Here is a 72,089-nt window from a genome sequence, read left to right on the forward strand (position 1 = left end):
AGCAGCATCAAATTCTTCCTTCGTGAACTTGGCCTCCGGAGATGGAGAATTGGATGAAGGGAGCTCTAGAACACGATCTTGTTTGGCTGGCTTCAGCACAGATTTACGCCTCCTCGCCATGGAAGGAGAGAAACCTAAGACTCACGCCCTTTTTCTTTTGGCTTCTATATTCACACAATTTTGTTTTTGGTTTTGCTTAATTGGATTAGTAATTATTAGAATATCATTTGGTAAAAATAATTAAATTTATTTTTACAACTAAATTAAAAAATATTGATTTTGTGAAAAACACACTTTTCCAAAATAGTGAGTGGGAGAGGGAGTTATGACAATAAGTCTCATGGTCTCTATTATTGGTTGAACACCAAAAGGCATAGGAAGGGCCTCGTGTCGCCTCCGTTTGCGGCCTCCCTAAGGAAAGGCTTCCAAATATGTTTATTTTATCTCAAGGTTGATTTCTTTTATGAGAATATAATTAGTGATGTATTTCAAGTTTGACTGACTCTAAGGCACACTCTTGAGTTAAGTCATTGATTGAAAATAATGGGTTACACTCCAAAGGTGTATCTAGGCTTTCGAGCACGACTAGTGCATCTTGACCAAACTAGCGGTAATTCATAAGTCAAAAAAGAAAAATGCGTTTTTAAGTTTTCACTTATGAAATTGAGATTTGTCTCAAAATTAATTTGAGGTTAGTTTGACCTACCCTAAGGCGGTCCATTAAATTTTCAAATTAGTTTATCATGAATTAGTATATTTTTTATGTGTTTTTTATATGTTGCATTCATGCATCATATTTACTTTTCCAAATAAAATATGATATTTATTATATGTTTTAATTCATTATATTTTATTTATTTATTTCCAGCAACAATGGTTAATCCTCTTAATCCTGATATTGTACTTGAAAACTTGGGAAATCAAACCTACCTCATTGAAAAACACTTGTACGATGGGATTCACATTGTCTTCAGAACACAAAAATTGTATGGAGCGATCTATGATCTACCACCAGAGGAACCAAGTTTTTCGTCTAGCTTTAATGAACATGAAAAATATGGTGAATGGATGAGACCGAATCACCTAGCACGCCAATGCATGTTATCGACCATGCATGACGACATTAAAAAATATATATGGTTATTGAAACTTCATACGAGATGTGGGCCATGATAAAGGATGATGCTATAGCACATGTTCAATTTTTGAAAAATGGGGTAAATTTGATTTACTCAAAAACTCTTCTTTAATATTTTTGAATGCTTGATTCAAAATTATGCCACTAATAATATTTTTCATATGTTCTTGTTTTGAGGGATGCAAAAATCTTTTGAGAAAAATAGTAGTTGCATTGAAACCAAAGCAAAGAAGAACTGATGAAGACAATTGAATAAAGAAAAAATTAGTTTAGAAATTTATTTTGTTTAGTTTAAAACAATTTAAATTTTTTCATTTTGAAATAGTTGATTTTCATTATGAAAGAAATTAATAAATTCTTTTTCTAGAAACTATGTTTTACATTTCTTATTTGATGAATGAACAAGTTTAGTATTTCTTTTGAATAATAAATTCAGTTGTTATTTTTTTTTTTTTAAATATATTTGGTCCACCTATTTCATCAATGAGTATAAATGATAATTATGAATTATTCATTATTGTAGAAATCATAGATTTAATAAGACAATTTTTATTCCAATCCCAATTATGTGAAAAATATATTTGAATTATTTTTTAGATTGACTTGAAATTAATTAGACACATAAAACAAATAAAAGGTAGTCTTTTATTGCAACCATTTAATGTTTCTCTCCCTGTTTATACAGTCTATTAATTAAAGTTAACCAAAAAGACCTTTATCTAATAAATGCTCAAAAATCACGTAATCGTTTAGCTAATACATAGAGATGTATGTTGAACCTTTTAATGTTCAAAGCTAAAAGAGATAATAAATAGTAAGTCAATATTGATTGACATCTATTTAAGATATGTTTAACTTTGATCAAATGCAAAAAAAAAATTCTAGAAATTTTTTATGCAACATTCAAAGTAAAGTCACTTAGAGACTTGTTTGATCTGATCAAAAGGAAGTCTAAACTCGAATTTGGAATTCAAGTAATTTGCATGTGAACTTGGAATTCAAATCCAATTCAGATACAACTAGAATGCTAAGCACACTTAGTATTTTGGAAATGGAATATAATCATATTATATTAGATTGAATAGATAATGAGCAATCATTATCGTCTTTATTATTTCTATAATTTTAACACTTGTTATACTCTGTACATGGTTGATTGTACAACATCAAAGACTTAGAAGTTGGGATTCACAAGTGGTTATGTGAATAAATTGAAATTTTTCCATGAAGTAATTTAGTGAAGTAGTTTAATAATCATAAAAGATTACAAAAGAGTTTATATCTCTTTAAATGCTACTTTAATGAAGGATGATTATTATAATCACTATATTTTCTAGTTAAGTTGTATTAGAAATAATTAACAACGATAAAACCAAAGAATATCACAAATTCTGTAAAGCATTGTTGTAGTGGGAGAATTAGTTAGTAACTACTCCATAATGTAAAGATAGTTAAATTGTGTGTAGCACAATTGTGACAGTCAGAATCTCGTGATCCGCAAGGGGAAAGACCGGGTAAAAGATGTGCAATCCCACATCTCCTAGGGAAGGTCAAGTGTGATGATTCTAAGACTGTGTAGATACGAGACTACACAATTGAAGAGGGCTTTAAATGGATTTATGGGTATTACCTATGCCAACAAGATGCATCTTCTTTTCGGTAGCCCATCACTTGAGAACTCCAAAGTTAACTGTGCTTGACCTGGCGTAATCTCATGATGGGTGACCTCCTGAGAAGTTTTCCTAGGAAGCATGCGAGTGAGAACAAAGCACAGTAGAAAGACTCGTGTTGGTTTGTAGGGCCAGTCGTCATTCCAAGAACCAACAATAGTGACGTGGGGCGTTGAGGTATTATCCCCTCCTAACCTCTTGGGAAGTTTTCCCAAGAAGCGTGCGAGTGAGGGCAAAGCACACTGGAAAGACTCGTGTTGGTTTGTAGGGACAATCATCATTCCAAGAACCAACCATAGTGATGTGGGGTGTTGAGGTATTATCCCCTCCTTACAGGAATTTCGTCCTCGAAATTTTACCTGAACAGCTCGAGATACTGATCCCGCCTGTTGGACTCTCACTCCAGGTCGTCTCCTCGACCTTGTTGTTCCTCCATAACACCTTAATTGAAGGTATGGTTCTATTTCTTAGGACCTTGTCCTTCCTGCCTAGTGTCAGGGCTGACTATTCCTCATAGGATAGATCTGTCTAAAGCTCCAGACCCTCGTAACTCAATACATGAGTCACGTCTAACACATACTTCCAAAGTGTCAAAATTTAAAGTACATTGTGTACGACCGACAGCACTGAAGGTAAGGCCAATGTATGGGCCCCCTAACCGATCCCCTCCAGGATCTCATATGGTCTCTCAATTCTAGGGCTTCGCTCGCTCTTCTCCCAAAATCTCCTCACCCCTTCCCATGGTGAGACTCTAAGGAAGACGTAGTCTCCCACTTGGAACTCCTCGTTCCTGCATTTCAGATCAGCTTAACTTTTTTGTCCACTTTGAGAAGCGAGCATCTGAGCTCTAATCTTCTCATTAGCCTCATTGGTTGCCTAAACTGCCTCACGACCCAAGCATTTCCTCCCACCCATCTCATCCTAGTGAGTGGGAAATTTGCACTTTCTACCATACAACATCTCCTAAGGTGCCACTTTGTTAGAGGCAAATGTTCATTCCAAGACCCTTTAAAGTCCAACATGCATGCTCTCAGCATGTCTTCCAATATCTGGGTAATCCTCTCTGACTTACCATCAGTGTGAGGATGATAAGCGGTACTGGACTTTCACTGTATATTCAGTGCATTCTATAAATTTCCCCAAAACTTGAAAGCAAATGTGGGGTCCCTATCCGTCAAGATAGACCTCAAAGTCCAATAAGGGCTACTATCTCTCTCACCTCGAGATCTAAATACTAGTCAACTGTATTGCTCGATCTCACGAATAAAAGTGACTTGACTCTCTATACATGTCCATAATGACCCAGACTGAATCATGCTGGTCCACTATCCTAGGCAATCCCACCACAAAATCCATCGTGATGTCTCCTTACTTCCACTATGGGATACTCAAAGGCTGTAATGCCCTTACTGGTTTCCTACACTATGCCTTGATCTGCTACTAGGTCAGGCGCTTTGCCGCATACTTAGTTACGTCCCTCTCCATCCCAGGCAACCAATAAAAAATATTTCGGATCCATGTCCATCTTCATGTGCCTGGATGTAGAGAATAAGGGGGGTAATATGAGATTCATCCAGAATCTCCCGTTTAATCCCAGTGTCCATCGAAACACAAGTCCGATCCTTTATACCTCAAAACACTCATGCCTGACACTATATAGTCCTTAGCTATTCCATCTAGGAAATCCCCTCTAATCTTTCCCAACTGTGGGTCACTCAATTGCTTTTCTTTAATCCTCTCTAAAAGAGAAAACTTAAGCATAATGTTGGCCAACTGGCCCACCAGTAACTCTATTCCAGCTCTAGTCATATTCTTCAACTGACATGAAGCATAGGCAATCACTTTTTCTGTCTATATAAGGACATAACTTATCCCAAAATATCATCGATAAAGATGATCACAAACCAATTTAGATACACTTTGAACACCCTGTTCATCTTATCCAAAAATGATGTCGGTGCATTAGTCAATCTAAATGACATGCTTAAGAACTCATAAGACCCATATCTGGTACAAAAGCAGCCCTCAATATATCCTTCTCCCTGATCCCCAGCTGGTGATAACCAGATCGAAGATCCACCTTGGAGAATACTGTCTTACCATGTAACTAAACCTTTAGTTCCTTCAATTTTGCTGGGGCCATTCTGTAAGATGCCATAGACACTGGCTCTGTCCTTGGTGCCATCTCAATAACAAATTTTGTCCCTCTGTGTGGTGGAAATCTTGGTAATTCCTCTGAAAACATATAGGAATTCACAGGCTAACCTAGTCTCTTCTGGTCCCACTGGCACAACCTGAGTGGTATCCACCACGCTAACCAGGAATCCTATGCAACCTCCTCGCAATAGGTCCCTAGCCCTTAATGCTGAAATCATAGGTACGCGGGGTCCATGCATAGTGCCAATAAATACAAAAGGGTCCTCACCCTTAGGCTCAAAGGTTACCATCCTTTTCTTGCAATCAATGGTTTCCCCATACTTCTCTTAATCAATCCATACCCAGAATTCATGTCAAGTCGGTCATAACCAACTCTACAACTAGGTCAACTAACAACTTTTTGTCGTCTACTATCACTAACAGTGATCTAACCCGTCTCCTAGACACTACCAACTTCCCCAGATGATGTCTTTTACATCTGGCACACTCTGGATATGTCCTCCAGTTCTCGTTGCCGCTCTAGCGGCCAATCCGTACACCTCGTGGCTCTCATCAGGGTCGAAGCCAACAAAGTATCCGAGGTCTTCCTTTTCTGATCACTAGGGCCTTTTCCCCTACCAGAACATGTAAAGGGAGGTTCCATTCTCCCGGTATCCCCTCTGGCCGCATTCTCATGCTAGATCTTGTTCTCAATGCCCTCTGTAGTAGGGGCTCTTATCACTACCTGAGTGTATGTCATCACTCCAGGTATTATTGTAATTCTGACATCCCGGGCTATCATAGACCGTTTCCCCCTGAAGGAATCTTTCCTTCCTTAACCCATCGGTGGGCACCAAGTCTGCAGCGAATTTGGCTAATCTATCAAACCTCAGTGCATACTTTGTCACTATCATATTCCCTTGCAGCCATTTACTAAACTCTTTAGCTTTTGCAGTCCTAACTGCCTCATTATAATATTGTTCATTGAACTGAATTCTAAGCTTTTCACAATCCAAGGTATTAACGCCCCTGGTCGGGGATACTACCTCCCACAAGATTCGAGCATCCTCCTGAAACACAAACATGGCACAAACCTCTCTCTCATTGCCCACCATCCTCATAAAGTCTAGGATGGATGTGATCATGCTCATCCACTGCTCTGCCTTGAGTGGATTTGCGCTACCCTCAAAACCGGAGGGTGTAGCTTCCTGAATCGTTCATATAACAACTCCCAATGGTTCTCTATCTCTGGCTATTGTTGTACAGCTGTTATTGTAGCAGTGGGTGGGGCCTCTGACACAGCGTTTCTGGCTTAAACCTGTTGTTGCCTCAACTGATGAATCTTTTCTTCCTGCCTTTGCAGCCTAGCTTGCATATCAGCAAGCACCTATTGCCAGTTTTCAGGAGCTGGCGGAGGGGTTTGACCCTAACTATCATTCTCGGCCTGTATTCCTTGGCTGACTTGCCAATTTGATTGCCCTAGAAGCATACTTCCAAATGTGTACCTCGTTGCAGTAATCAATTCGACCAATTAGGTAGTAATAACTAAACCTCTCGCCGACCTACGGCTCAAGACCGAACAAACAAATATTCACACTCAATAATTATGCTAGTAAGCATGTCAATCCATATTCATATCCAAACATGGTGCTAATAAGCACTTCCTAACATTTATAACAAGTAACGGTGCTAATAAGCATTTTCTGGCACTCATAAATATTTAACGATGCTAATAAGAATTTCCTAACATACATGTATCTATAATAGCGCTAATGAGCGTGTCCTGACCTACATGTCCATATAACGATGTTAATAAGCATTTTTTTTTTTGCATTCACAAGCAAGGTCAATGCTAATAAGGATCCCTATATTCTCATACATATGCAATCATGCTAATAAGCATGGCAATTCATAGCCATGTTCAAACAAAGTGCTAATAAGCACGTTCTTAACATTCACAAGCATTAACAATGCCAATAAGCACATCCCTGACATTCATATACATAACATAATGCTATTAAGCATTTCTAACATTCAAAAGTAATATCAATGCTAATAAGCATTCCTTTTAACATTTTAATGGTGCTAATAAGCATCTCTTGGCATACATGCACATATAGCAGCGCTAATAAGCATTTCTGGCATGTAAGAGCATTAATGATGCTTATAAGTGATCCTACAACATTTACAAGCCACTATTGTGCTAATAAGCACATCTTTAACTTGCATACAACAGTCAAGGGCCAAGCTCTATCAGAATAACTTATGCTTTCTATTTAAGCAAGCAAGTAAGGCATATACATATATCATTTAGGCCATTGCACACATAACTATATTAATAGTTACCGAACCCTGAGTCAAGCTTGTCTTTAGTAGTGAGTGTACATTTCCAGTCCGTCATCAGGAACCCTTAATAGCATTATGTTATGCCTTGGCAGCTCTGATACCAAGTTGTAACGCCCTGCTAATTAGGGTCTGTTACCACGTGTGTTTAAAATAGTGCGGGACTCGCTAAACGAGTCATTTGTACTAAAACATGTGATTTAGCCACTAAGGTTTCATGTATTAAAAATCTTGGTCAACGAATAAAAATTTCCATTAAAAGAAAATTTTAGTCTTTACATGGGATAAACATTTGTTTAAAACTCAGGGATTTCAAGATAAGCCGGCCTAAGCGGCAAAACAAGGTCCAACCCCAGTTCCCCTGCGATACCTCGACCATGGAGGTTGAGCAGACTACATATGTACACATCGCCCCTAACACTCTCCAACTCATGGATGGCCAAGGTTCTCCTTACCCTTACCTGCACCATAGAGCAACCATGAGCCAAAAGACTCAGCAAGAAAACACATTAACAAATTCAGATAGTCCACAAAATACAACAGCATGCTCAACAGTAATAACTAGAACCAAGCATGCACACACTGTACAAGTAAGTGACCATAGGGTCACACAAGTGCGTGTCACACTCCCGATCATTCCTATGGCATCCGAGCCAGTCAAGTGCATAATGAACTCCCATTCGTTTCTATGGCATCTGAGCCAGTCAAGTACACAATGCACTCCCGGGGTGGCCTAGCCATAACGGCCTGCACTCAACGCGCATAATGCCAATCACGGCTCATAAGCTGAGCCTTGCAAACCCTCGACTCATAAGTCGAGCCTTGTGAACTCTCGAGTTATAAGCCGGGCCTTGTAATCCTTCGACTTATAAGTCGGCCTTGTAAATCCTCTACTTTTAAGTTGAGCCTTGTAAACTCCTTGACTCGTAAGTTGAGCCCCTTTTAATCCCTCAGCTTATAAGTCGGGCCCCTGTAGTCTCTTGGCTTATAAGCCGAGCCCTTTTTGTCCATCGACTTATAAGTCAAGCCCTATAATTCCCCGAATAATTCTAAGACCTCGGACCATTAAAACTACTAAGCATAACTATTATTTTGGAATACATGCTTAAAATAATAGAACTTTATTATAAAAATCCAAAATACGGGATCCCATTATTATTACATAAAATTATAAGAAAATAAAGCCTTTAATTAATTGTTCAAATGTGAATGAGGGCCAGTTCTTCCCTCAAGGCAGGGTCCCTCTCACACTACAAACCCCGAAGATTGGGGGCGTCTATCGATGGATGGGCGGCAATCAGTCTAGTCAGTCGAAGATTCTCCGTGGTCACGAACCCCTCCACGTCCAAATCTTCGGCACTAGAGGTGGCATATACCTTCTTTCAGTCCAAGATGAACTTGGTTTGCCGGGTTTGAGTGTACGGACATGTTCACAGGAACGTGAGTATCCGAAAAATGAAACAAAGGACAAGATGAAGAATGGGGAAGGATAACTTACTCACACGCTGAAAGTCCAGCACCAGAGTGGGGTTCTTCTCTAGGAGAAACCTGGACGTCATAAACAAGTAGTGTCTGAGATCCAGGGGATGTTTCCAAGAGTTGTATGGAGCCGGACTACACCACGGCTCTTCAATCGATACAATACATCCCTTGTTTTATCCTTGGAGTTCAGTTGTGGCTCCAACCGGTAATAGTACAACACCTCCGTGGGGGTGGGCTCTGGGATCTCCTTCCAAGCGCAAAATATACACCACCCCGCCAGCAACTTGTTCGCTTGGGGTATGAGCTGGAATGGCTCGATCCCCATGAACTTGAGGAATGGCGCGAAATAGTCGTGAAGCGGGAGAATGGCTCCCGCGCTAATATGATTTGTGCTCCAAGCACCGAATATGCCCACTTTAGTATGGGCCTTCTCTTCCTTCTGGGTCAACCTGTTGAAGAAAATCCCTAGAGTCAATTTTATCCCGAAGGATTTTTCTAGCTCATTCAACATCTGGTAGTTCCGAAACTCATTTACTTCCGCGTCCATTTCCCATGTGTTTCCAGTGGGAAGCTTGTGCCCCTCCAGGATGATGGGGCCTGCATTCACTACATCTTCCACGTAGAGGGTAACACCACGACCCATGATCAAAGACCTGGAAATGACAAGAAAAGCAAGAACCAAGCAGTCAACACCAAAAACCAAAAAGTTGGTTAAGGTATGGGGATTCTCCTAAAACTGCTTAGAAAGATCCCCTCCAGACACAGATCTATGAACAATTAAGGTTCCAGGAGCATGAGTCAGGAATTAAAGGCTAAATATTGTTCAAAAAGGAAACTAATTCACCCGGACGGTTTTGAGGCGTCCGGATTCAATGATTCAGAGCAATCCAGCCCGCTCCATCAATCAAGTTATCTACAGAATGGAGTGTCACCTAGAAAGTTCCCCGTTGTTCATCACGACCACTACCTAGAACCACCCTACATGGTGGTCGCGGATCTAACGGCTACATGGTCGTGGAAACAACGTGGTAACAAAAATAATGAAAGGAAATAAGGAAATGACTAGAAAACTTACTGAGTAAACGTGGATCTGGAAATTTGTTGGTGTACAAGAGACAACGTCGGCAGAAGTTTAGCCTTAAACTTGAGGAGGCGATATAATAGTTCGTCGATGTTCTCAGAAGGGTCGGCTGGGACAAAGTTGTCTTCTTGATAAACGAAAGAGGGCTTCGCCAGAAATAGGTGGGCTCGAAAATGCAACAACCATCGGAAAAGCTCGTTTGCAATTTTGGACATTCACAATTGTTGCTCTCTTCTCTATGGTTTGATAATTTGGGATCAGTAAAAGTGTGGAAGGGAGCCTACTGAGGTATTTATAGGAAGAAAAGTTTTTGTTCAATCCAACGTTCCACATTGAGAATCCCAAGACAATCCTCATCTGACGGTTCCGGATGGCACATGCACATTAACTGGCCCAATCAAGTGCTAAATCGTGGATTCATCAATCCACGATCCGTGCCTCCCAACGATCCACATTTAAAATCCCAAGACAATCCCCATCTGGCAGTTCTAGACTATGTAGAAACATTAAACAGCCCACTCAAGTGCCCAAAGCACCTTTTCATATAGACTGGATGCCTCGAGAAATGTGCCAACACCCATCAGTCATCTAGGACATCACACGACTTTCCCCAGATTATTGGGGCGCGAGTGGCTTTAACATACCATTTATCAGGAGACACGTGCCTAGGACAATGGGAATTCGAAAGGATGAGGACTAACCAAGTAGCCCCCAGGTAAATGGACCTGGACTTAGGTAAATGAACCCGGGTCTTGGTAAATGAACCTGGACTTAGGTAAATGAACCCGGGTCTTGGAAAATGAACCGGGACTTAGGTAAATGAACTGGGAAACAAGTGATCGATTTGGGATGAAGAAGGCAAGTCTCCACCGCGCGAACACGGACAGAGACTTGGGGGTAAATGCTATCTATATTTTCCACCTTGGACATGTGGCATGGCCAAACAGATTTCATGGGCTCTTGGGAGAGGCCCAGGCCCAACCAGGGCCCAGCAAACGAAGAGCATCCAAACCTTATCGGCCCAGACCATGCTAATCCCAATAACTAGCGAGTAGCACGAGCATAGTAAGGGGGCCGGAATTGAGATGCAGGCCCCAACCACCTTTCCAGGCACACGCAATCTCTATCCTTCGGGACTTAGATTATGGTGACGGGTCCATCGCCAATGTTCTAACCTGCCAACAGGATGTCCTTAGATCTATTATTGTATTCTCATGTTTGCCCTGGTAAATGAACCCGGGTCTTAGTAAATGAACTTAGACATCGGTAAATGAACTCGGACCATATGTCTGGATAAAACAAGCCCAGTCCTTCCTACAGCTAACGTGTCCCCAAGAAATTCGTGTTAGGAGTGTGTACTAAAAGCATGTAAAGACATTTGTTTTTTTTTTGTGAATAAATAAATACAATGGTTTATTATTATTGTCATATTTAGATTGTTAAATTATTGTTTGAATAATTTTGTAAATATCAGAAAAATTCCATATTCATTATTGAGGATGTGATCTTGTATTAGTACGAGAGAATTAAGATCACATGAATGAATAAAAATAGTCAACAACAACAAATTAAAGTTATGGAATTCTTTAATTGGAGTTGTAAGTACGATTTATACAACAACAAACAAACACTGACAAACGTAAATACAAAAATGGGCAAAAAGGACTTATGTGATAAGTAAAATATTTTTCTATGTATTAAACATAATTATTGCTTCATTATGTGTAATTAATTAATTATTTGATTTAACAAAAATATAATTAATTTTGAATTAATTTATTTTTGGGATTTTTGGTATTTAAATAATAATAAAAATTGGAAAAATCACATGTCATCACAGGCATGTGGTACACGTGTGGCACAGTGCACAGGCACTGTGCTACACGCATAAGAGAGTGTACTCAGTCTCTTGATTAAACGATTTTAATTATTTAAATATTAAATAAATAATGAGATATTTTAATATGATTAAAATATAATTATTTAAACAAAAATCTGATAATTGATTAGTTATTTTGAATTTGTTTAAAATAACAAATATTTTAATATATAGGATATATTAAATATAGGATATCAGTTTTTCACAGAACGTAACTTTTCAGGGATAGAAAAATATCTAGGAATCCTTCTCAGAGAAAGAGAACAGTGACATAAAAAAAAAGCCATTGTTCTTCACAAAACCTAGGTCCAAAACTTTATCATATCTCATGTGTTGAGAACAAATAGTTTATTGCCTATTATTTGTATAGCGAGCCCACACTCGTTCTTTGTGTGCCTGAGAACATTTTGGAAGATCTTGGTGTGAGATCTCGAGGATTTAGCCATACGAAAAGATAGCAGCAAGGAAGGACCTGAGGTAATTTTTCTATTCATGTCCTTGATTCAATCTATATATGCATGTGAAGAAGTAGATCTAGAAATCCTATGGGATTAATCTAACAATTTAATTGTTGTTCTGCTGCGCATAATCTCTGATTTGATCAATAAAAACCAACAAATGGTACCAGAGCCATCTTCACATATATATGTATTGAATATGTGTGGGTTTAATTTTATGCATTTATTTATTTTGATGAATGGATGGATGGCTTAATGTGATTGAATGTGTGGGAATGTTGAATCGTTAATTGTATGGTGTTTTTGGGTTAGGATTTGTTTATGATTAGATTATTGTGTAAGCCATTAAATGGCATAGGATTTATGTAATTTTATTTGGTTTTTGACACCATAAATTTGTAATTCCGATCACACAAAAGTCAGAACGGAGCCCGGGATTCAGAATTCAGCCACCGATCCTCCGAGCCAAAGCCGGGATGTCGTATGGACGCCGTACGGACAATCGTACGGACTGGTCCGTACAGTACAGCCCCGACGACCCCGTTTGACGCCACGCGTCCCCGCCTAACTGGTCCAGAATTTTTTTTTTATTTTTTCTAAAATTAATCTGTTATTTTTTAAAATTTTAAAATGTTTAAATATCCTATTTTTGAAATTTTATATTTAAATAATGAGATATTTTTGTTATCTTAACAATTTTTTTTTAACATCTTATTTAAATTTTATTTTTTCAAAATAACAGATTTTAATTTAAATTCATTTCAGTTTTAATTAAAAGTTGTTTTAATTAATCAAAATAATTTGAAAATTGTTTTCTTATTATTATTCTTGACCGACAATGTCACATTTCCTACCGACAGTAAAGTAAAGAAACCTGATGGAGATCAAGGCAGTTTTATTTTATTATTTTAATTTTATAAAGTGGTTGTAAAATTAGAAATACCCAAAAGCACCCGGTTCAACATTTATTGTTTATTTATTTATTTAAATAATTATATTCATGTGATTAATGTGATTGATAACATGTTCATGCATTGTATGCCATACATGAAAACCCACACAGTCATAATCATGCATCTCATTAGTAGAAACATGATTATTAGGATTGTCCTATATGTTTATATGAATTGTTTTGTGAAATCAATTGCATGTAAATTACTTAGTTTTATTTTGAAAACTTGGTAAAATATTACACCAAATTTTAAGTCTTTATGACTTAATTTCTTTAAACCAACTTTATTTTAAAAAGTGTTTTTTTAGTAAAGATTAGATGAACATGATTGGTAATTTAAAATTGGACATGGACCTAGAAACTCGCTTTCTTTCCAATTTTAATTATGTTCATAAAGTTTAAAGAAACTGTAATTAATTTGGAATTAATTAGGTTAAAAACACGTATTTCAAAATAGTGAGTGGGAGAGGGTTGATATCTCAAACATAACCCATGGTCTCCATTATCAATATAACACCGTGAGATATGAATAGCGCCTCGCGACGGCTTTGTTTTCGTCCCCCTAAGGAAGGTGTCTGGACATATCAATAGCAAGGTTGTATTTCTTACATAGATAGGAACTAATGATGTATTTTAGGCTTGACCGACCCTAAGGCGGCATGTCCTAAGTTAAGTCATGAACTCTGAAATAATGGGTTACATTCATAAAGTTATGATTAAGCTCGTGCAGTGGATAATCATAACTTGATCAAACTAAGCGGTACTTTAATGTTTAAAAGAGAAAATAAAGAGTTATTTTAAGTATTAAACAATAAAGATAAGAATGTCTTATAAATTCTCTAAAATTAATTTGACCGACCCTAAGGCGACACTTTAATTGTTAGAAAATTTTATCGTGGAAATTAATCTTTATTTTATGTGTTTTAATTATGCTCATGCATCACGTTTAATTTTCGAAAACTTTCATATTTATTATTCTAAATATAATAATATTTATTTGTACTTATTTATTCCCAGCAAAAAAATGTCTATTGGTGATTCACACACCGATGTTTTTCTCAAATCCTTGGTTTTTGAACCTGAAAATATGCAACACTGGTTTTGAGGCATGTTGACTATTTTTTCTTATAAGAAGATGATGTCAACTGTCTGTGAAAAACCTCCAACAGAACCACCTCTGGCTACTAGCTATGAAGCAGAAGAAAAATATGCAAATTGGATGAAATCTGATCGGTTGGCATGTTATTGCATGCTTTCAACCATGCCTGACGAAACAAAGGAAAAATATATACACTATGACTCAGCACATGAGATGTGGCTAGCAATGACAGAGGAAGTCTATGCTGAGTGTCATCGTTTATATCAAACGAAAAAGGTAAATAAGATTTACATATATTTTTCGACTTTGAATAGTATATTCAAAGACTATGAATATCATATTCAAATTTTTGGATAGTAGATTCAAAAATACATGCCAAAAATCTATTTTTCTTTTGTCTTTCCTTTTGCAGAATCAGAACCTTGAAAAGGAGGAAGAGACTGATGAGGATTTTGGTAACAAGTAAGGAGCTGGAGAAGTTTGAGAGCAGTAGTTTTTATTTAGTAATTTTATTGTTAGTTGAACAATTTAAATTTCTTTATTTTGTTTTAGAAATTTTAGATTTCTTTGAACAAAGAAAACAAGTCTAGAAATTTTGTTTATTGTTAGTAATTTTGATTATTAATGTTTGGAAACTTATTTCTATGTTTGCATGACATTTATTTCTTTTATTAATAAAGTAGTTATTATTTAAAGAAATTATCTATTTACTTGTTATGCAAATGCTTTAGGATAAACAAAGTTTACATACTTATAAGGAATGACAATTTTTTTTTAAAATTATTTAAAAACAACTAATCCTAGATCTATTAAACTGATTCCGATAGTGAAACATATCTGTGACACTTGAGATTGGACCATATTGGTCTAGACAGAATAAATAGGCTTGTAAAAGATAATCTTTTAAGAGAACCGTTAATTGGATCTCTCCCTGTTTGTAAATCCTGTCTAGAAAACAAAATGACCAAGAGACCTTTCTTTGCTAAAGGTTCAAGAGCCACAGAACCACTTCAGCTAGTACACATGGATGTTAGCAATCCACTTAATGTACAAGCAAAAAGAGGTTGTGAATATTTCGTCACTTTCATTGACGATTATTCGAGATATGGTTACCTATACTTATGCAAAGAAAATCTGAGACTTTTGGAAAGTTCAAAGAATTTCAAGCAGAGGCTAAAAAGCAAGTGGGTAAATCACTAAAAAGCACTTCGATCTGATCGAGGAAGAGAGTACTTGGACTATGAATTCAAGAACCATCAACGTGAGCATGACATTCAATTACAACTCACTACACTTGAAACAACACAGTAAAATGATGTTTCAGAAAGACGGAATAAAATGTTATTAGATATGGTTAGACGAGTGATGAGTTTCTCATCATTACCACTGTCATTCAGGGGCTATACGATTAAATTTGTTCTATACACATTGAATGATGTTCCACCTAAGTCTATCCAAAAGACATCCATAGAATTATGGAATGGTTGTAACCTTAGTTTACATCATTTTAGAATTTGGGGATGTCGTGCATACGTGCTTAATAGGAAGACCGGGAAGTTGAAAACACGCTCTGAAGTATGTATGTTTGTGGGATATTCTAAAGAGACTGGAGGTGGAATTTACTATAGTCCAAAAAGAAAATAAAACATTTTTTGACAAATGCAACTTTTCTTGAATATGACTATGTTAATAACCACAAACCTCACAGTAAGGTTGTACTGAAGGAGATGGTCTCAAATGAAGTCGCAAAGTCACCAGCAACAATTAATGATAAAACAACCAAAGAAACCACATTTCCTGAAAAGGAAAAACCCAGTGCAACATCGTAGTGGGAGGATTGTGAGACAACCTATTCGTTACGAACATGAGGCACATGTTCTTGTATCAGATACTGAAAAGGACGATCCATTGAATTTTAAAGAAGCAATGGAAGACCCTGATGTTGATAAGTGGAAAGAAGCCATGAATCAAGAAATGGAATCAATGTATTCCAATTCATTCTGGGAACTTGTAGATCTGCCTGACAATGTTAATGCCATTGGATGCAAATGGATCTACAAGAAGAAAAGGGGTGCAGATGGAAAGGTAGAAACCTATAAAGCAAGGCTTGTAGCCAAAGGCTACACACAAAGAGAGGGTGTGGACTATGAAGAAACATTTTCTCCTGTGGCCATGCTTAAGTCCATTCGCATACTCTTATCCATAGTTGTCATCTATAATTGTGAATTATGGCAAATGGACGTCAAGATAGCTTTTCTGAATGACCACCTTGATGAAACCATTTATATGGAACAACCAGAAGGGTTTATAAAGAAGGATCAAGATCAAAAGGTATGCAAATTGTTGAAATCCACATATGGATTGAAACAAGCATCTAGATCTTAGAACTTAACATTTGATGAAACTATTAAAACATATGGTTTCGAACAAAATGTTGACGAAGCATGTGTTTATAAATACATCAAAGGAAAAATTGTGGTTTTCTTAGTTCTTTACGTTGATGATATCCTACTCATTGGGAATGATGTAGAGACATTATCAAATGTAAAGAAATGGTTGGCTGACAAATTCCAAATGAAAGATTTGGGAGAAGCGAGCTATGTTCTAGGCATTAAAATTCTAAGAGATAGAAAGAACAAGCTCTTAGCACTTTCACAAGAAAATTATATTGATAAAGTGCTTGAAAGATTCTCTATGGAGAATTCCAAAAAGGTTCAATTGCCAACCAGACATGGAATTACTCTTTGCAAAGATTAGTGTCCAAAGAGACCACAAGAGCAAGAGGATATGAGAAAGTATCCCTATGCATCAGCTGTAGGGAGCCTAATGTATGCAATGTTATGTACTAGACCTGACATATGTTATGCAATAGGTATTGTCAGTCGTTATCAATCAAATCCAGGTTTGGAGCACTGGATTGCGGTGAAACATATTCTCAAGTATCTCAGGAGAACGAGAGACTATATGCTAGTATATTCGGGTAGTGACCTCGAACCTACTGGATACACTGACTCAGATTTTCAATCTGACAAGGATAGTAGAAAGTCTACTTTTGGGTCAGTATTCACTCTTGGTGGTGGAGCAGTTGTCTGGAGAAGCATTAAGCAATCCAGTATAGCTGATTCAACCATGGAAGTTGAATACATAGCAGCTTTTGAAGCAGCTAAGGAAGCAGTTTGGCTGAAAAAGTTCTACACAGATTTGGAAGTAATTCCAGAAGTGGAGAAACCACTTGTTCTTTACTGTGACAATAGTGGAGCAGTGGCCAATTCTAAAGAACCAAGAAGCCACAAGAGGGGAAAGCATATAGAGTGCAAATACCACTTAGTCAGAGAAATCGTACATAGAGGAGATGTGACCATTCTGAAAATCGCATCAAAACACAACCTGGCAGACCCGTTCACGAAGACGCTTCCAGCAAAGCAATTCGAGGGTCATGTACGTAATATGGGATTGAGAGAAATGCCTCACTTGCTTTAAGTACAAGTGGGAGATTGTTAGGAGTGTATCCTAAAAGCATGTAAAGACATTTGTTTTTTCTGTGAATAAATAAATACAATGGTTTATTATTATTGTCATATTTAGATTGTTAAATTATTATTTGAATAATTTTGTAAATATCAGAAAAATTCCATATTCATTATTGAGGACGTGATCTTGTATTAGTACGAGAGAATTAAGATCACATGAATGAATAAAAATAGTCAACAACAACAAATTAAAGTTATGGAATTCTTTAATTGGAGTTGTAAGTACGATTTACTGAGTATCATAATGATACAAATAATCTAGATTCGGATTATTGATGTGGAAAGACATCTCGGTAAATGTGCTTTATATAATATGATTATATATGACATGGACCGATATGAATTAAAGTCTTTATCCAAAAACCATTTAATAATAAAGACTTGTAATTCATATCATAACTGATGATCATTTTTAGATCAACCTAAATCCTGAGTGTTCATGAACTCCTGTTCATGTTTATTAAATCTTTTGATTCATTCGTTAAGGTATCTTCAAAGAATGAGGCTAATGACTTTTGTTTTGGAGATTTAATATCATGGATGGCTGGGAACATGTATCAACAATACAGAATCTAATCTTTCCTAACGAATCGTATATTAGTTCCCTTAAGGGTTAATTCTGGAACTGAATGATTTTGAGCTCAAATCTATAATTAGATTATAGACTAATTATTCACTAGTGAATTAATGGTACTTAAGGAATAAGAAGTAAATTAGAAAGGTTAAATGGTAATTCCTCCATTCTAATTTAAGAACTAATTAATTAGAGGGTTGAACTATTGTAAGATAGTTATATCAATGGACAACTTAAGAAAAAGATTTCTGTAAAAGTATATCTATAACATAAAGAGTGCAATTCTTAATTTATAGTGGAGTAATATCATAATTAATAAATTAACTATTATAATTAAAGAGTTTAATTATTTAGTTTCAATTTATTGGAGCTTAATGTTATAGGTTCATGGTCCCCGAAATGGCTCAAACAAACACTGACAAAGGTAAATACAAAAATGGGCAAAAAGGACTTATGTGAAAAGTAAAATATTTTTCTATGTATCAAACATAATTATTGCTTAATTATGTGTAATTAATTAATTATTTAATTTAACAAAAATATAATTAATTTTGAATTAATTTATTTTTGGGATTTTTGGTATTTAAATAATAATAAAAATTGGAAAAATCACATGCCATCACAGGCATGTGGTACACATGTGGCACAGTGCACAGGCACTGTGCTACACGCATAAGAGAGTGTACTCAGTCTCTTGATTCCACAATTTTAGTTATTTAAATATTAAATAAATAATGAGATATTTTAATATGATTAAAATATTATTATTTAAACAAAAATCTGATAACTGATCAGTTATTTTGAATTTGTTTAAAATAACAAATATTTTAATATATAGGATATATTAAATATAGGATATCAGTTTTTCACAGAACATAACTTTACAGGAATAGAAAAATATCTAGGAATCTCTCTCAGAGAAAGAGAACAGTGACATAAAAAAAAAAGTCATTGTTCTTCACAAAACCTAAGTCCAAAACTTTATCAGATCTCATGTGTTGAGAACATCTGATAAATAGTTTATTGCCTATTATTTGTATAGCGAGCCCACACTCGTTCTTTGTGTGCCTGAGAACATTTTGGAAGATCTTGGTGTGAGATCTCGAGAATTTAGCCATATGAAAAGATAGCAACAAGGAAGGACCTGAGGTAATTTTTCTATTCATGTCCTTGATTCAATATATATATGCATGTGAAGAAGTAGATCTAGAAATCCTATGGGATTAATCTAACAATTTAATTGTTGTTCCGTTGCGCATAATCTCTGATTTGATCAATAAAAACCAACAATTCGGTAGTTGGTCTCCCTAACTAACTTGCATAATAGAGTACGCACGAAACATATAATGTTCCTAGGAAACCGTACTACCACTACTCAGATCCTATCCCTAGGATCCTCTTGGCAGCCCACGCGGATCAATCTATGCCAATGTACAAAGGGCAGCGGTAAGAAACTACTACACTTAAGCCGGTCCAATGGGCCTAGATTAATTGCTTGTAATCATGTTACGTTTCTTGTATTATAGCTCCATTAGAGAGCATTTTTCATTATATCCTCATTGGGCCCAGATTAATTCGGCCCAAGTCACATGACTGCCTCAATCGTGCACTGTAGCGAGGATCTCAATTTTTTCTCTTGTATGCATAAATATTGTTGAACTTGCAGAAAACCTTCATTGTTAAACTCTCTAAAGCTTAATACTAGTGACTCGTGGACTAAGGCTGGTTAACGCCCCAAGTAAAAAATGCGATCTTGTTCATTTCTTTGCCTTTCTTCCTACCTCTTATTTCTCAATATATTTATAGTTTTTGAAAATCTCGGTAAACAGGAGGCAGCAGATCCATCATCAATATATTGGAGCGGATTGAAGCGTAGGATTCATTTAGTCTCATTAGAAAATAGAGCACTTAATCTTAATGTTGATAGTCAAGGGGTTCTGTGGCTCACATTGCAACAAGCATTCTCTACCGTGATAAGGCATCTACAAGTGGCAAGATCTCCATGATAGATTCTACCAAAGCAATGGCCCTTGCATCTTCCAATTGACGTAATCTATCTCCAACATCAAGCAAGAATAAGAAATTCGTGTAGAAGAAAAGAAAGGGGAAAAAATTATTTCTCTGATACCATATTAGATTAAGAAGTAAAAGAAAAAATAAATCTGATAAAATCTTATTGAATCAGATGAAGAAGATGAACAAAACCAATATCAGTCCATAAAGCTCTCTCTTATTATTAGAATGAGACTTGGGCTCTCTTTAAATAGAGAAGACCCTTAACAGAAACCTAACGTAAGATCAAGACTGAGACTAACTAAACAATAGACTAACGAAACTAAACAGAACTTAACTAAACTAAAGCTACCATATGTCTAATCTAGTTGGGCTCTCAAATTTTGAGGAATTCTTGCTTAGGGTTAGAGAAGTATTATTCTGAAGTTTGGTGATCTATTAAAAAAATCACAAGAATAATTGGAGGAGATGGGTGTTCGGTCAAAAGGGGAAGAAGAAGATGAGATGGAAAAAAAAAATATTTGGAATTTATTTGGGAGAAAGATATAAATGAAAACTCTCTTTTTCTTTCCTTATTTTCTGAAATATAAATTTGTAAAATGAAGACTCCTAGCCTTGATGTGTTGGCCCACCTCCTCCCTTATCTCCCTTAGTCAAGACCATATGACCATTTGATCAACTTAACACATGCCATGCTCTCAAGATCAATGTTAGCCTCTTAACTTAGTCACCACTCTACATCTAAAACGTAGCACCTAGTACTCATGTAGCTGGCTGAACATACTCTATAATCCCTCCTTCATAGGCCACTTGTCACACACTTAAACAATGTGTAGAAACCCAACTCCATCATCATTTATTTACTCATCCATTCTTAGTGTATGTACGCATTATATCCGGAAAAAAATCTTCTGTCCCAAAAAGCATGTCCCCACCCTGTCCCACCAACAAATTTAAGTTACCTGGTTTCTTCATTTATTAAGTATTTTAATGAAAAACTATAACGTTAACTAAGGTTAAGTGAATAGTTAACTTTCATCCCACAATTAATGCTATATTCTCTCTCTCTCTCCGTATTGTAAAAATCTCATTTTAATTCAATAATAATATCCTTCAAAGTAAATAATATTTTATACAAATAAATTTCATTTTATTCATCTCCTATCCTGCTGCTGCAGAACAATTTTTTTTTTCTGGGTTTCTCCTATTTTATTGAAGAAGAAGAAAACAATTAAGCTCCATTTTCTATTTTTTTATTTTTTATTTTCTTTCTTTAAAATGAATATTCACATAGACCATATATTCAAATCACACATATATATGATTTTTTTTTTTTTGCTTTTGCTGAATCACACGTATATAGAATTATATATAATCAAATATTTTGTTTTATTCATTCGTTTTTTTAAGGATTTTATTTTATAAGATGTAGAAAATATCTTGTTTTATTCCTTGTATCTTATTCCTATTATATATATATATATTAATTTTTACTTTTTAAAATTTTGTTATATTAGTTTGATTCTATATATTCTTATATAGTTATAGTTATTAGTTTACTTTATAACAAATTATTAATTATTAATATTTAATTTATTCATTAATATATTTTTAACATCTGACTTATTTATATAATATACAGGATTATGAATATTGATACAAATAATGAGGAACAACACTCCAACAATCAAAGGAATGAAGATCAAGAAGCTACAAATGATTACGCTGTAAAAATAATGCAAATTCATTCCAACATTCCTGATGATGAGATACCAAAGGTTAGTATGGAATTTGAAACTGAAGAACAAGCTTATAATTTTTATAATGTTTATGCTTATAAGGTTGGTTTTAGCATACGGAGAAGCAAAAGTCATAAGGATAATGAAAATGGAAAAATAAAAAATAGAACTTTTTGTTGCTCATGTGAAGGCTTTCGGGAGAAAGATAAACGAAATGATAATGTGAAATGTCATCGTGCTACAACAAGATTTGGTTGTTTGGCGAGGATGAAGATAAAACTTCATCAATTTGGAAAATATCAAGTTATTGAATTTAATGCAGAGCATACACATGTGACTTCAAGCCCCAGTAAGAGTCACTTACATAGGTCACAAAGAAGAATAACCCCTGCTCAAGCATCTGAAATTGAAATGGCTGAGAATTCAGGAATTGCTCCTAAAGCCAGTATGGAACTAATGATTAGGCGAGCCGGCGGACATGAAAATCTTGGATTTATTTTGGATGATTGTTGAAATTATATACGCACCAAAAGAACAATTCAAATGCATGCAGGAGATACAGGTGGTGTTCTTGAATATCTTCAAAAGATGAAGTCAAAAGATCCTAATTTTTATTATGCATTGCAAGCGGATGAAGATGATTTGTTAACAAATATATTTTGGGCGGATGCACGAATGAAGGAATCATATTATAACTTTGGTGATGTTGTTAGCTTTGACACAACCTACCGAAAAAATCATGATTGTCGACCTTTTGCTATGTTTGTTGGGGTAAATCATCAAAACAAACCACTATATTTGGGGCTGCATTGTTATATGATGAAACTACTGAAACATTTATGTGGTTATTTGACACATTTGTAGAAGCTATGTCATGGAAAAAACCAAAAACTATTCTTACTGATCAAGATGCGGCAATGGCAAAAGCATTAAGATCCCAATGGCCAGAAACGTATCACCGTTTATGTATTTGGCATATGTATCAGAATACAGCTAAACACTTGAGTAGTGTTTTTGAAAGATTTCATGAATTTGCTACTGATTTTGGAAATTGCATATATGAGTATGATGAAGAATGTGAATTTATTGAGGCTTGGGGGAACATGATTGGGAAATATAATCTTGAAAATAATGATTGGTTGGCACAATAGTTCAAGGTTAAGGAGAAATGGGCTTTAGTATATGGAAGAGAGACTTTTTGTGCAAATATGATTACTACACAGCGAAGTGAAAGCATGAATAATGTACTTAAAAAGTATGTCAGCTATCAACACACTATGTTGCGTTTTTTAGAGCATTTTGAGAGGTTGATTGATGATCGACGTTATGAAGAGTTAAAAGCCGACTTTAGAGTAAGTCAACGTAATTTGGCACCATCACTTCCAATTGAAATTTTGAATCATGCAGCGAATGTGTATACCCCTGCAGTGTTGAGAATGTTTGAGGTTGAGTTTTCAAAGGCTTATAGTTGTGCTATGGAACTTATTACTGAGTTAGGAGTTATGAGAGAATATAAGCTTACTCCGAATGGTAAGTCTTTTCACCACACAGTTAAATATGATTCATCGGCTAATACAACAATATGTAGTTGCAAGAAGTTTGAGTTTGCAGGAATATTATGCTCACATATTCTTAAAGTCTTTTCCTTTCATAATATTGTGAAAATACCTTCTCAATACATTTTAAAGAGGTGGACAAAGCATGCGAAGATGGGAGTTACAAGTAGTACCTTTGAGATTAAACAGGGAGATGATCCTAAAGCAAGTTTGGCATTACGTTATTGTTTAACGCCCAAAATGTGACTACACTAAGCGGTAGTTGTAGTAAGATCGGGCGGTCGATCCACAAGGAGGTAACCTAAAATCAAAAGGTTAGTAGAAAATAGCACAAAAAGTTAGTAACAAGAAGTAAATAAAATTGTAAATGGAAAGATGTTTGAGATTTTGGTATTGTATTTTGATAAAGTGATGAAATGAGATAAGTGAAATAAAGGTAAGATGTAATCAAGAGTTTGAGAAAATGAAAGGTTTCAAGAATAATCCAAATGCTTGTTTAGTTACTTGGTTACTTGATTTACAAAAATACACAAGTAAATAGTTCACATCCCAACATTTACTTGGAAAATCTAACATTAAAGTCCATAGTTTTTCTAACAAAAGTTCATTTGAGTTATAAAGTTTTTTACTTTAAAAGCACAATGTTAATCTTATGAAAAATCTAAAAATGACAAAATACCCAAGGGCAATAATGCAATAGAAGATTAGACATAAAATTATGTCTAATATTACTTTTACTAATTAGAAGCACATAGAAAGAGCATGACTAATCCTATATACTATTAGCATAAGTAAATAGAGATAACAAAATAAAGATAGAGATGAAAAAACATAAATAACTCAAATATATTACATTAAGAACATAGTAAATCAAAGTAGCAAAATAACATCACTTGCATGTGGAATCATCACTAACCTTCCTAGGAAGATTAGGCCATTATGCTCATGATTCTCACAAAATTCTAAGAAGAAAATATGAGAAGAAAGTGAGTGGAAATTTTGCTATAGTTTCTCTACTTTAAAAATTACATACCAAATGTGAAGAAAGTGCCCCTATTTATAGATGAGGAAAAGGACTAAAAAGAAATTAAACAACAAAATAGGGTTTACAAAATAAATCTGAAATATTAATAATAAAATATGATTTTGAAAAATCAAATCTTATTATCAATATTACCCTAGCTATTTTTGTGTATAGTCAAAATGCTCTTTTTCTAAAATACCACAAAAACATAATCTATAAAGCTCAAAATAGCAATTTACAAAGCCCAATACCCACAAAACATGGCTGGTGACACAAGAGGGTTTTGACCCATTTTCAACCAATGAGAGAGTGCCACGTAGGCAGCCTTGGCTGAAGAAAATGCCTTGGGCCTTGACTGGGTCGTTGGGTGCTTTGGGCCTTTGGTGATGAATGGCTTGACTTGGGCCTTTGCTGAAGGAGAAAAGGAGGTCACGTTGAACTTGGTGAAATCTGGAGGAAATATGCATATATGTAAGAAATATGCATGTTGGGTCTTGACAGTATGTTGCCTTGGAGGAGATGATGCGGACAGGTGGCAGCTGTGGAGTGCAAAGAGGCTGGCGGGCCTGGGCCTATTTTGGGCTTCAAGTCTTCAAAAATGTCACTTTCTTCATTTTCTTTTTCAGTTTTAACTATTTCTCTATTCTCCCTTTTTATTAGTGTCAAAATGCAATTTATTTCCTGAAAATTAAACATAAATTAAATTAAAATTAATATTTTAAATTATAAAATATATTACAATAAATTCATGAAAATATTAATTAAAACTTAATTTATTTTACACTTTAGAACTAATAAATTTGCATTTTTTGAGCACTAATCAGTTATCAAGATTTGTCAAGATCCTACACTCATATTGTAACAAAAGCATCAGTAACTGAAAAAGCCTATAAACTTGCTAGAGATGGTTTTAAACGACTTTCAGATGATGTGGATGCTTGTTTGGAAGAAGATACGGTTGGAAGAAAAGAGGAGAATCGTACTACCGGTGGAATCAATACAACAATAAAAGGTATAAAAACAAATAATAAGAGAATTCGTGGTAGTTCTTCTACACGTCCAAAGAATGCTCTTGAGAAGATGCGTAAAAAAACTAAAGTTTCTAAAAAAAACTTGTCTACAAAACAGGTACTTATTCTTATTTTTTTAACTTTATGTTTTCAATTCTATAATTTTATAATATTAAATGTTATATATTTTATCTTACAGGTTTCACAAGTCTTTAACAACAATGATCAAGTCAACAATTATATGCCACTTTGTCAACCAGATTTTTCATTCCCGACTACATCATATAATCCTAACCATGTAATATACTATATGTTTTATTTAATTTTTTTTATCAAGAACCAATTTTATATATATTTATATCTTTTTATTTTTTACAGATTAATATGGCACCTGAAAATCCAAGCATACAAATAAGCATGACTGAATTACTTTTACAGGTATATTGACTTTATTTAATAATAATAATAATAATAATAAATGCATTGCTTAATAAAAAATTTATTATGCAGGCCGAGAAGACACCTATTGGATTTGAAGATAGTCAATCTTTCAAGAATATCTAAGAATTTGGCTTGGTGGAGTTAGCAATTTTTAAAGGCACAAATTTATTGATATGTTTTGGAATTTAATTTATAATTATGATTATGTGGAGTTAGAAGATAACTTTTATAAAGAATTTTGTTATTTTTAACAATTGTGTGAAATTTTGTTATATATATATATATAAAAGATGTTATATAAATTCATACGAGCAAAACAAAAGAGTTGGACAAAAATTTGAAAAATTAAATAACAGTAGGGTGTGAAATAAAGGTATATTTGTCAATAAAAATATCTAGTTATTTTTATAATAGTTAAGGATATATATTGATAAAATTATTAAATGTTACCCCTTTTTTTTTAAAAAAAAAAAGAAGAAGAAGAATTATGTACCTACCAAATAAAGTTGTCAAACTAATTAATATATATACAATATTTGTTAAAAAAAAATACAAATATACTGAATAATAAATAAATATTAGCACAAGATAGGAAAAGAAAGAATATGATATATAGTTAATTTAATATTTAGTACTGATATTGTTATTGAATCAAGAGAGAGAATATAACATTAATTGTAGGATGAAAGTTAACTGCCTGTTAACCTTAGTTAATCTTACTTAACGTTACAAATTTTTATTAAAGTACTTAATAAATGAAAAAACCAGGTGGCTTAAATTTATGGGGAGTTTACATTTCTATACTAATAATAAATAATAATATCAAATCTGTTAGGGAAAAAATTATCTACCGAAATCCTACTAATTATTTACATTACTAACATTTTCATATGATGTAATAAAACAATAAGAATCTCATATATTACTCACATTAAAATAAAATTTCCTTAAATAGAAGTGTACGTATTTACCAATTTTTGATTTAATAAAACAAAATGAATACCCATATATTACTCACATTCCCTTAAAATTCCCTTAAATATAACAATTTAAGTGTACGGATATAACAATTTCTGATTGCATATATTACATATATTAACAATTCCCTTAAATTCCCTTAAAATCCCCAATATATTACATATATAAAATTCTCTTAAATAAATGTGTACGTACATAACAATTTCTGATTTAATATAACAAAATGAATCCCTATATTACTTCCATGATAAAATCTTTCCTTAATCAAATGTGTTAATTTCGTGTATAAAAAATATATATATATGTATTAACCAAATCATTGCATAATATCATTGCTTTATTACACATTTATGTTCTCCATATTTTTGTTTTAATTCACAGCTTATATAACATTTGAATCAAAATGTAAACAATACAGAAATCATTATTGTATATAATTTGGCTATTAGCAACAACTCCATTGTTCTACTAGTAACCAACTTGAATAGTAATATAAAGGGGGACTGAAGATCATAAGGTGCCTTGAAGTAGTCATTTGATACTAGTAAGTATTTAATTTATTAAAAGTAAACCATTTAGTATATAAATAAATTGATGTGATTTTTGGTGTATGAAATGATGATGATTATGGGTTTAGTTTATCAGAAATAAGAATAGTTATTTATAAGAATTTGTATTGTTAAAAGTTATGTTTATTCAATTCTTTTATTTGTTTTGTTGTGTATGACAAGCAACTGATTTTGTATCAAGTTTTGTTAAGGGAATGATTCCACCGTTTTTTTGTTGGATACTTGAAAGTAGTATTTTAATAGTGTTCGATTAATGACATAGCTAGTATCAAGTATTATCAAGTATTAGCATATCATTAGGTTGCAATTTGAATACCAAGAGGTATATTGGTGTATTATATACTACCAACTATATAATGTTTAATAACAATTGAAATTATTGTTTAGAATTTGGTTATGGATACCAAATAGTATATTTCAAGCTAGAACACTAATCATATTGATACTATGTTTTCAAGTATAATTATAGTCTGGCATATGTTGTATTTATATTGAATTTGTAGGAACATGGACATGGTAATGATAGTTGTGTACTACAATGGTATTTGGGAGGATACATTCAATTATAAAGATTATGAAGTGACTGGAATATTGATCCCAAATGGTAGCACATATGAGATTCTAAGGAGTTCCGTTTGTGATGCTTTGGAATTAGGCAGTGAAATAGATAGATTGGACCTACAATTTCAAATAAAAGATGGAATCCCGCCAATGACAATAAAGGATGACAAGGGCTTAAATTTCTACCTTGAGATGAAGCGCAGTGCTTCTAACAACACATCATTCCCCTTGCTAGTAACGACCTACAAAAGTGCAACAGTTGATAACACACAAAAACTATTGTTTGGAAGCAATAGCAAAAATGCTACCACCCAAGAAAAAGAGTGTGAAGAAATCAGACAATTACATTCGTGGAGTGAAATTGCAAATAATATGGCAAATTACATGTTTGAGCAGGAGCAACTAGCTTTGACAAATAATAGTGAACTACACAACACATGTTTGATCATAGATCCCCATGTTGAAAAAATTTCAATTAAACAAGTATTTCGTGACAAAAGTGTGGTGGTGGATGCAATGAATATGTATTCAATAAAACACAACTATCAGCACAAAGTCAAGCGTTCATCAAAAACGGATTATGTCTTAGTTTGTTTGGATGATGAGTGTAAATGGTACTTCCATGCATCATCATTGGGGAAAACAGATATGTTTAAAATCAGAAGTTTCGAGGAGATACACACTTGTTCGTTAAGTGTTATCTGTGGTGACCATCGTCAAGCTACTAGTACTTTAGTGGGGAATATATTAAAGAGAAAACTTATGAACCCAAAAAAGATTCTTACGCCAAATGACATTGTTGATGACATGATGGATGATTACAGTGTATCAATTTCGTATCAGAAAGCATGGCGAGGGAAAGAAAAGGCATTAGAACTATCAAGAGGAAGACCAGATGAGTCATACCAAATTCTACCTTCATTCTTATTCATGCTACAACAAAAAAACCCAGGTAATAAGTACAAATATTTATATATAAAAAGTAGATCATGTTTGATGTTAATTGTTTACATGTTAATAAACTACCTAAATGTATCCATTTAATACAGGTACAATTACTGACCTTGTCATGGATAATGAAAATAGATTCAAATATCTATTTTTTGCAATTGGCATCTCTATTGAAAATTGGCAGCATTGTACACCTATTGTTGTTGTAGATGGGACATTCTTAAAATCAATGTATGGCGGGACTTTGTTATCAGCGAGTTCACAAAATACAAATAGAAAGATATTCCCCCTAGCATTTGCAATAGTCGATTCTGAAAATGATGCCTCATGGGAATGGTTCATGCGCAAATTGAAAGAATCTTATGGTGAGCGTGAAGGACAATGCATAATTTCTGATAGGCATAAGAGTATCGAAAAAGCCACATTGAAAGTATATCCAAGAATTATGCATGGTTATTGTGGTTACCACCTACTACAGAACATTAAGAAAAAAATAAAAAGGGGTGGTGAAGAGCTAAAAAATGCATTAGAAGGGGCTAGTAAGGCTTATAATATGGATGAGTTTGAAAGATACATGTGTGATCTGGACAGAGTAGATGGAAGAATAAGATCATATCTAGCGAATGAAGTTGGCTTTGAGAAATGGACAAGAGTTTTTAGCCCAAACAAACGATTTTCAACATTAACATCTAATATTGCAGAATCAATAAATTCTGCACTCAACGCTGCAAGGGAATTACCAGTATCACTTTTGGTGGAGTCCATTAGATGCCTGGTTCAAAAATGGCATTGGGCAAACAAACACCTGGCATCTTCAACATTCACAAATCTATCATCTGAAGTAGAGGAGTCGTTGAAGTACAATCGAGAATGGTCACGCAAAATGAAGGTAACAAACTTTGAAATTATATTTTATTTATTTGTTTAATAATAAAGATTACTAATTACTTTTCATTTTTTAAAAGGTTGAAACATCGAACCTAGTTGTCTACACAGTTTATGATTCCAAAAAGTCATATACCGTAGACTTGGGAAATAAAACTTGTACCTGTGATAAATTCCAATATGATAAAATGCCATGTTCACATGCAATGGCAGTCATTGGACGAAGAAATCTAGATTGTTATGATTACTGCTCATATTATTACACGAAACAATCATATATCGCAGCATACGAGGGTTCAATCTTGCCTCTTGGTGACATGTCAACATGGGAAGTACCATAAATTTTTTTAGCAATTGATGTACTACCACCTGCCACTAAACGACCTGCAGGTAGACCAAGGAAACAACGATATCGAGGTGCCCATGAGAAAAAGGATCAACACAAATGTGGGCGGTGTCAGGAAAAAGGCCACAACAGAAAAACATGCAAAAATCCGCCTATCATGCGTCCTAGTAATATGAAGAGAAATTAAAGTTACAGTTTCATCTTTTTGTATTTTTTTTATATTTACATTCAAATATGAGGTGTTCAGTTGACGATTTGAATGATTGTCTGATAAAATACATTTATGGTTTCGTATTTTATTAAATTTTTCCTTGATAGATAATATTCAAAACCAGATTTTAACATTTGATAGATGGAATAAAATGTTATATTACTACCACATGGTATATAAATACATTTAAATAACATGGCAAACATAGAAAATCAAGCCTGTTATACAAGAAATTGTCACAAAATGATTACACCACTAGTCATTATTTATGTCATTTCATAAATAAAACATATTTATATAAATATATATAGAAGAAAATTATAAGTTGAGAGGCCTGACTTAGCAGATTATTGTTCTATTAATGAGGTATGAGTAATTTCAAGTTTATTCCCCCACATAGTATATTATCGTTCTATTAATGAGGTATGAGTAATTTTAAGTTTATTCCCCCACATAATATATCTAAGAATGATGAATGTAATTTTTTCTCTATATCTAAGAATTATATATAATAGAACACATTGCTACAATAAGATAAATAATAGAAAATGCTTCACGAAATTTTGTACTACTAATTATATTTCAACTTGAATAATAAAAATTACTATTAAATAGAATTAAAACTGGTTATTGAAAACCAATATATAAGATTACTGTCAATGTATCACAGAACCTCGAACATAAAATAAAATATGTTTAACTAAGAATTGCTGTTTTATTGTCAATAGCCCTTGATCTGTCATATCTGCTAGGAAATTCAGATACAGAAAGGTAGCATTCAAATATCAATAGCTATTTTATTGTCAACAACCTTTGATCTCTCATATCTGCCAGGAAATTCAGATTCAGAAAGGTAGCCTTCAACTTGTTTCTTTTTTGCGTAGACATACAACTCAACACAAATTTTATTGCGAAACACATCCACCGGCATCGGATTAGGCAACTTTTTAATTTCACCTCGCAAAAAATACTCAGCGAATTTGATGATGAAAATCCCACAGTCACTATTATTAAAAAAAAAACAGGTTACATTTTACAATTATAACCAAAGAATGAATGAATGAATACAATTGAATACCTATCAGTTTGTTCTGGAAGGTCAAGCACCATGAAAACTTCAAGAGGATCTGTTTCTTTCTTGTTCGCAAACTCATGAGCATTAGGAAAAATATCCATTCTACTAGCAAAAAATTCAATCCTAGCAAGTAATATAGGCAACAATACTGCATAGGGTCTCATCGCTTTCGATACTTTCCTCAGAGATGCATTTGTTCCCACTATAGAGTTGTACACCTCAAGACATCGCTTATGAATATTAAATATGCATAAAACCCAATGTGTCAAATCCTCAATGAGCACAGGCATCAAAATAAAATCAACTGTATTCCATCGAACATTACAATGCAAGTGCAACCCATCAATATACTCACTTATTGCATTATTGTCCGGTATTGCTGCTGCATTCTTTCCAGAATTCACATATTTTTTATATAATGAGTTGATCCGCTGACCAAAAAAAGAATCTGTTGTTGTTGCTGAAATACTAATACTCTCGTCGTATCTAATTTGCTTCCTCAGGTAGTAAAATGCGATGTTTATGTGCTGCATATTAATTAATATACTAATTAGTATCAAGAAAAAAAATATGAGAAGTAAGCAAAAATCAATATCTCTAACCATTATATCTAGATTTCTTCCTGGAGTCAACAGATCATAAAACCATTGTTTGTTATCCATGTCACCAACACCGAAATGGAGAGGAGGGTTTATTCTCTCGTCTAGAAACAACTTCTTCCTGCGTTCGTCAAAAATTATATTTAAAAATAACCATTCAAATGATTATGTAAATTAATAATGTTGTTTGGCACTACCTATTATTTTGTTTAAATCCAAAACGAAACCATTGGTCAAAAGCCAATTGCTCAGAAAAATGAGGAGTATGCTCCAAGTCAGAAGAAAAAGGATACAATCCTTTGATAGTTATAATTACTGGATTGGATTTGGACAAAGTAGTCTTCTTAGCAAAAGCAAACTCATCTGGAAATGGATCTTTAGTATGAACTCCTGGTTTGGCACTACGCTGACGAGAAACCAATCCAGCCTCAATAACAGGTAGATTGGAGTATTCCTATTATAAAAATCTACTAATTAGTAAAAAATTATATAATAATGCTATTTCATTAGATGATTGAAAATAACAAGAAAAAAAACAAATATTGAATAGAAATTTTTAAACCCAACCTCATTTTTCTTATCTGCATAGCGCTTAATGACTTCATCAACTGTATCACCAAGTGCCTTGACAAATCCAACATCATCATCATCATTCCCACTTACAACATCAGCAGCTTCATTTGGAATTGACTTATCACCAATAATATTGTCTTTTTTTTCTTCAGGATTATCATTAGAGTTAACTATTGCATCCTTGTACACACTTTTATGATCAATACCCTATCGTTGAAATACATCAACGATGCAAACTCATATTTGAAACATGTTAAGTATGTACAGAGCATGTAAAAAGACCTATAATGAAAATGCTTACTTTGTCATCACTGCAACCATTGTCCTTATGATCTTCTGTTTTTTGTTTATGCTGGTTGTGGTCCTCTTGGTTTTGGGTATATGATTGACCAACTATTTTATTTTGAATTGATGGGGTGTGAACAGTATCATTGTTATGCATAAGTTCAATATCCAAAATGTTTTGACTTATTATATCAAAACTTGGGAGATCCTCATACTCAATCTGTAAAATATTCAAAGAAAAATGGTTAATATGTTGATCACAAAAAAAAAACCTCTAAAAACCAAATATAGAACCATATATAGCTTGCACGCCAACCTATTTGTTCAGCTACCATTCAGTATCCACTCACAATAACTCATATAATAAAACAAGAACTATAAGCTCCCCCCTCCAAAATAAAAAAGACACAAAAATACCTTATTCTCTTCTTTCTGATTTTGTAACTTAGCATTAATTTCAATTTCTCCATTAATCTTAGATGACAAGAAAAAAAATGCATATCGGTGGCTAACCATTGTGTTCACAATATACTAAAATTCAATATCTAAAATAAAATAAATTAGTTCAATATATAAATATTTAACAAAGAAGATACCTTACTGACTTCTTTTTGTTTTTCTTGGTAAACACAAATATTAACATAAAAAACTTCAGCTAGCTGAAATATAAATATGAATACAATATAGACACAATTACAAGTACAACATATAACAAAAATTACATCAAAAGCTACCTTGTAGTCTTCTTTTTCAAGTTGAATGTCAGTAATCATTTCAATTTGATCATGGAACTGGAATTGGAAAATATACAACAATTATTGTTAAACTATCAAACAAAATTAAAAATGAACAAAAACATCAAACCTTAACATGTACCATATATTGCTTAATTTCCTTCAATGCTTCGACAAAAACATCCATCTTGGTATCATTATTCTTCATGATCTTCTCCAACAAATCAAACCTCGCATCAATAAGTGATTTGTAATTGTTAATTTTTAGATCTAATTGGTCTTGCTTAATAAGAACAACCTTGATGCGATCAATCAAATCAGTAAATTGAGGTCGTTCCTTGTCAAACGATATTGGTGGTGGCATATACGAGCATTCCCCAGCATAAGTCATTTTCCCCTTCACATGAAATGGTTGAAAGTCATCATCCGTTTCTGAATCCGACATTGACAAAACATTGAAATTTTTGATGTCCAACAACATAGCCTCTTCTTCTGAAGGGATAATGTGATTTACCTTAAGCTAAAAAAACATGGAACACATTTGTAAGAGCTTATACAATAGATAAAAAAAAAATAATCTAAAATGTTAGAAAGCTAAGAAGTAGTAAACTCACCACAGATGAAATAAACACTTTCTTTTCTAGCGTACTATATTCAGGCTTTGATGTGCTACTCCATTTGGATATTCTAAAAACTTGCTCTTCGTCATAAAAACAAAATCTATCATCCTTGAGATTGGGTATCGTTTCATACAGCCAACACTGGAATGCTAATGGGAACCCACCCAACTTGTATGTTTTTGAAGATGGGCAAGTGGGGTTACCAGCAACCTTAATCACCGATTTCTCTTTTTCTCCAACCTTCTTTTTCTGCATTCCCTTAAAACTCGCTTGCAACTCTTTCAACGTTAGATCGAACACTAGCTTACCCCAAGGAAATGTTTCAAACTCATCAGAACCTACCAGATTCAAGATATTGTCTTCAACAAGTTTACCATCATGTTTAGACATCAAATAGTTAGACAAGAAATACAGAGCAGCCAACTTAACAGCGAAAATATAATCATCTTCAAATTTGCTTGACCCAAATCGTGTATGTATAACTTCACGACATACATTTTGATCGCTGAAATATTTATCAACAAATTTATTGCTGATGTTAAATCTTTCTAGACTATAATCACCATAGCATTTCAAACCAGTTATTATGGCAAACTCGCCTAATCCAAATCTAACTCTCTTGCCTCCAAAATCAAACCACATCTCTTCATTATTGGTTTGATAAAGTTCCCTCATCAACGCATGATGAATTACCTGAGCTTGTATGTTGTAAGATTTAAGATCCAATAAGTGCCCAAAACAGGTAGACATCAACATTTTCTGTTGATTATTTGATAATTTTTTCTTAATGTCATTAATAATATTACTTTTCCCCCAAAAATGTATTTTACCACCAATTCTATCTTCGGGTTTGAAATACAAGTCCCATATCTGAAAATGAGAAACGATGTAAAAAAAAGTGTTTAATACTATTACTAAAATGTGCCACATAAGATTAATACTAACTGGTATGCAATATCAAACACACAAATAATATTCACTACTATACAATATATAAAACGATATTGGCCGACATGTCATATTGATACTAAGTACTGACAATTGAAAACTTTAAAAGAAACAAGACCCATTAAGTTACTACAATATATGTGAGGTTATCAAAAATCATATATTTAACTACTCCAAAATAGCTACCAATAAGTATCCAGAACTTGAACTCTCAAAAGCAACATATCACATTTAGATACTATCATATAAATAAACGTTAATTTTTTTTTTAAATTTAGATACTATTGAGTATTTATCTTGTAACTTGATACACACAAAGTGTCAAAAAAATAATCAGTACAATATTAAACAATAAATTTCCCAATAAATAATATTCACTACTATACAATATATAAAATGATATTGGCCGACATGTTATGGTGGCACTAAGTACTGGCAACTGAAAACTTTAAAAGAAACAAGACCCATTAAGTTACTACAATATATATGAGGTTATCAAAAATCATATATTTAACTACTCCAAAATAGCTACCAATAAGTATCCACAACTTGAACTCTCAAAAGCAACATATCACATTTAGATACTATCATATAAATAAACATTAATTTTTTTTTTAAAATTTAGATACTATTGAGTATTTATCTTGTAACTTGATACACACAAAGTGTCAAAAAAATAATCAGTACAATATTAAACAATAAATTTCCCAATAAATCTTTAGAAACGGTAATAACTTACAAGCAAATATACATACAAGGATGAAAGGATTATACATTAGTATGAGAATCTAAACAAACATATATTTTAAAAACGACCAAATCACTATAATGATTTTGAATAAAATCAGCACAAAAGCCAACTTAAATCACAAAACCCACAGAGCAATTGTACTGTGTAAAAATCAACCAAAATGAATACCCAAACATATAGCTAAATATATTTCATCCATAGATAAAAATTCATAAAAAAGAGAACTTGATATATAACTTGAATACCATCTTCAACACATGAATACCCCAAAACACGGTGGGTGTAAAAAACCAACAAAAAATAGATCAAACCTTTATCTTTTTGGTTGGGAAGAATGTTTCAAGTGAAGAACTTGACTCATATTTCATATGTTTCTGCTTCTTGGCCGGTCGTTCAACAGCTTTGCGGGCCACCGTCGACACCTTTCGCTTCCCCGACTTGTCTTCGGCAAGTGACTGCATTTTCTACTCTCAGTGGCAAAATGTGGCTTCTGAATAGATACACCGTATTTGACCATCTCAGCTATTCAATGAGATCCTCAAATGAATTTTCCAAACTTCAATCAAACCCCAAAAAATGAGGGATTCAAATCTCTCTCTCTCTCCATATACCGTAAGTAAAGAAAGAAAAGAATAGAAATTATTGCTTTGTAAATAAGGAAATAAATTATTGCTTTGTAAATAAGGAAATAAATTATACCTTTTTAATATCTCAAAAAAAAAAAATGTAACAGTAAAAAAAAGGAAATCAAAGAGCTTAATATATGGAAATATAATTAGCTTGATATATGATGTTAAAAAAAAGTGGGTATAATAAATATGTAAATAAAATATGATTATATGTTATTTATGTTAATTAATATTATAATGTGGGTATATTAAAATATCAGTTTTATATTTGTAATTATAATGTGGGTATATTATTTATATTATAACGTGTGTGAGTGTAAATCTTCATAAATTTATTAGTGGGATAGGATGGAGACATACTTTTGGGGACAGAAGATTTTTTTCCATTATATCCAAGGTCTAAATTACATTACTATAAAAGTAAATTCACATAAATATTTAAGATTTAAAAAAATACTTAAAATATCAAATTTGGAAAAATTTATAAAAATACAAAGAAGCATAACCGTAAATATAGAATTTTTTTTAAACAAACAATATAATTTTTTTTAAATCAAAATTTATAAGTTTGTAATTATATATTACGATTTTGTAAATAATATTTGCATACTAAATAAAAAATTATAATAAGGGATTATTGTTACAATTGTTATCTATATTTTTGTAATTTTTGCAGTATTTTTTAAATTTAGAGTGTAATGTGTAAATTTTCCAAATATAAATGAGAGATAAAGCCCATTATACCCTTTATTGACCTTTGTAACATATTAGTCTTTCTATGTATCCCACTTTTTCACTAAGTCATAAAAATGCTAAATAATATTAAACACCAATACAACATTTTTGGTATATTTCTAAGTTTCAGCCTAAGTAACTGAATTTACATCCATAATGCCAATATATAATAAATATATCATCGTCGTATTAGGAATTTATACCACCTCCAATAATTATGATATTTTTCCAAATTAAAGCCTCAGAAATGCCACACATCCTTCACAAAATGGTAACAATTTATTCTTAATTGGCCATAATTATTCAAATTATTTTTATTATCCCTTCAGTGTAGTTAATATAAACTATTATCTGAGTGGTTAGTTTCATAGTATGAAATTCGGTATACACACACAATCGGCTTAATTCTTTGATTTTATACTGAAATATCAATTTGAGTATTTTTTTTATCACATTTTTCATAATTCTAATTATCTTTTAGTTATAATTTCAAATTCCAAACCCAATTATGCTCAATAATCAATTTCGGCTTTTTTTTTTTTTTGCTAAAACACATATTACCTTATAATAGGTTATTAATATTATCAAATTACAATTTTCCCATTTTATATATATCTCTTCTATATAGAAAGTGTGTAGATAATGAAAATTATTGGTTTTAACTGTTTTTTATTTTTTTTAATGTTAATTTTAACGGAATATTCTTATATTTAACTGTAGATTGTAAACATCACTTAAACTTAAATAAAATGAATAATTAAAAAAATTAAAATATGATATTTTTGAGATATTTTACAATGATAATTATTTAAAAATAATAAATAAAATAAATTAATTAAAATAGGATATTTTTTAAGATATTTTACAATGATAATTATTTAAAAATAATAAAATCATACATTTTATAACTTAAATAAAATTTAATTAAACTTAAACTCACTTATTAGAATAATATCATATTAACCATATAATATAATCTACTGTCAATTAGCAACAAATTGTTTTTTTAAAAAACTAGCAATAAACTTAAATTTAAAATCCACGTATAATATTTAATATTACATTAAGCATATAATATACAATCTCTTGTTGTCACTCCCAAATTCAAAAACTAGAACAAACATAAACTTAAACAAAAATAAATAAATTATTTAATTAAAATAGAATATTTATTTGAAATTTATTTGATATTAAAATAAATTTAATAAAAGTGATTAATAAATTCTATACTTTCTTGCATCTAGTCTAATATATATATATATACTAGATATAAGTAACGTGCAATATGAACATTTGTTTAGTTTTATTTATAGGATTTATTAGTTATTTTTATTAAATTTATATTAATGTCATATAAATTTTGAAATAAAAATCCTATTTTAATTAAATAATTTATTTATTTTTGTTTAAGTTTATGTTTGTTCTAGTTTATGAATTTGGGAGTGACAACAAGAGATTATATATTATATGTTTAATGTAATATTAAATATTATACGTGAATTTTAAATTTAAGTTTCTTGCTAGTTTTTTTTAAAAAAATAATTTGTTGCTAATTCACAGTAGATTATATTATATGTTTAATATGATATTAATCTAATAAGTGAGTTTAAGTTTAATTAAATATTTATTTAAGTTATAAAACATATAATTTTGTTATTTTTAAATAATTATTATTGTAAAACATCTTAAAAATATCATATTTTAATTTGTTTAATTATTTATTATTTTAAAATAATTATCATTATAAAATATCTTATTTTTAATTTGTTTAATTATTAATTATTTTTAAATAATTATCATTGTAAAATATCTCAAAAATATCATTAATTTTTTTAATTATTTTTTTTTTGTTAAATATAAGAATATTTCGTTAAAATTAACCTTAAAAAAATAAAAAAATCGTTTAAATAAAAAATTTCCGTTTTCTACACACTTATTATATAGAAAAGATATATCGAGCAATTATAAATTAAGATGCTAAATTCGGTATATTACATTATGAACAGTCTCTTAGTTTCTTTATTTATTATATTTTTTTTAGTTTTAATTAAATTGATTTAAAATTGTTTGATTTTTTTTAAATATTATAAATTATTATTTATTTAATTTTAAAGCAAAATCCAATTAATAATGTCACGTGTATATTGAATAGACTAATTAATACTAATAACTGCACCCTTTTTTTTTATACAACTGATTTTTTTTTAATAATAATGAAATGTAATTTTCTCATCAAAATATTTGAATAACATTGACACTTTTGAAAAAGAGTTCAAAATATGACGATAACATTTTCTTAAGTGAGAGATTTAATTTTCTTTTCCTTTGAACGTACTTTACTTCTTAGTCTTGCCAATAAACAATAAGAAATTAAGATAAGAGTAGAGAAATCCGAAAGTAAATATATTCGTATTTTAAAATTTTGCCGTCCATTGTACTTTTCTCTTTGCTATATAATTTCTTTAGCATTTTTTGGTCCACTATTTACGACTTTGGTTTCATATAAGAAGAAACTAGCTTCACAATTTCTGTACAAGATATCTGCCTCTATAAATATTTAAATAATATTAATTAATTATACAATATAAATATAATTGTGTAATCAATTTAGGAGAGTTTGAAATGTACGACTTACAAAAATTTGAACAAAAATTCATTACCATACACCAAAGTCAAACCCAACAAAACCAAATATGTACAAGCACACGCAAATATACAATTCAACATTAGATCACTCGATCTTCTTTAGGAATTAGGACAAGTCACAATATAACTACGTACGACATGAAACTTATAAAATAAGAAAATAACTAATATATATAATAAATACATAAATAGAAAGGGATTTGACATCTTTTAACATTGTACTTTTCTTCTTCACGGGTATTGTTAAAAATTTTCATTTTTGAGGCAAAAATTTCTACTTTGCAAGAGAAAAGCAAATACAAAAAATCATACTTACACTTGCAGTTGAAGAAGTAAAAGAAAATCGACCATGTGTAAATTCTGGTTCGGGAGCGGGACACACAAAGTGCAGTCTCGTTACGAATTGTTTCTTACGTGGCATGCTTCTATTGGGTAGTAGTTATGTAGGAAAAAAAAGAGGGAGATGCAGAGGAAAAGAGTCCAGAAATCTTTGAAGAATGACGGTGCCCGTCGTATGAAGGTTATTAGTACGGTCTCTGCAACTATACCGGGGACCACAAAACGAAAGCTACGCCACCTCAGAACCAATCCAATCGCGGGTAACGTACAACAATTCTCGAAAGCGCGTTGGCTTGTTGTTCCCGGAGATACTTCTTAAGTTCTTAAGACGTTGCATTGCTTTAATTTTGATTTTGGTTGTGCCTACGGTTAAAGCTCCTTTCTCTGGCCGACCTTAGGCTCGACTGACCACTAACCACCGATTCATTCGGCGAAGCTTGGCCGCTACTCCCGTACTGATGCTCCCACGCTCTCACCTGATTCAGTTCCGGTACGTGCTCCGACACGCGCCACACCTTAACTGACTTGTCGAGGCTCCCGCTGTACACCACCCAGTTCGGGTCATCAGCGCCATCCTTTTCGGAGCCCCGATTCTCATCGCGATCTTCCTCCACTGCCAAACACTTCACGGGTCCAGTATGGCCCGTTAACACTGAGAGACAGGCGTGGGCCCCACTGGGCTCCCTCCTCCAGACGCAAATGTTCTTATCGGCAGACCCGCTGAAGACAAGGTTTCCGGCAGCGGCGAGGCAAAGCACAGCGAGCTTGTGACCCCTGAGGATCCCACCGTGGGACAAGTGCTTCTCCCGTTCCCAGTAATTGACTAACCCGTCTGACGAACCACAGTAAACGATGGCGTTTTCAACGTTCACGGCCAGAGCCGTCACCGCGTTCTCTTGCTTCAGTAGATTCTGAACCAAGAAATGCTTCGTCCCTTCTCCGTTAAGCTCTCTCCTCCAAACTTTAACAGTACCATCAGCCGAGCCGGTGAAAACTAACGAGTCGAACCCAGAAACAACGGAATTTACGGCATCATCGTGAGCAGTGATGGACTCCAAGCACTTTGACGTTGCGATTCGCCAGACTTTGATTGTCTTGTCCCACGACCCAGAGTACAATAACCCTTGCTCTTCGTTCAAGCTCATGCATGAAACAGCGTCGTAATGCCTAATCCGGAGAACATTCCGTCGCCTCCTGACCTCAACATAATTTTTCGGGTTCATGGAGCTCCGGACAAAATCTCTGAAAGAGGGCAAGCTCCCGATTCGTTTGTGGACCCTCGGGTTCTTGGGCGAGACCTTCCAGACTCGAATCTTACCGTCCTGGTGGCCCGTAAAAATCCTATGACCCGAGATAACAATGGCTTTTACCAAGCCGCTACTGCATTTAAATCCGGAAAACTCCCTCATGTTCTTCCAAACTCGAATATTCTTGCTGTCGGATCCAGTATAGAGGAGGTCCCCAGAAACAGCTAAAGAATATACATGACCCTCTTCTCTTACAATGGACCGAATTAAGCCAGTACGGGGAAAACTCTCGTGGTCTTCGTAAGGGGTGAAAATAATCGGCGAGGCTGTTATCCAAGGAGACTTGTTATACGGAGAAGAGTTTTGATTATTCCAAGGCGACATGGCGTAGGGAGAAGCACTGACCGATGATCCCGGGCTCATCGCCGATGAGCTACTTTGGCGGTGGCCGGTGAAGCTGTCGTCGTCGATGTGGGACGCTTTGTGGCGTGGCGAGAAGACATTGGATTCGGAATGCAACAGTGCTCCGAATTTGGGCCGGGCGAGGAGACCATTACTGGGCCTATCCGCAACCATTGTGGATCCTCCTTTTGCGTTTCTCATCTACCGATAGGGGAAAATATTTGAATTTAGATTCCCGGAAAACTATTGGGATAGATTTGGTAAGAGTAAATGGTGAATGAATTTTTTTGATAGCGTTTGACATGTGAAATTAGAGAGAGAATGAGTATATATATATAGGCGAGAATTGAAAAAGGTGGTGGGTGTGATTTGTTGACACGTAGCGGAAGGAGACGTACTCGTTTTCGGAACCGGAAAACCGGCCTAGCCGGTATTTTATTATTGGAGAAGTTCAAATTAGATGGAAGGAAATTCAGGAAAAATAGGGTGTTTTTTTGCATGCGGCGTTTAATCTCCACACGCTAAATTTGGAAACTGTGGCCGAGTTTTCCTTAAGCGACACGATGTTAATAACCACGTATGCTATAAAACAAAGAAGCGTCTTCAAATTGGGTATTTGACTTTTTATAAACATGTTTTTTTTTACTCTTTACAACCTTAACACCCAAGATAGTATTTAACTATTTATCAATAATTGGCAAGTTCGAAGCTAATAGAACGACGTCGTCTTTCACATGATTTTTGTTACATAAATAAATTGCGTCCTGCTAATTGTTAATTATGCTTGCCATGCACATATACGTGTAGTTTTCTTCATTTTCTCTAAATAATGAAAGGTTATAAGTTTCTGTATATATTTATAGCATCTCGAATGGAGTACTATAAAAGTGGAGTATAGTTGTTTTTTAGTCCATATTTATAAAATTAAACTACAATGATGATGTAAAATATATATAAAATTTGACACATATTAAAAATTGTATCAAATTTAACCCAAAATATAATATGAGATAAATTTAGCCTAAAAATAAATATTACATTTTTTTAATTACTTTTTTGTCACTCACTAATACAAATTATTAATTTTTTAATTTTTAATTTATATTTTAATAAAAAATTGATTATTTTTGTATATTTTCAATAAACATTAATTATTATATTTATTTTTTTTAACTAATTTGTACACTGTGCATTAGAGTACAAATGTAAAAGATGGATCAAATATATTATTAATGCATATTTTGGATCAAATTTAACACAAATTATTCATCATTGGAGATGGTCTTACATTTTTCTTATTATTATATTTATTGTTTGCTTTGGTGATTAGTGGGATTTTTTTTTATGACAGTGAATAGTGAGAATGTTAAATCATTTTTAAGAAGCAAAGGATTGACCAATTCTCATCAATTAGTTATTGCAAGAAAATTTCTTAATTTCAGTGAAGGTTATTATTAAATTTATTTACATCAGTAGTTGAATGAGTGATAATAGTGTTAGTTATAGTTCTATTAACTACATGTTAATTGTGTGACTAGTCTCGTGTCCATTTGTATTTCCACCAACACGTCTATCAATTTCCAAATAATGATGATCTAGATGTAACAGATGAGCACTCTAGAGACTGAATGATTATTACATAAAGAAATAAACATAACTCATATCATGAGCCTGTCTTGGTACCACAGCTGTTCGTTTATTTATCAAAGGGAGGAAGATTATTATTCACAATTAATACAAGACTTCGTATGAATATATAGCCTCTCTTGGTAAAAATAAGTTACAATGTACATTTGTTTAATTTTAAAGTTATAATCATCCTTATTCAAGTATGTATTTATTTTAAATTATCATATAAATTTTAAATAAATAAAAATATCATAAAAATAAATAAAATATGTTTAATATAATGTATGATATAAATTTATTAAAAAATTATGACAAAATATTGTCTATAATTTTAATAAAAATCAGTTTATTTTTTTTCAATATATAATAAAAGGAATTAGAGTTTTATAGTATATATAAATATTTATATCAATAATCTCTACATATATGACATTTAAACACAACATTGATATAATATTTACATGACTACATATATATAAATTATAATAATATTTAAAAAGAAATTAATAATATAATAAAATAAGAATAGAAAAAGTCATAGTGTAGATTAGTATACATGCATCAATTATTTTTAGTTTATAACGTAACTCGCAATGTCCTTTGTTAAATTTGATGAAAAAAAAGTGCTCCAATCATATTAATATTGTTGACGCGGTTCTTCGGTAACAGATAATTATACGAATAAACGGGATGGATTAGTGCTAGATAATGAACCGTAATATGTAAATATTTATATTCTAAACTGGCGAGAATAGTATAGGGAGAAGGTTATAACTCCTTTCCTTTTAGGGTGGTTCGAAGGTTAAAATCTCTCTAGTCCACCAGCCAATATTATTAATATATCTCTAGTATTCCTTACAGGGGGTTTCTTTACAAACTAGACACCAGCCTCTTGCAACGCCCAGAGTCTCCATATTTATAGGGAGAGGACACCTGGGTGCTGGTAAAGGGGGTCATCCTGTGACCTTCTTACCCATCATGTCACCTCTGTGACACTTATGATTAATTCCTAAAACCTGACAATGCAGTGTTGTCTAATCAATAGGTAAGGGGGATAGTAGGCCGCATGGCCCAAACAAGTCGTGGGGTGCCTGAACACGCACGTTTATGCTGCGTGTCCGAGAATTCGGGAATGGAGTAGACACGTGATGTCTGATATGCGCATGTTTACATTGCGTGGTTGACTTCATAAATGGTCGGGGGTGTCAACTCTATGCCGTACCTCGAGCTTGATGTAGTTCCAGCTCGTGGCGTCCACACTGCTGACCTGATACCTTCGAGTATTCTTACTAACCCTTTGACTACCTCGAGCTAAAGAGGTGGAGACTCGTAACAACAGCTCCGGGTAGGTGGCTTCCACGTGGCGGATAGAATTATGCCCTTTTTCAGCTCGCTAATAACCCGTGGATGTTTAGGGCGTACATTTTCCCCCCAAGCCCCTGCTCGTGGCACGTGACGTCACTTGTGGCCACAGCGAGGGCTTTTAGGCTTCCTTGTCGACTCTTCATGTTCCGCCTATTGCGCTGGTATCGGATACATGGAGCATCGTGGTTGGTGACAGTCCGTCTTCCGAGAATCGCATTAAATGGCCTAGTCTATCTTCGGCCGTTGTTTCGTCTTTCGAGTTGTGACACTCGTATCCTGCATTAAGACGATCGAACGACCCTCGTTCCTTTGCCTTTTACGTATATATAAGGTTGGCCACCTTTCGCATGAGCCACCCTTTATTTGAAAATTTTCCTCATCTTCTCTCTTCTCTCTTCTTAGCCTCAAAACCTTTTTTCCTTCCGGTTATCGTTCCAGAAGTCCCTAAGTTTCAGACACAAGGGTTTCTCCGTGACTCCGGTTCTAAAGGCTCCACCAGGATTCCGACTTCTACGCCCTTTTCGACTTTCACACAGCAAAAACTTCTGTAAGTCCTCTGCCTGCTGTATGTTCAAATGTTTCCGTTTTTCTTTGTTTAGGTAGACTCATTTTTTAGTCGCACACTGTAGGTTGTTTGTACGTAGGTTTTTATCCTAGGGGTATCGACCATAGGAAAGAGAATGCTTAGGAACATGACGCATAGGACAAGATAATTCTGGGGGGATTTTTCTGGGTAATCTCTTGAAATGCCTGTTTGGAGAGGGGAAGGCAACAAGTTTCTGGTGTGCAAAACCGGGTAGCTTAGGGGCCACGCTTCCCAAGCGGTTTTGCTTTTTGAAACTTTCCCTCCAAGGCAAGCATTATCCTGACCCTCCTGACACACGGATCCCGAGCAATCGGGGACCCGTTGGGAGCACAGGCGCGTGTTCATAGAACCGCGTGGCCTCACTCACCGCGGGCTGAGATTACCTCAGCCCGTGTAAGGAAAATCATTCCTCGCGCTAGATTCCCTTTCTTATGTTTAGGTCGCCTTTCTAAGCTTTCTTCATCTTTGTTCGTTAGGCGACCAGATGGGACCCAGGAAGAAAATGCCCAAGAAGAGTGCCGCCAGCTCGTCATCCCAGCAGGCCAGCAAGGGGAAGGAGGTGGCAGGAGATTCCCCTATCCCCCACTTCGGCCCCACAGTGGAGAAAGAGGTCGAGGTGGGACCTGATGCCTTCTACGAGGCCGAGAGGATCGCCTCGAAGGTTACAACTCAGGGGAAGGTCAACAAGATCCTGCTTTCCCACAACATCAAGATAGGGATAGGCGCTCTTGTTGCCCGTCCTCCCCTTGAGGGCGAGCGGAGCTGCGCACCGCTCGACGAGGAGTTCGCGGCCTGGAGCGACGATCACCTCAAGGCCCGGGCCTTTCTTCCCCTGGACCAGTACTTCATGGACTTCCTAAACTTCGTGAAGTTGGCCCCCTTTCAACTCCCCCCTAACTCCTACCCCCTATTAGCGGGGCTGAGGTACCTGTTCCTGAAGCAGGAATGGGAGGTCCCTACACCGACGGACATTCTCTACTTCTTTTGCCTTAAGGCCAACCCGGATCAACGGGGGCGAGGTGACGGGTTCTACTACTTGACCCATTTTCCCAACTCTGCCACAGTCATCGAGCTACCTAGCCACCCCAAGGACTTCAAGGACCAATTCTTTATGTCGACGGGGTTCCGCAACTGCGAACACCATTACTTCAACCGTCCTCGTAAGTTCTTTCTATCATCAGCTCGCAAAATCGTCGCTGACTTGTTTCTTTCCATGCGTATTGACTTGAATACTATCGTTAAGCTATTTTTGCGAGGACGGCTAAATCGGTGACCCTCGGGGTCAATACGAAACCTTGGCGGGGCTCCCTCCAAGCGAAAAAGACTACCGCCAGCTCGTGTCTGATGAGACGATGCTGGCGTGTAAGTTAATTTCTTCGGGCCAGACTCTGGCCTTGAGGAGGTCGTGGATCGCCCCAGTAGCTTGCGAGATGGCGCCCATCCCCGAGGAGGGGGCCGCGGATGATGACGAGGAGGACGAGGAAGACGAGGTGCCGCTTGTGCGTCGGAAGCGGGCTCTTGAGGTCGCCCAGGGGGTCAACGCGGAACGGGACCAGTCCGAGGCAGCAGTCGGTCCCTCCGGCCAAGGTAACCCATACTTGTTTAAGGATTTAGACAGAGATGCCGCATACCTACGGCTTGCTAGGTTTAACCCCAGCCAACTCGTTCACCGTCACCAAAATGACCCAGATCGTAACATAACTCTACTCCAGTGCGTTGACCAGCTAGTGTTGTGTCATGACATGGACCGCCCTAGGGGCACTGTAGTAGTAGACAATACCCTGGCCTTTAGATCGGCCTTTTTGAGGAGTACGGGACCAACCTTAGGTCGTGGCCCTCCCTTCTGGAGGGTATAGTAGCTCCGGGGCTTAGGCAGTATGTAGAGGTGTCCAGTCCTGAGGCGGATCCGGACCCAGAGCCCCCTCTCATTCGTGAAGTTATAATCTTAGACTCCCTCGTAGAAGCTCCGCGGCCGGAGGTCGTGACAATAGATTCCTCCTCTAGCTCGGAGGGTAGGACCTTTTTCAATACATTCTTTAGATTTTTTGCGATCAAATATTTTTACATGCATACTGACGCTTCGTTGTCTTTGTTTCAGGTGAGGAGATGTCACAGCCCGGGGACAACGTCCTGCGATCCATGTTCCAGGGGGGAAATCCTTCCTCCGGGTCGTCTGGACCCTTGGTGAAGAGGCTCTGGCTGACCAAGAAAACTCTCCCCCTCGGGACCACCTCCAAGTCTCCTACCAAGGGGAAGGGCCAGGGTCCTTCCGCCACAGAGAAGGTGCATCCACCCCCTCCTTCCATAGAGAAGATGGCTCCACCTCCCCTGCGACCTCCTGTCTCTACCCAGGAACTAGAGGTACCAACCGGGACCTTGCCAACTCCGACTCCCACCATGCGCGTCCTGGTTAACACTCAGGCCTTGGAGAAAATGCCTGAGGCCTTTCGGGGGACGGTTACAAAACCGCGACCTATATGGTGGATCACTGCTACAACGCCACCTCGAGGGACTTGCGGGAGATTGAGACGAGGAGCCCCGAGAATGTTTTGGAGTCTTTACTGGGGATGACCCTCATGGTAAGTTTGCTTTACCAATGGTTCTCTTTGCTTCTTCTAAAGCACTTGCCTTATTATCTTTTTATCTTACAGGCGGTTTTGGCTCTCCACCGAAGCATATCTCAGTCTAGGGCCAGGTTTAACGAGATCAGGGGCGAGCACCAAGCTGCCCAGGCCGCCCTCGCGTTTGCTCAACAACAAGAGCAGGATGCCAAAGCTGCCTTGGTTGCTGCGCAGGCTGACCTGGAGGCATCCCGGGCCAAGCTACTGGAGGCCAAGGCTACTAAGGTTGCCTTGGATGCCGCGAAGGTCGAACTTGAAGAGGCCAAGGCCGCCCTTGTGGCGGAGAGGGCATCTTCCAGCTCCTCCATGGAGGCCATGCTGTATCATTGCTAGGCCTTCAACCAGGATGGTGACTTTTCCTTCCTGGGGCCGGAGGTGTGGGAGTCCTTCCTAGAGAAGTTCAAGGCTCGCCTTCAACAAGAGGTGCCCTCTGAGACTGGGGAGACTTCCGCTGCTGCCGAGCAGGACGCCGAAGGGGTGACTTCGTCGGAGCGGCCTGGTGGGGCTTATGACTTTTGCTCCTTTTTCTCTTATTATTATTATTTTTATTTGTAATTTTATATCACGAGATTTTTATCCTCGAGACAATTGGTTTCCTCAGATTTACTTTAATCTATTTATATATATTTTTTGTGGTTTAACTTTATTGTTACTCCTCTTTAACGCATTTGGTGAGAACTTAGTTTCTGTTGGTGTTATGATTGACATCTCATGCTTTTTAGGAAAAAACATCTATTAATCAATTTGAACCAACTTCTAAGTTTTAGGACCTGGTTGTATCCAGGACATTGATTTTAAAAACTTAGTTCGTGTTAATCCTTTATTGTTATCTCGCGCTTTTTAAGAAAAACATCGATCAATCAATTTGAATCAACTTTTAAGTTTTAGGACTTGGTTGTATCCAGGACATTGATTTTAAAAACTTAGTTCATGTTAATCCTTTATTAATATCTCGCTCTTTTTAAGAAAAACATCGATCAATCAATTTGAATCAACTTCTAAGTTTTAGGACTTGGTTGTATCCAGGACATTGATTTTAAAAACTTAGTTCGCGTTAATCCTTTATTGATATCTCGCGTTTTTTAAGAAAAACATCGATCAATCAATTTGAATCAACTTTTAAGTTTTAGGACCTGGTTGTATCGAGGATATATGCCCCCCAAATAATCAGGAAAGGGTATTTCGTGGTTACTTGACGTTACATCCACAAACATATACGACAATGCGAAAAGATTATCTCTTATTACTTAATAAACAAAGGTGGCTTTTCTAACTAAGTCTTACAAAGATATTACTGATAATACTTCTTTAGGTGTATAGCGTTCCAAGTCCGTGCTTCTCCATTAAGCCGAGCTAGTTTGAAGGTTCCTTATTTCACGACCTCTGTTATTTGATAGGGCCCTTCCCAGTTTGGTCCCAACACTCCGTCCTTGGGATCCTTATTGGCTAGGAAGACTCTTCTGAGTACCATGTCGCCAACGCTAAAGACACGTTTCTTGACCTTTGAGTTGAAATAACGAGTAATCTTTTGTTGATAATGTGCGAGCTGCAGCTATGAAGCTTCTCGTTTTTCGTCAATTAGGTCGAGGGATGCGCAGAGCAATTCATCGTTCCGGTCTTGGTCAAATGTCTGGACTCTGTGCGAGCCTACCTTTACTTCGACAGGAAGGACTGCCTCACTCCCGAAAGTCAAGGAGAAATGAGTATGCCCCGTTGAAGTTCGATGCAAGGTCCGGTATGCCCACAGTACCTGGGGGAGCTTTTCGGGCCAAACTCCCTTGGCTTCATCCAATCTCTTCTTAAGGCTTGCTTTTACCGTCTTGTTGACAGCTTTGACCTGCCCATTGGCCTGGGGATAGGCCACGGAGGAGAAGCTTTTAACAATGCCATGCCTCTCGCAAAATTTGGTGAAGAGATCGCTATCGAACTGCGTTCCATTATCCGAGACGATCTTCTTTGGCAGCCTGAATCGGCAAACAATATTCTTGACCACAAAGTCGAGGACTTTCTTTGAAGTGATTGTCGATAGGGGCTCTGCTTCTGCCCACTTTGTGAAATAGTCGATGGCCACCACCGCGTAGCGTACTCCTCCCTTTTCAGTAGGGAGGGCACCAACCAGGTCAATCCCCCAAACCGCGAACGACCATGGGGACGAGATCATCTTCAGCTCGACCGGAGGAGTCTGGGCAACTGTGGCAAATCGTTGGCACTTGTTACATTTTTGGACGTAGGAGATCGAGTCCTTTGACAGAGTGGGCCAATAATACTCTTGCCTTAATATCTTCAGGGCCAGGTTTTTCCCCCCAGCGTGATCTCCGCAAAAGCCCTCGTGCACCTCCTGCAAAATGGTCTTCGCCTCGCTTGGCAGAATGCACCATAGGAGAGGTAAAGAGAGGCCACGCCGGTATAATATCCCATCTATCACTGTATACCTTGGAGCCTGGTAAAGTACTCTCCTTGCGTCATTTCGCCCCTCGGGTAACTTTCCTGTTGTGAGATACTCGAGAATGGGAGTCATCCAAGTTGGTCTGGCGTCGATCATCTCGACCTCCGCCCCGATTTCCTCTATGCTTGGTCTTTCCAAGAACTCTACCGGCACCAGCCCCAAAGTCTCTGCCTCCCCAGAGGTAGCGAGATTTGCCAAGGCATCCACGTTGGCATTCTGCTCCTGAGGTATCTACTCGATTGAGCCACGCTCAAATGCGGATAGCTCTTTCTTTACCTTGGCCAGGTAAGCAGCCATCTTGGTTCCCCGTGATTGGTATTCTCCCAACACTTGGTATACCACAAGCTGGGAATCGCTGTAACACTGGATGAAGCTGGCCCTCAGCTCCTGGGCCACCCTTAGCCCAACCAAAAAAGCTTCGTATTCGGCCTCGTTGTTGGACATCGATGTCCCTCTGGGGATATCAATATGATTCCAGCCCCGGAGCCGTTCTCGTTAGACGAGCCATCTACGAAGACCTTCCATGAGGCCTGAGCTGACTCTTCTACCGGATCTTCTCGGAACCCTGTGCATTCTGCCACAAAATCAGCCAGGGCCTGGATTTTTATAGCAGTTCACGATATGTACAGTATCTCAAATTGGCTGAGCTCGATAACCCACTTCAACAGACGCCCCGATGCTTCAGGTTTCTGCAAAACCTGCCTTAAAGGCTGATCGGTTATAACGTGTATTGAGTGGGACTGGAAATATGGCCTGAGCTTTTGGGAGGTCGTAATAAGGCAGAAAGCCATCTTTTCCATCAACGGATACCGGGATTCCGCTCTGAGAAACCTCTTGCTGATGTAATAGACTGGCTTTTGAGATCGGTCTTCTTCTCGGACTAATACGGCGCTAGCCGCATCTTCCACGACAGCTAGGTAAAGGAAAAGAGGCTCTCCTGCCATCGGTTTGGACAATACAGGCGGCTCGGCTAAATGTGCTTTTAGGTCGAGGAAGGCAAGTTCGCATTCCTCGGTCCACTCGAATTTTTTATTTCCCCGGAGCAGGTTGTAGAATGGCAGACATTTGTCGGTTGATTTAGAAATAAACCGATTGAGGGCCGCCACCCTTCCTGTCAGACTTTGAACGTCTTTTCGCGACCCGGGTGAGGGCATCTCGAGTAGCGGCCTGATCTTGTCGGGGTTCGCTTCTATTCCCCTGGTATTGACGATGAAACCCAGGAATTTTCCTGACACAACCCCGAAAGTACACTTTTTGGGGTTTTGCCTCATGCCGTATTCCCTCAAAATCTTAAAGCATTCCTCCAGATTGGAGACATGGTTATCGGCAGTTTTTGACTTGACCAACATGTCGTCAACATACACTTCCATATTCTTCCCAATTTGATTGGTAAACATCCTATTTACCAACCTCTGGTACGTAGCTCCTGCGTTTTTCAGCCCGAAAGGCATGATCTTGTAACAATAAACGTTGGTTGGGGTCATGAAGCTAGTGTGTTCCTGGTCTACCGGATTCATGGCGATCTGCTTATAGCCCGAGTATGCATCCATAAAAAACATGAGCTCGTGCCCCACCATGGCATCTACCAATTGGTCAATCCTTGGCAAGGGGAAGCAATCTTTAGGGCAGGCTTTGTTCAGATCGGAAAAGTCGATGCAGGTCCGCCATTTCCCGTTGGGGTTCGGGACCAAAATAGGATTGGCGACCCAGATCGGGAACTTTGCTTCGCGAATAAAGCCGCACTTTAAGAGTCAGGCTACTTCCTCCTCTAGGGCCTCATCTCGGGTCGTTCCTAGGCACCTTTGTTTCTGGGACTTTGCAGGCACATTTTTATCCAAGTGGAGGGTGTGCATGATGATGCTCGAGCTGATCCCTATCATGTCTCCATGAGACCAGGCGAACACATCTAGATTTTCTTGCAGAAACCTAATCAGCTCCGCCTTCCTTTCACTACATAGATTTTTCCCGAGCTTTACCACCCTCGAGGGGTCTTGTGGGTCGATATTTACCTCCTCGAGCTCTTCGATGGCCTGGGGCTCGGATCTATCCTCGCCTACTCTGGGGTCAATATGATTATTTAAGATGATATCCTCCCCTCTGGCATTCTGAGGTTTTTCTATCTCAGGACTAGGTACAATTTCCTGAGATTCCTCACTCCCGCCCTAGATGGTCATCGTCTGCAGCCTTGGTTTTGATTTTCCCTTCATAGAAATGCTATAGCATTCCCTGTCAGTGAGATGATCACCTCGGACCGTGCATATCCCCGTGGAGGAGGGGAATTTTAGTGCAAGGTGACGAATGGAGGTTATGGCTTCGAACGCTATCAATGTAGGTCGCCCCAAAATAGCATTGTACGTGGTGGGACAATCGATGACGACAAACTCGAGGAGTTTTGAAACAGTCCGGGGTCCTTCTCCCAAGGTAATCACTAGCTCGATCGTTTCTATTGCTGCCGACCCTTCTCCAGAAAATCCATATACCATCATGGAGGTGGCTTTCAAATCGGTGACAGATAAACCCATCTTTTCCAGCGTAGACCGGAACAGCAGGTTCACCGAGCTCCCATTATCGACCAATATCCTCCTAACTCGCCGGTTGGCGAGCTAGGCGGCTATGACCAGAGGGTCGTTATGAGGGAACTGGATGTGACTGGCATTTTCCTCGGTGAATATGATTGTTTGCCTCTCCAGTCGTTGATGTTTGGGTAAATGCTGCTCTGGGACGAACTCCACTCCGTTATGAACTTTCAATTCGTTGACATATCTCTTCTGGGCACCTTTGCTCGTGCCGGCCAGATGAGGGCCTCCGGAGATTGTGGAGATCTCTCCCCCTACCACAGGAGGAGGGGTGTCTTGATTTATCCGAGACCCGGGCTGACTTATCGGAGCTTCTGGAACGGGTTGATAGGCGGGAACTCTATTCCGTGCATACTGAGCCAAGGGTCCGGCTCTGATGAGAGTCTTGATCTCATCCTTCAGGTGCCTACAATCGTCAGTGTTGTGGTCAATGTCATTGTGGAATCGAAAAAATTTGGAGGGGTCCCGCTTAGCCTTCTGGTGCTTCAAAGGCTCCGGCTTCTTCCAGGGGAGGCGAGCAGAGTTTGCTAGGAAAATGTACTCCCTAGTGTTTGTGAGCTCGGTATAAGTCGCGGAGACTGACTTAAACTTTTCTACGGGCTTGTTCTTCTTCGGGCCGTGCTGGCCGCCCTCGCCGCTCCCTTTTCTCTTGCCTCCACCCAACTGGTTAATCTGTGTAACGGTTTGAGTCGTTTTTACGACATCCGTTTCCACTCCAGCGGGCTGTTCAGGGGTTTGGCTGGTTCCCGCCACTGATGCTCGTGCATCCTCCAGGTTTATCCATCCCTGGGCCTTGTTTAGGAACTTGTCCACGGTGCTGACACATTTTCTCTGTATCTCTTTCCAGAGACCGCCCCAACGAGGATCCTGGTCCTCAAGGCCATAAGCTTGGAACTATCATCCATGTCTCTAGCTCGAGCAACGATGTTGGCAAATCTGCTCAGGTTAGCTTTCAAAGGTTCCTCAGGCTGCTGCTTTATGTTTGTCAGGGTGTCAGCTTTGACGCGGGCCGCCTGAGAAGCTCGGAATGCCCTTTTGAAGTCGACAGAAAAGGTTTTCCACGAGCTAATGGGCTGTTTTTTATTCTGCTTGAACCATTGCCTGGCCAGCCCAGTCAAGGTGGAAGGAAATATTAAACACCTTAGCTCAGGACCGATGTTGTGGGCCATCATCAGGGTGTTGAACATACCCAAATGATCTGACGGGTCCCCGTCTCCATCGAACTTGGACAAGTGGGGCATACGAAAACCAGGTGGATACGCCGTAGCTGCTATGCTGGGGGCGAAGAGCTCGAGTTCGTCCCCCGAGTCGTACTCATCCTTTTCTTTTTCTGATAAGAGCTTCTTCATCAGCTCCTCCATCTGAGCTAGACGCTCTAGGGTTTGGTCCTTACTTCCTTGGTTGTTCTGGGGCTGTTCAACAACTCCAGTTCCATTGTAAGCATTAGGCGGGTTATTGTCCCTCCTAGCTTGAGCTAGGTTATGTGGGGCATTCCCGCTGTCACGTACTTCTGACAGACCCTCCCCTTGGTGAGCACGACTACCATTTCTAGCTAGATCTCCTCTCTGAGAGTTGAGGCGATCTTGAAGGTCGGCCCTCGGGGTGGCCCGAGGGCTTTGAGCCGAACTCAAACGATGGCGCAGGTTTTCGCCGGACATGTCACTTTGATCACTCTCGGTCCAGTAACTCCCGTTTGAAAAAATCAGAGCCTGCCGCTGAGGGTGAGGATCCGGGATTTCCTCGCGCACTCGGCTGCGATGGGAAGGTCCAACGGAAGGAGGATTTCTCCTGCTACACCCATGAGCCGGAATGTCTTGGACTGGACGGGGAGGAGATGGGTATCTTATTGGTGATAGGGAGTGCCTAACTGGTGACGCGATCCTGGTCCCGTCAGGGCGGACTAAGCTAGGTCGCGGCCGCCTCGCCCTACCATTCCCCGCGTCCTATGCTCGGTGGTCTGACCGTGGTGCAGGACGGCTGGCCGGGGCAGGCTGTCATCGCGAGCCCTCCCCAGATCTCCTTCGCAAGCTGCCTCGGGCCCTCTTGGGTGCACTCGAGGGGGGAACTGAGCTAGGAGTTGAGGTTCGGACTGATCGGCTGAATTGCTGATCGGCCCTAGGAAGTTACTCAAACACAGTTTCCTGGTGGTGTGACGTGGGAGTAGAATTCGATGTCGAGGTTCTGACCGACAGACTGGGCCTGGACCGGTTACCCCAGCGAGACTTATGAGTCCCACTATGCCTCTTTCCGACGTTAGCGTCGATTGTAAGAGGGGTAATCGGGCCAAGACCTCTTCGATTGGCTTGTTTGCTTTTGAAAACTGACTCCTTAACTGTGCATTTTCCATTTCTACCACCGTGTGGAAATCCAGGTTCGGATTGGGCGGCCGGGGAGCTGAACTTCCAGTGTCGCCCTGGCCCATTGGCTACTTTCCCGGTCGCTGCTGAACCTCAGGGTTTTGCTCATTGGATATGGCGGCATGGTGGGCCTCCTGCCCATCACGTTGATCCGCTTCATTACCATGCCTCGAGCGAGTAACCACGATGGTTGGGTTTCTGCAATAGCACCAATCTAAATCCTCTCAATGAAAGCACCAAACTGTTGACGCGGTTCTTCGGCAACAGATAATTATATGAATAAACGGGATGGATTAGTGCTAGATAATGAACCGTCATATGTAAATATTTATATTCTAAACTGGCGAGAATAGTATAGGAGGAAGGTTATAACTCCTTTCATTTTAGGGTGGTTCAAAGGTTAAAATCCCTCTAGTCCACCAGCCAATATTATTGATATATCTCTAGTATTCCTTATAAGGGGTTTCTTTACAAACTAGACGCCAGCCTCTTGCAACGCCCAGGGTCTCCATATTTATAGGGAGAGGACACCTGGGTGCTGGTAAAGGGGGTCATCCTGTGACCTTCTTACCCATCATGTCACATCTGTGACACTTATGATTAATTCCTAAAACCTGACAATGCAGTGTTGTCTAATCAATAGGTAAAGGGGATAGTGGGCCACATGGCCCAAACAAGTCGTGGGGTGCCTGAACACGCACTTTTATGCTGCGTGTCCGAGAATTCGAGAATGGAGTAGACACGTGATGTCTGATATGCGCACGTTTACATTGCGTGGTTGACTTCATAAATGGTCGGGGGTGTCAGCTCTATGGCGTACCTCGAGCTTGATGTAGTTCCAGCTCGTGGCGTTCACACTGCTGACCCGAGACCTTCGAGTATTCTTACTAACCGTTTGACTACCTCGAGCTAAAGTGGTGGAGACTCGTAACAGCAACTCCGGGTAGGTGGCTTCCACGTGGCAGATAGAATTATGCCATTTTTCAGCTCGCTAATAACCCGTGGATGCTTAGGGTGTACAAATATTATACATGGATATTAAATTTTGTTGCTATTTTTTTTTTTTTTAAAAGAAATTTGTTTCTAGTTGATAGTAGAGTATATTATGTTATATGTTTAATACGATATTATTCTAATATGTGAAGTTTAAGTTTAATTAAATTTTATTTAAGTTATAAAGCATATAGTTTTATTATTTTTTAAATAATTGTATTGTAAATCTCAAATATATCTTATTTTAATTTATTTAATTATTTAATTTGATTTAAGTTTAAATCATGTTCACGATCTACTTTTAAATATAAAAATATTATGTTTTATTCTAATACGTGAAATTTAAGTTTAAGTTTAATTAAATTTTATTTAAGTTATAAAACATATAGTTTTATTATTTTTAAATAATTGTCATTGTAAAATATCTAAAAAATATCTTATTTTAATTTATTTAATTTGATTTAAGTTTAAATCATGTTTACAATCTACAGTTAAATATAAGAATATTTCATTATATATAAGAATATTCCGTTAAAGTTAACGAAAAAAACTAAAAAAACTGTTAAAACCAAGAATTTCTATTATCAACATACTTATTATATAGAAGAGATATATACTAGATGCAAGAAAATGTGGCACATTTGATAAATTTTATTTATAGAATATATTAATTATTTTTATTAAATTTTTATCATTGTCATATATATTTTAAATGAACAAATAATATTATATATAAAATAATGACATAAATATATAAAATATTGTTTATGATTTTTTTTTAAATATATAATATGATAATTTTTTAAACATAAATTATAATTTTTTTAATAAAAATTAGGATTATGTATTATATAATATTATTATAATGATATTTTATAATATTTAAATTTATATTAATATAAGTATTAATTATCTAGTCTTGTATTAAATATTATTTGTTGACGCCATTTTTCGTCAGTTTGAATTTGAAGAGCACTAAACAATATTTCAGAAAAAAAACAATAGAACTTTTACGTGGTTCAGCAGTTAAAATCTGCCTAATCCACGAGTCTATATTATTGATCTTAATACTCTCTCAAAGTTTCCTCAGAGCAATTCAACAGAGTATTCTTAGTACGAATTTGTGTGTGACTACAAATGAAAATTATCAGCCTATTTATAAGCCTGGTTGGGAGAATATATTCCCCTGATTCATGGAAGTTACAACCAATTATTTAAATCTAAAATAAATGTAAATAAATACATTAAATACATAATATCTCATGATAATTGAGATTTAATATCGAATAATAACAAATTCAAGGAATAGGGATCTCTTTACAGTTGTTGTGTGCAAGACGCGCTGCTGGCCTCGAACGCAAGGTTAACGCGCTTTCGAGATCAACCAATACTTCGAGCTCGTTATTCCAATCAGCCTCCTCCCCAGCTAGTTGTTTCATTGAATTCAATCTTCGGAGACCAATATCTTCGAGCTTACACCTAAGGCTCGAATAACACCCATATGCGTCGAAGAATATTCTTTCTTTTCGAGCTTGAACCTTATGATCGAGCCTTTTAAACTTATGATCGATCGCCAACAAGAAAAGATAAGGAATCATGCATATTTATACAAGTGTTCAGCCACTGCTTGTTATTTTCAAGCTTACGCTTTACGAGCCTATATTTTGAGACTCATTTATTCATCCTCGAAATTTTGGTGTAACATTTTGCCCCCTCAAAAGTGTTGGTTCAAATCGTAAGAGAATGAAACTTTTGAACTCTACTTTCGAGAATCGTGTCACCTACCACACTCGAGTGCATACACGTGTCACTTGGTGATTGAATACCCAGAGTACTCAAGTACTCTCTTTTTCTGCGCACGTCCCTTCCAATTCTTTTTGCCGCCATATTTTTAGAATCACACATGATCCCTTGGATCTTCTTCTAATGCAAACCAACGGTCTAGATCCATTTGACTTCTGAAATGCTGACTGGGGCATATATATACCCATTCTCCATCTTCTTCATTCCCATTTATTCTTCAGAGCACGAACCGAAGAGAAATATAAAGAAAGAAACAGAGCTTTATTTGCATGTTTTCTAAACCGAAGAAACAAAGCAACTCCAGTACCTTCGGCTCTGTGGGATCATTCCTGCTTCCCATCCTTCAGTCGATGATCTCCTCGTTTCCACGAACCAATTTGTGTAAGTGCTCTGTTCTCTCCTGGTTGTGTACGTATATATATATATTTTCTCTTGTTTTTACGTTTCTTTCGTCCATGAGGATGTTTCTCTGGTTTTTACCAAATTTTTAAGGCTCCTCTCTTGCATTAGGCAAGTTTTTTTATTTGAGGGGTTTGGTATGACCAGAACCACGATTTAGGCCCAAAAAATTCTGGTAGGAATAGGTAAAAATGGTGTTTTTCAGGTAATGGGGTGTTTTTGGTTGTTTACCGAGATTTTCGGAAACTATATTAATGAAGAGTAAGCGAGATTAATGATATGGAATTTAGAAGATAAAAACAAAATTTTTACGTGGTTGGGGCGTTAATGAGCCTTAGTCCACGAGTCAGTTGTATTAGAGCTTGGAAAGCCTTTTACAATGGAGTTTTTCTCTCTATGTTTCAACAGAGTAACTGTATACAAGTCGAAGAGAGGTCCTTTCTCCAGTGCTCTATCACCTGTATTTATAGGCTCACAGGAGCACTGGGCTTGGGCCGGGCTGACCCGGGCCCAACAAGGATATAAGTACCCTTGGCTTCTTTGTTGGAAGCCCAATACAAAGGATAAAAAATACAAAAGACTAAGAATGATCAAGGCCCACTAGGCCAGCCCAAGACCTATATTTCGACCGAAAAAATGGGGCTTTTGGTCTGGGCATTCCGAGTTACGAGGGAGATTCAGGGGACAAAGTCAGTCAGTGTACTGGCAGTGCAGGTCTGAACCAGCGGCGTACAATCCCGAGGTGGTCTTTTCCGCAGGTGAAAAGTGGGGACAACCCCTACGCGTCATGGGGCGGCTTCAGGGTCACGGATGCCTTTTCCTACCAACCTGGAGGACTTGACCCGAGTTCGTTTACCTCTGTCCCTCTTCGTTTACCGCAGGCCCGGATCGTTTACCAGACTCCGGGACTGTTCTGCGTACACCTCAACCGTAACCCCAATTAGCTATACGTCTCCCGGACGATCATCCTAGATCATCTTTCTTGGGCACCGTTCGGGTCTGGACCCACACTTGGGCCGCTGTTCCCAGCCATTCCCCTGCTAAGTGGGACTGAGCTGGGCCTACATCCAATTTCCCAGACTGTGGACCTGGACCACCGTCCCAGGCCCAAGGCAGGAAATGGGGATAACATTTACCCCCTAAGCCTTCGCCTGGGTTTGCGAGGTGGAGGCTTGCCTTGTTCCCGGATACTCCACGGTTGCCTTCCCAGTTCCTGCTTAGAATCGTGGATCCGTGGCAAAGGGCAACGACGCTGGGCGCACGCGGGGCCCGGACCATTTACCAATGTCCGGGTCCGTTTACTGATGTCCCGCTTCGTGGTGAGGGATACACGTGTCGCGCAAGCGATTGCTGCAATGATGGCACTTGACCTCGAAAGGTCACCTAACCACCTCAAGGGTCGCTAGGCCTAGGCTAGTGCGTCAACACGGATTCTGAAGCATCCCATCTGCATGGGGGTCCTTCATTAATGCTTCTGCGTTGAGGTGGACTGTAGGATGGGGCGACCTTTGAAATTCGGCTCACCTAGGACGTTGGATTGAAATGGTGAGGATCTAACTCTTGAGTGCTCATTAATGCCCCTGCACGATTTTGGACCGTCCGATGGGGGAATTTCTATCCGCTGGATCAGAGACCAGGATTTGGATCTCTATAAATACTCCTCAGACATTCATTTGAAACTTTTACACTCTCGAGCCATTTCAAGAATTGAGGAGCTATTTATGTCCGATATCGCCGACGAAATCTTTCACCGCCTGCTCACTTTGCGCCGTCGCCTCTTTCCAACAGTCCCAGTGTTTGCACCTCCGCCTGAGCGCACGTCCTGGGCCTGCCTTATCGACGAGTTGCTGAACCGCCTTCACCAGTTCAAGAACGAGATTCTGCCATCCTTATCGTCGGACAACCACCATATTTCACGGCCAGCTATTCACAGTAAGTCTTTCTATCCTTCTTGGTAAATACATGAACGTAGGATGTCTTTTTGTTCATATGCTTAGGCTGCTAGAACCTGCTTACGCTTAGAAATAGTGCTAGGAAGGCCGCCTGGTCCGGGTTGCTCCGGGTCCGGATGCTTCCTGGACAGACAGTGGAGCCTATTTAGTAGCCCATTTTTCGTTCCCGATCTGGGTCTCGCGGTTCTCTGGTGAACCCGAACCTGATTCGGAGGGGACTCTAAGCAGTCCATAGGAGGCCCCCCGCACCTGAACCGACTTTCTTGGGTTTTGGTATTGACTGCTTGGTTTCTTTTCTTTGTTCCCAGATCATCAGCCATGACTACGGCGTCACCCTTCATTCGGAGGAGGAAGTCAATAGGGCCCCCGTCGCCCTCTCCAGGTCAAGGACCCCCAAAGGCAACAGATGGGAGATGGACATGGTGCCAAATCTGTTTCGTAACTACCGGATAATGTACATCCTGGAGAAGCGCCTGGGCATAGAGTCCACTCCCGGACTCTTCCACAACTGCCTGGCCAGGATAAAGGAGCGGGCGCATACTTCTGTAGAAGGGTTCGGGGCCTGGAGCGCTGTCCACATCAGTGCGGGAGCCACACTCTCGCTTCACGACTACTTCGTGCGATTCCTGACATACGTGGGAATTGCACCCTTCCAGCTTCTGCCTCAAGCCTACCGACTGCTTGCAGGATGGCGTGTCTTCTGCGCTGCGAAAGAGATCGCGGAGCCGACCCCCGCGGAGATCTTGTATTTCTACAAGATGGAATCGCAGGTCAATGCCAAGGACAAGACCTTGGACGACTTCTATAGGCTGAAGTCGCGAGGTAGCTACCCCGCTCCCACAAGCTCCTGGAAGCATCCCTCGGACGTCCAGAATTACTGGTTCATGATGTCCGGGTTCCTCGTGGAGAAGAACCCCACGCTGCTGCTGGATTTCCAGCGAGTAGGTAAGTGCTTCCTCGACCCTTAGCTGGCCAGTTTCTCTTTTTTTTCCCTCATCGTGTACTTCGGGTTGCAGGACCTTTTGCCCAGACTCCTTCCACCCAGTTCATCCTGGAACGGAGGAGGTTTTACTCCGGGCTGAGCGCGGAAGACCTGAACGTAGGGGGCTACGTCAACACGAACAACCTCCGACTGGTCGGGATGCTCGCGGCCCACCAGACTATCGTCGTCCCGAACCTTCGGGGAATCCAGTGCGAGAAGATTGCCGTCATCAGGGAGCAGCTGGCCCTGGAGCATATCGCGGAGATGGAGAATGCGGCACGAGCGAACCCGGCCAAGCGGAAGAGGTACTTGGCCCAGACGGAGGCGGCCGCTTCAGAGGAGCTGGAAACCCTCTTCGAGGAGGCCCTGCCGAACACGGGGACCCCCGGGGCTAGCGTATCAAGGCGAGGTAACTCACCCTTGCTCCTAACTTATGCTCCCCAGGTTGGGGACTTAGCCAGGGATAGGCTAGCACTTCGAGGCCCCGCGTTCGGGGCTGACGGGGAGATGAGACCTTCGTCTCCCGTCCCTGTAGGCTCGGAATTTCTCATGTTCTCGTCCAGGTTCCTCCAGTATGGGAATTTCTTGAACCTGGATGACATGGGGGATCGAGTCTATTCTTTCGCGTTAGATGAGTTGAGTCACGCCCGGGGCTTAGATGAGGGTTCGTCCCGGGTCACTCTTAGTTTTGATTTCGATTTTCCTGTATAATCGTACTAACTCTTTTTTATTTGCATTTGTTTCAGGAGACTCCGACATGTCTACCCCCGTGGATGAAATGAGGCAACTCATCGAGGCCCGGGCCGTGAGGGCGGCCAAGGTCGCGGCCAAAAAGGTTGCCAAGAAGAATCCAGAGGCGCCGGGCTCGGACCCATCCCTCAATAAGGAGATGCCAGGGGCGGAACCGCGACCCGACGAGGGTGCAATTGCTGCGGTCCCTGTCATGGCTGTGGACCCGGCTGCCGTCCCCGGCCTTGCCCAACCTCCGATGATCGATTTGGAGCTGGAACCTGCGGTAAGCCGGAGTTCCGGGAAGAGGGCCTTGAACCTGGGCGCTACGGAGGCAGACACCGGGAAAAAGAGGCCTCGGGCGAGGTGGGCTGGCTCAGCCGGTGAGTCACATGGGGAAAGCCGCCTCGCCGCGAAGGAGATTCCCACATTACTGACCCTCCCCATACATCCGGCACTACCTGAGGAGGGGGAAGCCGTCGTGCGGGACGAGCAGTCCCGACTAATTTCCTGGACCTGGGAGAGTGGCCGGGACTGGAGAGATGAGACGTACAAGGCCCTGACGATTCGTCATCAGGTTGAGCTCGCTGAGCGCCTGGCGGCTTTTAGCGTCCCCCAGTCGATCGTGGAACGACCAGCTGCCGAGACGGGCTTTCGCCCTAAGCTGGGGCAGGACACGACCCCTTTTGTGACGTACCTATTGGACCAGGTGGGGAACACCATGTCTAACCTCCAACTCAAGCGGTATGCCACGATCGCCAACCCAGACATGCTTTTCATCTCGCAGGCTCTCCGCCATCAGGCCACCGCAGTAAGTTTACTTCGCGTCTTTTTCTTCCCTCTTTTTATTTGTTTGTAAGGATTCTTCTAACTGTGCTTCGTTCCAGGACGCTCTGCTGTCCCACCGGAATGTTGACCTGTTGGCCGAGGCGGCCATGAAGATGGAGACGCTCCAGCTGGAGCTGGAGGCGGCCGTGAATCAGAGGGAGGCCGCCAAGGAGGCCCTGGCCAGGGAGACGGGCCAGGCTCGGGAGACTTTGAGCAAAACAGTTACTCAGGCAGACGCGGACCGCGCAGAGTTCGACCGAGTCAAGGCCGGGCTTAAAGAGGCCTTGTCCCGGAAAGAAACCGAGGCCAACGAGAGGGCAGCACTTCTGGAGGCTGCTGTGGCTCAGTTTTTCCGGGACGAGGAGAAGATCCAGAACTTGGAAACCCGAGTCCGCGAGCTGGACAGCTCTCTTCCTGAGGAGATGACGGTGCATGAGGAGGCCCGCCGCGGAAAGGAGCAGGCAGACGACTTGCTGCACATCACTTTTGAGGAGGCCATCTACATGGCTTAGCGCAAGGACAAAAGCATGAACCTCCTGATCTCTCCTGACCCGGAATCGAAGAGGGCTGAATTCGAGGCCAAGGAGAAGGAGGACGCGGAGCTTCTGGAGGATGAAGCCTAGGCCCAGATCTTCACCTCGCCTTTTTTTCTTTCTTTATAATTTTGTAATAATTTTTTTGGACGCGTACGTGTCCAAGACAATCTGTATTGCTTCTTCCAGTTTATCTTTTTTATGTTATTTCCTTTTATCACCGTGCATGACTGATTCTGAGGGTTTGATCCCAGTTCCAACGGCCTGGATTAAACCAACTGACTTTAGCTTGTCAAATTCTCTCAGTCCTACCCGCCTAACTTTTAACTTCAAAAACCTGATGGCCTGGGCCAACGGGGTTCAGAGAGTTTACTTCAAAAACCCTTACTCTGCCAGTCGCGGGCCACGACCTTGCCCTGGGGCATACCGGATGCATTATACCCCCGGACATCGTTCGTCCGGGGTGGGACCAGCCTTAGACTTGGTCCTCTTTTAATTTATATCCCCGAACATCGTTCGTCTGGGGTGGGACCAGCCTTAGGCTTGGTCCTCTTTTAATTTATACCCCCGGACATCGTTCATCCGGGGTGGGACCAGCCTTAGGCTTGGTCCTCTTTTAATTTATACCCCCGGACATCGTTCGTCCGGGGTGGGACCAGCCTTAGGCTTGGTCCTCTTAATTAATACCCCCGAACATCGTTCGTCCGGGATGGGATCAGCCTGAGGCTTGGTCCTCTTTTAATTTATACCCCCGGACATCGTCCGTCCGGGGTGGGACCAGACTTAGGCTTGGTCTTCTTAATTTATACCCCCGGACATCGTTCGTCCGGGGAGGGACCAGCCTGAGGCTTGGTCCTATTTTGATTTATACCCCCGGACATCGTTCGTCTGGGGTGGGACCCGCTTGAGGCTTGGTCCTCTTTTGATTTATACCCTCGGACATCGTTCGTCCGGGGTGGGACCAGCCTGAGGCTTGGTCCTCTTTTAATTTATACCCTCGGACATCGTTGGTCCGGGGTGGGACCAGCCTGAGGCTTGGCCCCACGGAATTTGTATCCCCCAGACATCGTTGGTCCGGGCTGGGACTAGCCTGAGGCTTGTTCCCCGCCTGGTATTTGCTCATACCTGGGATACCCCCCACAAGTGAGCGGAGACTGGTCTGGGGTCACTTGAGTAAGATTTTCATTGATTGGTAACGTTTCTTTATGGCGTTTTGCACACACCATTTTTATTATTCAAGGGATCGCCCTGAGGCGTACATTATTTACAACGAAAATACAAAATTGGAACACGTTCTCCTGACTACTGATAGTATTTACGGAGATGTTCCGTGTTCCAGGCCCTTGGGACTTTCGAACCATCGAGCCGCTTTAAGCGGTACGTCCTGGGGCACACTTCATGTTGGATCTCGTACGACCCTTCCCAATTCGGGCCCAGAACCCCTACTCCCGGATCTTGAGTGGCAGGGAAGACTTTTCGCAGGACTAAGTCACCGGTTCCGAACCTTTGGCTTTTTACTTTTAAGTTGAAATGTCGTGTGATCTTGTCTTGGTACATCTTCAGCTGTACTTGCGATTCCTCCCGGATCTCCTCGACGAGATCTAGCGATTCTTGGAGTAAGGCGTGGTTCTGGGCGGGATCATACGTGTCTCTTCGGTGAGACGGGATGGTCGTTTCGATGGGGATGACGGCTTCGCATCCATAGACCATGGACTAAGGAGTGTGCCCAGTGGATGTCCTCTCAGTGGTCCGGTAAGCCCACAACACGCGGGGCAGCTCTTCAGGCCATTTGCTCTTGCAGGCCTGGAGTTTTTTCTTTAGCATCCCTTTCAAGATTTTGTTGACGGCTTCCGCCTGCCCATTTCCTTGGGGCCTGGCGACTGCAGAGAAGCTTTTGAGGATGCCATGTCTCTCACAAAAATCTGTGAAGTGGATGCTGTCGAACTGCTTCCCGTTATCGGATACAATTTTGTAGGGGAGGTCGTACCGACACACTATATTGTTGATGACGAAATCCAGGGCCTTCTTCGAAGTGATCGTGTTCATGGGCTCCGCCTCAACCCACTTGGTATAGTAGTCCACGGCCACGATGGCGTATTTCACTCCTCCTTTCCTGGTCGGGAGTGATCCTACCAGATCGATCCCCCACACCGCGAAAGGCCAGGGGCTAGTCATCAAGGTTATCTCTGTCGGCGGGGCCTGTGGGACCTTCGAGTATCTTTGGCACTATTCGCACTTGTGGACGTAATCAATATAATCTTTCTTCATGGTCGGCCAGAAGTATCCTTGGCGCAGAATCTTTTTGGACAGACTGGGCCCGGCTGTATGATCTCCGCAAAAGCCTTCGTGCACTTCGTGCATGATGGCGCTTAGTTCTATCCCGGACACACACCTGAGGTAAGGCATGGACAACCCCCGACGATATAATTTTCCATTCATCATGACATATCGGTGGACCTGGTACTGAAGCTTCCTGGCCGCGGCCCTGTCTGCTGGCACCTCACCGGTTGTCAGATAGTGGATAAGAGGTCCCATCCAAGACGTGGAGTGGTCAATGGTGTTGACCGTAGGGGCTCGGATGCTTGGTATGTGGAGATGGTTGACGGGGACTAGCCCGGCCAGTTCTGCTTCGGTGTCTGTGGCCAGCTTTGCTAGTGTGTCCGCGAACACATTTTGCTTTCTGGGGATCTGGCGGATGGAGTACTTTTTGAACGCCTGCAGCATCTTTCTCGTCTAAGCCACATAAGCTGCCATTCTCTCTCCTTTGGTTTGATATTCCCCCGAGACTTGCCTGATGACCAGCTGGGAATCTCTGGAGATCTCCAGGTTCGTGGCCCCTACTTCCTGGGCTAGGTGCAGCCCAGCCAGCATGGCTTCGTGTTGAGCTTCGTTGTTCGATGCCTTGAACTGGAAACGCAGGGCATTTTACAATTGGTGTCCCTAGGGTGATACCAAGATGATCCCGGCTCCGACTCCATTCTCATACGAGGCCCTGTCCACGAACACCTTCCACACGGGTGCCGCGGGGGCCACAGGGGCCCCGGCTCCATCCTGGGATATCCTGGAACACTCCACGATGAAGTCGGCTAGGGCTTGCCCCTTGATGGAGACCCTAGAAATGTAGGCTATATTGAACTGACTTAGTTCCATGGCCCACTTTAGGAGTCTTCCCGATGACTCTGGCTTCTGTAACACTTGCCGCAAGGGGTGGTTGGTCAGGACTTTTATGGCGTGGGCCTGGAAGTAAGGCCGGAGTTTTCGGGATGCCATCAGCAGGTAAAAAGTCAGCTTTTCGATTAGTGGATATCGAGACTCGGCACCCAACAATCGTTTACTCACGTAGTACATTGGGAGCTGGGTCCTTTCCTCCTCTCGTACCAATGCGGCGCTGATCACGTGTTCGGTCACTGCCAGATAGAGGTACAGAGGCTCCCTGTCCACCGGCTTTACCAGGATCGGCTCTTGGGCCAGGTGCTCTTTCAGTTTTTGAAAAGCTTCTTCGCATTCGACTGACCATTCGAACCATTGGCTTCCTTGAAGGACGTTGAAGAACGGGATGCACTTGTCCGTGGCCTTGGAGACGAAACGGCTTAAGGCGGCTATCCGCCCGGTCAGACTTTGCACGTCCTTATTCTTCTGGGGAGAGGGCATATCAATCAGTGCCTTGATCTTATCCGGATTGGCTTCTATTCCCCGGAAGCTCTCTATGAAGCCCAGGAACTTCCCAGAAGCCACGCCGAAAGTACATTTCTTGGGATTCAGCTTCATCCCGTACTTCCGAATGACTGCGAAAGCTTTAGCCAGGTCGTCCGAATGCTTCCCGGACGTCTTGGACTTGACCAGCCTATCATCGATATAGACTTCCATGTTTTGCCCCAGCTGGGCCTGGAACATTCAATTGACAAGCCTTTGATAGGTTTCCCCGGCGTTTTTCGGTCCCTAGGGCATGACGGTGTAGCAATATATTCCCTTGACGGTTTGGAAACTGGTGTGTTCCTGATTTGCCACATGCATGGAAATCTGATTGTAATCGGAATAAGCATCCATGGAGCTTAAGATCTCATACCCAGACATCACATCCACCATTTGGTCGATCTTGGGGAGTGGGAAACAATCCTTCGGACAAGATTTGTTGAGAACCGTGAAATCGATGCACGTTCTCCACGTTCCGTTCAGTTTTGGCACCAAAACGGGGTTGGCCAGCCACACGGGGTATACAGCCTCACGTATGAAGTTGATTGATGATAACTTCTCTACTTCCAGCTTGAGGGCCTCGACCCTATTCGTTCCCAAGGGCCTGCGTTTTTGACGGACTGGGGTCGCGTTCGGGTCGATATTCAATGCGTGGCAGATGATGTTGTGGTCGATCCTTGTCATATTCGAGTGAGACCAGGCCATAATATCCTGGTTCTCCTTAACTCGGGCGATTATGGCGGCCTGGACATCTACTAGCAGATTTTTCCCGACTTGGATGTCCCTGGCCGGATCGGTGTCGCTAATGCACACCTCCTCAATCTCGTCCATGGGCTCCAGGATGCGGTCGTCTCCTATCCTCAGGTCCAGGTCATCTTCTTCCCGGATCACTCTCTCAGCAGGTGGGGGAGGGACCGGGACGATGAAGTCCTCAAGGGGCTCATCCCGGACCATGTATATTGGTTGGGCGGACACATGGTAGCACTTCCGGGCGCTTTTATGGTCTCCCCTGATAGTCCCCACCCCTCCGTTGTCGCAAGGGAACTTCATGCAAAGATGACGGATAGAGGTGATAGCCCCGAACTCGACTAATGCGGGCTGGTCGAAAATGACATTATAAGCAGTGGGGCAATCCACCACTACGAAGGTGCAGAACTTGAACGAGTGTTGCAAATCACCCCCCAATGTTACGAGCAACTGGATCTTCCCCATGGGGAGTAACGCGTCTCCGTTGAAGCCATAGATCTGGGTTGGGCACGATGCCAGATCCGCTTCAGTCAAGCCAATCGCGGCTAAGGCGGGCTTGAACAAGATGTTGACGGAGCTCCCGTCATCTACCAGCACGCGGGACACCAACTTGTTGGTGATCTGCGCATCTATGACCAGTGGGTCATGGTGCGGGAAATGGACGTTGCGGGTGTCGTCCTCCGTGAAGGTGATAGGAGGTTCATCAATTTCGGGTGCTGAACCGGGGCTTGGACCAGGGCGTACACCTCCAAATCATGGTCGAGCTCGCTTAGGTAGCGCTTTTGATCATTCCTGGACGGCCCTCCCAGGTGAGGTCCGCCCGAGATGGTGGCCACATGTCCGTCCACGCGAGGAGGTGCCATCCCGGATGGATAAGGCACTTCAGGGCCGGGTGCTTGCGCGACGGGGTCCCCCTGAGGGGTTTGCACCGTCGGACCCTGTGCATACCCTCCCGGAGGCGGATATGCCCTGGGCGCACTCTGAACTGCGGGTTGTCCGGGACCTGCTGACAGGCCTGGGACTCCCACGAGCATCCTGACCCACTGGTGGAGATGCCCCAGCTTGATGAGATTCTCGATCTCATCCTTGAGCTGCCGGCACTCTTCGGTCATGTGGCCCACATTCTTATGGTAGTAGCACCGTTTATTAGTATCCCTCGGATTTCTCCCCCCTTTGAACATGGGGCTAGGCTTCCGGTAGTGAATTGCCCTTTCTGTGGCCAGGAAGATGTTCTCCCTGGTGTCCACTAGATTGGTGTATTCTGAATATTGGGGCTCGTAGCCCCTTTTTCCTTTCTTAGCCGGCTCAGATCGATTTTGGCCTTTGCCAGATCTTTTCCCCCGGGAGGGGTTTACGCTTGCCTCCATTATTCCCGCCTGCGACTGCTGGGCCCCGACAGGGGCAACGCTGTGACCCGCTGGTACGACTCCATATCCAGAAAAGTGGGCGGACTGGACTGGGGCATACCATGAAGAGGCAGGGAGGTACACCGTAGGGGTGTAGGTAACCCCAGGCGTAACGGCCGATCCCGGGGTGTGACGTAGGATTGCGTCGGGAACTGCACCACGTACCCCGGGAACGCCTAGGCACCGAGCTGTGGCGCCGGAGGCCATCCGAAAGCCTGTATCTGAGCCTCTTCCCAGTTGATAAATCCTTGGGCCCTCCTTATGAATTCTTCCAAGGTAGCCGCCTTGCTACGCTGCATGTCATCCCAGAGAGGGGACCCGGCCCGGATTCTGGACTGCAATGCCACCAGGCGCTGTCTGTCGTCCACCTTAGTCTTGGAGGCTTCTTCAGTGAAACGGTGGATGTAGGCCCTCAGTGTCTCCGCAGGGAGCTGTTTAATATTGGCGAGGGTGTTGATTTGTATATCCATCCTCATGACGGCCACGAACTACTTGTGAAACGCCGACTGCAGCCCTGACCAGGATTGGATGGATCCCGACTTAAGTCTCTTCCACCACTCCTCGGCGGGACCACCTAGAGTGATCGAAAAACAGAGGCATTTGCCGTCATCACTAACGTGGGCCACGATCATAAGCCGGTTGTACCGGGACAGATGATCCCTGGGGTCGGTGTTTCCAGTATAGGCGGTGAGGCTCAGCATCTCGAACCCCTTGGGGAGCACAGCGTCCAGGATGTGCCTCGCACAGGGCTCTTTGTCCTCTTCATCGGAGTTGGTATCTGCTCCTTCCTACTTGCGGACCAAACGATCCGTGACTTTTTTCAAAGTGGCCAGCGGCTCCATGAGCTGCTTGGCCATGCCATCCTCCAGGGGATTCTTTCGTTCCTCCTGTCGTTGATGTTGTTCCTAAGGTTGCCACCTCGGGGGAGGATCTTTTCCTTATGGGCCCGCTCTTTCCGAGCGTTCAGTCCGTCGCGTAGGTCTATCCGGGACGTGTCGTCTCCTGAACTAAGGGCATGACGCTCTTCACTACGTAGGCGTTCCCGACGATTTTTGTTTACCGAGGCACTGGGATGCAAAGACCTTTCCCGTCCATCTTGCCCTGGGGCATGCCGGGGCCGCGCATCCTGCGACCACGTCCCCTGCAGATCGGTCGGGTGGCCCTGTCCTGGGACGGGGTGCACCTTCTCTTTCCTAGGGAGCGGCCAGGAACGGGTCCCGGCTTTTGTGACGGGGGTGTTTTTCTTTCGGGTCTTTCCCCTGGCCTTCTTTTTCTCCCGGTCCAAATTTCCTGAGATTGGCTCAGGAAATTGTTCTGGGGGAGGGGCCGGCCTCGTGTCTTCGGGAATTCTGGCTCTGGCTTGCAGAGCTGTCTGTTGCGCTCCCAGAAGCTGGCCAGCTGGGATATTGGTCGCCGGACCCTGCGCAGCTATGAATGCCTGTAGGGCCTGGAGGGATTCTTGCATCCGTCGATGTGTCTCCGCCTGCTCAGCAATCCTGGCCTCTTGGTCGAGGACTTGCTGCCTCAGTCTAGTTACCTCCAGGTCTTGCTGGTTGGGATCTCCCCCTGGGATCTCGGGATCCGTAACTTCGTCGTGGTATTCCCCCTCGTTCTCCTCCTCTTCATAATATTCCTCCTCGTTCTCCTCTTCGTACTCTGTTCCACCCTCATAGTCTTGTGACTCGTCAAGGTGAGACGTTTGAGGAGGAGCGTTCTCAGGCGGATTCTGAGGAAGAGGCTGGGAAGGCAACGGCTCTCCATTGCCCTGCTCTGGGTTAGTAGAGTCGAAAGTGGTGTGTCTTGTATTCACCATTGTAGTAGAGGTTTGACGTTAGCTCTAGCTTTCTCAGGCTCTCAACGAAAGCACCAAAATGTTTACCGAGATTTTCGGAAACTATATTAATGAAGAGTAAGCGAGATTAATGATATGGAATTTAGAAGATAAAAATAGGATTTTTATGTGGTTGGGGCGTTAATGAGCCTTAGTCCACGAGTCAGTTGTATTAGAGCTTGGAAAGCCTTTTACAATGGAGTTTTTCTCTCTATGTTTCAACAGAGTAACTGTATACAAGTCGAAGAGAGGTCCTTTCTCCAGTGCTCTATCGCCTCTATTTATAGGCTCACAGGAGCACTGGGCTTGGGTCGGGTTGACCCGGGCCCAACAAGGATATAAGTACCCTTGGCTTCTCTGTTGGAAGCCCAATACAAAGGATAAAAATATACAAAAGACTAAGA

General features: G+C 39.5%; 4 protein-coding genes across 5 annotated transcripts; 1 reads left to right on the forward strand and 3 right to left on the reverse strand.

Annotated features, from left to right (window-relative positions):
- The first annotated feature begins 28,179 nt into the window (after positions 1–28,179).
- Positions 28,180–30,303, forward strand: LOC133822593 (uncharacterized). Its single transcript, XM_062254975.1, has 3 exons — positions 28,180–29,185; positions 29,283–30,073; positions 30,283–30,303. Exons 1-3 carry the CDS (start codon positions 28,180–28,182, stop codon positions 30,301–30,303), a joined length of 1,818 nt encoding a protein of 605 aa, XP_062110959.1.
- A 1,002-nt stretch (positions 30,304–31,305) lies between these two features.
- Positions 31,306–32,872, reverse strand: LOC133798261 (uncharacterized). 2 transcript variants are annotated; one of them, XM_062236501.1, is made up of 4 exons: positions 32,498–32,872; positions 32,304–32,421; positions 31,705–32,228; positions 31,306–31,630 (listed from the first exon to the last, which is right to left on the reverse strand). In XM_062236501.1, the coding sequence occupies exons 2-4, from the start codon at positions 32,361–32,363 to the stop codon at positions 31,405–31,407; spliced, it is 810 nt and encodes a 269-aa protein (XP_062092485.1). In that variant the 5' UTR covers positions 32,364–32,421; positions 32,498–32,872; the 3' UTR covers positions 31,306–31,404. The 2 variants fall into 2 exon arrangements, with proteins under 2 accessions (XP_062092485.1, XP_062092493.1); XM_062236509.1 differs by having other exon boundaries at positions 32,304–32,872.
- On the reverse strand, positions 32,873–37,260 carry LOC133798251 (uncharacterized). The gene is made up of 5 exons (XM_062236490.1): positions 36,523–37,260; positions 34,507–35,382; positions 34,035–34,412; positions 33,893–33,949; positions 32,873–33,378 (listed from the first exon to the last, which is right to left on the reverse strand). Exons 1-5 carry the CDS (start codon positions 36,670–36,672, stop codon positions 33,127–33,129), a joined length of 1,713 nt encoding a protein of 570 aa, XP_062092474.1. The 5' UTR covers positions 36,673–37,260; the 3' UTR covers positions 32,873–33,126.
- Positions 37,261–40,200: 2,940 nt separating this feature from the next.
- On the reverse strand, positions 40,201–42,519 carry LOC133798276 (protein JINGUBANG-like). Its single transcript, XM_062236519.1, has one exon. It carries the CDS (start codon positions 42,408–42,410, stop codon positions 40,902–40,904), a length of 1,509 nt encoding a protein of 502 aa, XP_062092503.1. The 5' UTR covers positions 42,411–42,519; the 3' UTR covers positions 40,201–40,901.
- Between the last annotated feature and the right edge of the window lie 29,570 nt (positions 42,520–72,089).

The sequence above is a fragment of the Humulus lupulus genome, chromosome 1, assembly GCF_963169125.1.
Source record: "Humulus lupulus chromosome 1, drHumLupu1.1, whole genome shotgun sequence".
In the NCBI taxonomy this organism is placed as follows: domain Eukaryota; kingdom Viridiplantae; phylum Streptophyta; class Magnoliopsida; order Rosales; family Cannabaceae; genus Humulus; species Humulus lupulus.

Coding starts and splice junctions, on each gene's coding strand:
- LOC133798251 (XM_062236490.1), bottom strand. CDS start 36,672: ATGCAGTCACTTGCCGAAGACAAGTCGGGGAAGCGAAAGGTGTCGACG. Junction 35,383..36,522: donor TCCCAACCAAAAAGATAAAG/GTTTGATCTATT, acceptor TCTCATTTTCAG/ATATGGGACTTGTATTTCAA. Junction 33,379..33,892: donor TTGAAAAAGAAGACTACAAG/GTAGCTTTTGAT, acceptor AATATTTTACAG/ATTGAGTATGAGGATCTCCC.
- LOC133798261 (XM_062236501.1), bottom strand. CDS start 32,363: ATGGATAACAAACAATGGTTTTATGATCTGTTGACTCCAGGAAGAAAT. Junction 32,229..32,303: donor GAAGAAATCTAGATATAATG/GTTAGAGATATT, acceptor ATTAATATGCAG/CACATAAACATCGCATTTTA. Junction 31,631..31,704: donor CTTCCAGAACAAACTGATAG/GTATTCAATTGT, acceptor TTTTAATAATAG/TGACTGTGGGATTTTCATCA.
- LOC133798276 (XM_062236519.1), bottom strand. CDS start 42,410: ATGAGAAACGCAAAAGGAGGATCCACAATGGTTGCGGATAGGCCCAGT.
- LOC133822593 (XM_062254975.1), top strand. CDS start 28,180: ATGGACATGGTAATGATAGTTGTGTACTACAATGGTATTTGGGAGGAT. Junction 29,186..29,282: donor GCTACAACAAAAAAACCCAG/GTAATAAGTACA, acceptor CATTTAATACAG/GTACAATTACTGACCTTGTC. Junction 30,074..30,282: donor AATGGTCACGCAAAATGAAG/GTAACAAACTTT, acceptor ATGCAATGGCAG/TCATTGGACGAAGAAATCTA.